Source organism: Bufo gargarizans, chromosome 2, assembly GCF_014858855.1.
Source record: "Bufo gargarizans isolate SCDJY-AF-19 chromosome 2, ASM1485885v1, whole genome shotgun sequence".
NCBI classification, from domain to species: domain Eukaryota; kingdom Metazoa; phylum Chordata; class Amphibia; order Anura; family Bufonidae; genus Bufo; species Bufo gargarizans.
In genome coordinates, this window is record NC_058081.1 from 596,303,214 (window position 1) to 596,375,302 (window position 72,089).

The 72,089-nt window shown below is 44.6% G+C and overlaps 2 protein-coding genes across 2 annotated transcripts; both read right to left on the minus strand.

Annotated features, from left to right (window-relative positions):
- Positions 1-23,935: 23,935 nt before the first annotated feature.
- LOC122926788 lies at positions 23,936-28,387 on the minus strand. The gene is made up of 2 exons (XM_044278272.1): positions 26,895-28,387; positions 23,936-24,716 (listed from the first exon to the last, which is right to left on the minus strand). The coding sequence occupies exons 1-2, from the start codon at positions 27,062-27,064 to the stop codon at positions 24,053-24,055; spliced, it is 834 nt and encodes a 277-aa protein (XP_044134207.1). The 5' UTR covers positions 27,065-28,387; the 3' UTR covers positions 23,936-24,052.
- Positions 28,388-34,250: 5,863 nt separating this feature from the next.
- Positions 34,251-58,169, minus strand: LOC122928734 (leiomodin-1-like). Its single transcript, XM_044281892.1, has 3 exons — positions 57,719-58,169; positions 45,924-47,330; positions 34,251-34,893 (listed from the first exon to the last, which is right to left on the minus strand). The coding sequence occupies exons 1-3, from the start codon at positions 57,944-57,946 to the stop codon at positions 34,867-34,869; spliced, it is 1,662 nt and encodes a 553-aa protein (XP_044137827.1). The 5' UTR covers positions 57,947-58,169; the 3' UTR covers positions 34,251-34,866.
- Positions 58,170-72,089: the final 13,920 nt, after the last annotated feature.

A 72,089-nucleotide genomic window follows, 5' to 3' on the forward strand; every position in this document is an offset into this window, starting at 1 on the left:
CTTTTTTACCTTTTTACCGCTCTATCCATATACTATATATTTTCTATGTGACCAACACCAGTGGTACATAAAGACAATTCTTATGGACTGCACACAAATGGACACAGCCATTTACTGTACCTACTGAAGGTGGAAACCACTACTAGACAATCACCGCATTGTCACATCCCCACTCTGCACATTTTCTTTGTCAATGTGCACCTCCACTGCTGTATATTGCAAATCATCATTTTTATTTTTGAGAACCTCATTTTTTAGAACTTCTACATTTTTAGAACTTCTACCTTTTATTCTCCATTCTTAAACGTACCCTTATAAAAATAAATACATATTTTTTACTATCATATGTGTATATTGCCTCCTTAGCATTACTGATAGATGTAGAGTGCCGGTTTTTCATTATATACCTTTGTTGGAGGAAGTAGCAGCAGAGTAAGATGGGCCCGCGGAGTAACCCATACCCCCTGCCCGGCCCCTCCCGCCACCCCCGCCTCTCTGCCATCATCTACCACGTCTTCTAGTTTGTGCGGTACCTCTACCTCTATACGCCCCAATTGATGGTTCAGTGTCAGAGGAGTCCACCTGTGATGTGGACACCTCAGACTGTATTGGTATATTATTAGTGGGTTGTTGAGTGTAGGCCCGGTTCTCCCTGAACTCGGCCAGATCCCGAGTAAATTGTCTGTTTTCTTTCTTTTATTAGACTCTGGAATCTCTCAACGGACGCTTGAAGGGAGGTCTCCCGTCTCGCAAAATTGGGGTCGTCCTTAAATTCAAGGGCGAGCTCGATCTGCTCTTGTAGACACACGGCTGTTTTGTCAAACATCAATCTCTCCTCTTCCAAGAGGATTTTCCTCAAATTTAGTGAACTAGCGGTCAGTAGCTCCTCCTACCTAATTGTCAGGGAAGGTGACGCTATACGTTCTGCTGGTCTCCAGGTAGCTTTCGATTGAGCGTATCTCCCACCAGGATTTTATATTCTCCTTGTACCTATTATACAGGTCCCAAAAGAATTGTTTGCAGGTGGCGGATGTGCTCAGTCCAGGGATCTCTCTGTCAGAAAATATATCTCTGGCCTCTTTAATCAGAGCCTCGGCAAATAGAGTGCCGGATAAGGCCTCATGCACACGACAGTATTTTTTAACGTCCCGCAAAACGTGGTTCCGTTGTACCGTGATCCGTGCCCGTTTTTTCTTCTGTTGTGCTTCCGTGTGTCCGTGTTCCCGTTTTTTTGGCGGCCCGTCAGAAATCATGAAATGGTGCAAAAAATTTAATTTTAATAACTCCACCCAGGATACTGGTATAAATGAGGGTCACCTGAGTATGCTTTTGTGGCCATTTTCTGTAGTCTTCACAGAGTACAGAGGTTCATTTAGTTGCTTCTCTTTGCTGTATCACCATGTCGGATTCAGAGGAAGAGGTCTTACTGCATTGGCTTGTTTCTCGGCAATGGGGACCGCGCACTCCTTTGTTGAATGAGGAACTGAGTAGAAGGCGACGATTTTGGGTCCATCCGATTGTTTCACAACGCTACCGGAAAGGACACTTTCATACCCTCTACAAAGATCTGTGCCTGCATCCTGAGAAGTTCTATTCCTTCTGTCGGATGTCAGTGCCTACATTTGATTGCTTGCTGACGTCTCTACGTACTGTCCTTACCTTTATGGACACCAATATGAGGCGCAGCATTACTCCAGAGGAAAGGCTCATTGTCACGTTGAGGTAAGCAATATTTTACATTTAACCCCTTAAGGACATAGGACGTACCGGTACGCCCTATTTCCCGAGTCCTTAAGGACCAAGGACGTACCGGTACGTCCTGACTTTAAAATCGGCATTCCGGCGCCGCAGGGGTTAATTTGAACAGGATGCCGGCTGAAATCATTCAGCCGGCATCCTGTTAACACGCCAGGGGGGGTCATGTGACCCCCCCGTGTCGGCGATCGCAGCAAACCGCAGGTCAATTCAGACCTGCGGTTTGCTGCGCTTTTTGCAGTTTCTGATCCCCGCGGTCCCTGACCGCGGGGATCAGAAACTTTAGAGTGCCTAAAATCAATATAGTACACCCCCCCCTGCACCCCTGCATGAGTTGATGGCGGCGGGTGGTGCAGGGGGGGTGTCGCAGGCGGTGGGGGGCGTTGCGGGAGGCGGGCGGTGCGGCAGGCGGGATCGCGATCCCCCGCCCGCCTCCTATTGCGTAATCGTTGGTGTACAGTGGGTATACCAGGGTGCCAGCACATTGCTGGCACCCTGGTATAAACGGCTGACATCGTTGATGCGATGTCAGCCGTTTAACCCTTTCCATACAGCGGTCCGTACGGACCGCTGTATGGAAAAGGTTAACAGTAAGAGGGAGCTCCCTCCCTCTCCCATCGGGGGGCTGCTGTGCCTTTGCAGCCCCCCGATGGAGAGGGAGAGAGCCCCCAGAGAGCCCCCCGAAGCCCCGTCCTCACCCTTCCCCGTCTGCGAAGTTCTGACCATAACTGAGCAGACGGGGAAGGTTCCCATGGCAACAGGACGCCTGCTCAGGCGTCCTGCTGTCCATGGTGCTGAACAGATCTGTGCTGAAAGCATAGATCTGTTCAGTGTAAGTAAAATACAGTGCAGTACCCTATATAGAGTACAGTACTGTATTTTACAGACATCAGACCCACTGGATCTTCAAGAACCAAGTGGGTCTGGGTCAAAAAATAAAAAGAATAAGTGAAAAAAGTTAAGATAAAAAAAAAAAACATTTATCACTGAATAAAAATTAAAAAAATAAAATAAACTACACATATTAGGTATCGCCGCGTCCGTAACGACCTGATCTATAAAACGGCCATGTTACTTTCCCCGCACAGTGAACGCCATAAAAATAAAAAAATAAAAACTATGAGAAAATTGAAATTTTGCCCACCTTACTTCCCAAAAAAGGTAATAAAAGTGATCAAAAAAGTCGCATGTACGCCAAAATAGTACCAATCAAACCGTCATCTCATCCCGCAAAAAATGAGACCCTACTCAAGATAATCGCCCAAAAACTGAAAAAACTATGGCTCTTAGACTATGGAAACACTAAAACATCATTTTTTTTGTTTCAAAAATAAAATCATTGTGTAAAACCTACATAAATAAAAATAAAGTATACATATTAGGTATTGCCGCGTCCGTATCGACCGGCTCTATATAAATATCACATGACCTAACCCCTCAGATGACCACCGTAAAAAAAAAAAAAAAAACGGTGTAAAAAAAGCTATTTTTTGCCATCTTACGTCACAAAAAGTGTAATAGCAAGCGATCAAAAAGTCATATGCACCCCAAAATAGTGCCAATCAAACTGTCATCTCATCCCGCAAAAAATTAGACCCTACTCAAGATAATCGCCCAAAAACTGAAAAAACTATGGCTCTCAGACTATGGAGACACTAAACAATTTTTTGGTTTTAAAAATGAAGTTATTGTATAAAACTTACATAAATAAAAAAAAATTGTATACATATTCGGTATCGCCGCGTCCGTGACAACCTGCTCTATAAAATTACCACGTGATCTAACCTGTCAGATGAATGTTGTAAATAACAAAAAAAAAAAAGTGCCAAAAAAGCTATTTCTTGTTACCTTGCCGCACAAAAAGTGTAATATAGAGCAACCAAAAATCATATCTACCCTGAACTAGTACCAACAATACTGCCATCCTATCCCGTACTTTCTAAAATGGGGTCACTTTTTTGGAGTTTCTACTCTAGGGGTGCATCAGGGGGGCTTCAAATGGGACATGGTGTCAAAAAACCAGTCCAGCAAAACCTGCCTTCCAAAAACCATGTGGCATTCCTTTCCTTCTGCGCCCTGCCGTTTGCCCGTACAGCGGTCTACAACCACATATGAGGTGTTTCTGTAAACTACAGAATCAGGGCCATAAATAATGAGTTTTGTTTGGCTGTTAACCCTTGCTTTGTAACTGGAAAAAAAATATAAAATGGAAAATCTGCCAAAAAAGTGAAATTTTGAAATTGTATCTCTATTTTCCATTAAATCTTGTGCAACACCTAAAGGGTTAACAAAGTTTGTAAAATCAGTTTTGAATACCTTGAGGGGTGTAGTTTCTTAGATGGGGTCACTTTTATGGAGTTTCTACTCTAGGGGTGCATCAGGGGGGCTTCAAATGGGACATGGTGTCAAAAAACCAGTCCAGCAAAACCTGCCTTCCAAAAACCATGTGGCATTCCTTTCCTTCTGCGCCCTGCCGTTTGCCCGTACAGCGGTCTACAACCACATATGAGGTGTTTCTGTAAACTACAGAATCAGGGCCATAAATAATGAGTTTTGTTTGGCTGTTAACCCTTGCTTTGTAACTGGAAAAAAAATATAAAAATGGAAAATCTGCCAAAAAAGTGAAATTTTGAAATTGTATCTCTATTTTCCATTAAATCTTGTGCAACACCTAAAGGGTTAACAAAGTTTGTAAAATCAGTTTTGAATACCTTGAGGGGTGTAGTTTCTTAGATGGGGTCACTTTTATGGAGTTTCTACTCTAGGGGTGCATCAGGGGGGCTTCAAATGGGACATGGTGTCAAAAAACCAGTCCAGCAAAATCTGCCTTCCAAAAACCATGTGGCATTCCTTTCCTTCTGCGCCCTGCCGTTTGCCCGTACAGCGGTCTACAACCACATATGAGGTGTTTCTGTAAACTACAGAATCAGGGCCATAAATAATGAGTTTTGTTTGGCTGTTAACCCTTGCTTTGTAACTGGAAAAAAAATATTAAAATGGAAAATCTGCCAAAAAAGTGAAATTTTGAAATTGTATCTCTATTTTCCATTAAATCTTGTGCAACACCTAAAGGGTTAACAAAGTTTGTAAAATCAGTTTTGAATACCTTGAGGGGTGTAGTTTCTTAGATGGGGTCACTTTTATGGAGTTTCTACTCTAGGGGTGCATCAGGGGGCTTCAAATGGGACATGGTGTCAAAAAAACTGTCCAGCAAAATCTGGCTTCCAAAAACCATACGGCGCACCTTTCCCTCTACGCCCCGCTGTGTGGCCGTACAGTAGTTTACGGCCACATATGGGGTGTTTCTGTAAACGGCAGAGTCAGGGCAATAAAGATACAGTCTTGTTTGGCTGTTAACCCTTGCTTTGTTAGTGGAAAAAATGGGTTAAAATGGAAAATTAGGCAAAAAAATGAAATTCTCAAATTTCATCCCCATTTGCCAATAACTCTTGTGCAACACCTAAAGGGTTAACGGAGTTTGTAAAATCAGTTTTGAATACCTTGAGGGGTGTAGTTTATAGAATGGGGTCATTTTTGGGCGGTTTCTATTATGTAAGCCTCGCAAAGTGACTTCAGAGCTGTAGTGGTCCCTAAAAATTGGGTTTTTGTAAATTTCTGAAAAATTTCAAGATTTGCTTCTAAACTTCTAAGCCTTGTAACATCCCCAAAAAATAAAATATCATTCCCAAAATAATTCAAACATGAAGTAGACATATGGGGAATGTTAAGTCATCACAATTTTTGGGGGTATTACTATGTATTACAGAAGTAGAGAAACTGAAACTTTGAAATTTGCAAATTTTTCCAAATTTTTGGTAAATTAGGTATTTTATTATGCAAAAAAATTAATTTTTTTGACTTTATTTTACCAGTGTCATGAAGTACAATATGTGACGAAAAAACAATCTCAGAATGGCCTGTATAAGTAAAAGCGTTTTAAAGTTATCAGCACTTAAAGTGACACTGGTCAGATTTGCAAAAAATGGCCTGGTCCTTAAGGTGAAAATGAGCCTGGTCCTTAAGGGGTTAAAGTTTCACCAGTAATGTGCACTGCTTCTGTCAGGAGTAACATGTGCTTGAAAATGGCTGCTGTGAAACATGTGCTACTGTTTGCTGAAGTAACCTTTCTTTGCCCTTAAAGGGACACTGACAGGCCCAATTAGCATATTTAGGTATATATACGTCAGTACAGGTCTAATAAAGTCTATTAAAATCATCTAAGTATCCCCCCTGTCCACCTTATAAATACCAAAATATAAAGTTTTATAACCTGCTTGTCCGGTCACCAATCTGCCCAAGGGGCGGCGTTTCATCTCAAAATGCGCCCAGTCAGCCGCTCCCAGAACAGAACTGCTGTTCTGAAGCCCCGCCCAGCTCATCAATATTCACTTCGCTGGGCGGCGGCTACAACTCTCCCGACTCAAGATCCTGCGCACGGCCCATTCAATCCTCTGGGCACGTTCTCCGTCCAATCTTCAGCGCATGCGCCCGGCCGTGGTCACATCGCGCCTGCGTACAGAGCGCTGCAGCCCCTGCTTTATGCGCATGCGCCGGGCACTTGAGTCGGGAGAGTTGTAGCCGCCGCCCAGCGAAGTGAATATTGATGAGCTGGGCGGGGCTTCAGAACGGCAGTTGGGAGCGGCTGGCTGGGCGCATTTTGAGATGAAACGCCGCCCCTTGGGCAGATTGGTGACCGGACAAGCAGGTTATAAAACTTTATATTTCGGTATTTATAAGGTGGACAGGGGGGATACTTAGATGATTTTAATAGACTTTATAAGACCTGTACTGACATATATATACCTAAATATGCTAATTGGGCCTGTCAGTGTTCCTTTAATGTTTTTTTTTTGTGGTTTTTGTTTTACCCCTTTAATCCCTGCCACATAAGATTCCATTATTGAAGTTTTTTTTTTCTTTTGTGCAAGTTTTAAATTTGTGTTCAGCTTACGGCCTCCAGACACTCCATGAATCCTCAGCACTCGCCAGTAGTTTGTTTAAAATGTTGTTTTAGTCAGTCAGCCATGTTACAGCAGGCTGTAACCTGCCTGACTGAGTGAATAATTTAATATTTTTCGTCAATTTCTGGTGTGCGCGGTTGTTTTTTGTAGTGTCTGAAAGAATTGGGTCCCTCTGTCAGGATCTCTAGCTGCGTGCACCACCCTATTTGAAGTCTATATACCAGTCTGTACCCTATTTTGTCGGATTGTGCTGCTGCCAACCCCTGAGATTTCCACTAACGCCCTCATTATGCCTAATGTTCACATATTTTTGAACTTGCACATGACTATCTACATTTCAAAGGGGCTAAACACAGTTGATGTAACTTAGTTGTGGTAGTACTGCCCACACCCCAATTGCTGTTAGTGTTTTGCTCATATACACCTTTTTTTTTTTTTTTTATCAACCATGCACATGGGGCAGTGATGGCGAGCCGTTTTTAGACAGAGTTGCGAATGTTCAACCCAGATCCGTACAGTTTAATGCAAAATGTCAACATGCAATTTAGCATGAATACTGTAGTCCAATATAGTTTAGCGTTATTGAATTTTAGCGTTTTGCCCTAAATGCCTGCTTAAATTCAGTGCTGCCTGTTGTTTTCATAGTGTGCCCTGTGCTTATGAATGCTTTGTAAAGTCTAGGGTGTATATTTGTAAACCCTAGACTTTTCAATGGGTGTGGGTGCCCACAGAGAGGGCCTTGAGTGCCGCCTCTGGCACCTGTCCCATAGGTTCCCGCTCCACTAGACATAGGGTGTTTACAATCATGTAGTGTATACAACATTATACTAGAATCATTTATCTGTTGTTCCCTTTGATTTTCTGTTTACTGATTATTTTTTTGGGGAGGGGGTTTCTCAACAGATTCCTTGCCACTGAGAACTCTTTTGCATCACTGCATTTTGAGTTTCTTTTAGGAACCTCGACGATCTCGAGAATTGTACGACACACTTGCCATGTCATCTGGCAGAAACTCCGAGAGACGGTGATGCCGCAGCCCAAGGCGAACGATTGGGTTCGGATTGCTGAGGGCTTCCTAAATTCAGCGCAGTTTCCAAACTGCATCGGGGCAATGGATGGCAAGCACATCCGTGTGAAGAAGCCGCCACACTCAGGGAGCCGTTACTTCAATTATAAACAATATTTTTCGGTAGTGCTGATGGCTGTTGCTGACAGTCATTACCGGTTTATAATGGTTGATATCGGGGCCTATGAAAGCACTGCGGATGCTCGCATCTTTAGTGCTTCTAGAATAGGTGAGCGGCTTCGTGCCAACTAGCTTGCCCTGCCCGAGTCCAGAAGACTGCCCGGATATGCAGGTCCGCCGGCTCCATTTGTCATCGTGGTGGATGAAGGGTTTGCATTGACTCCACATGTTATGCGGCCCTTTCCAAAGCGTGGTTTGGATGTCAGGAGGCGTATATTCAACTACCTGTTGACTCGTGCCCTTCGGTATGTTGAGTGCGCTTTCGGGATACTCTCTAGCAAGTGGAGGGTGTTTTTGTCATCCATACAGTTGGATCCGGAGAATGCTACCCTGGTGATTAAAGCTTGTGTTGTTCTACACAACTTCACCAGGATTCACGAGGCTTCCTCTTCTGTCTACCTGGAAGATCTTCCTACCTCTTCAGATTTGTGTTTGGAAAGGTCCCTGCATAGAACACCTGGGACTGCAGGCATTGCAGTTCGGGAACACTATGCAGACTACTTTTCCAGCCCAGAGGGGTCCTTGCCATGGCAGAGGGACGCTTTTCGTGGTAGTTTTTTAAATCTTCTGGGCTCTTTAGTAATTTTTTATTTTGTCGATAGATTACTAATAATTATTGTGGTAGTTGAGTGTAGGGACTTGCAAGTACAGAAAAATAAAGGTGTGGTTCATCTAAATCAGGCATGTCCAAAGTGTGGCCCTCCAGCTGTTGCAAAACTACAACTCCCAGCACGCCCTAATAGCTGTAAGCTATCCAGGCATGCTGGGAGTTGTAGTTTTGCAACAGCTGGAGGGCCGCACTTTGGACATGCCTGATCTAAATAAAGTGTTGCTTTGTGAGCTACTGTGCGTGCTGTTTTTTAAAACTATACAATTTTAAAAAGGTAAATGATTTGTGGATTGTGCCCCCCAAAAAAACAGACAACAATTTTTTGCCCAAACAAAATTTAAGTTATCTATTGGGCAGAACAATATGTAAGGTAAGACAATGGTTTGTACATTATGCACAAAACTATTTAAGAACATAAAACAAATATGTTTGCAAAAAAAGTCATAAATCCAGAAGGTCCTGAGTAAAGGACCCCGCTGGAAAAGAGGACCAATGGCCTTCCCTGGGCCTGCTGTGGTGGGCCAGTTTGCAAACTGCCCGAGTAAAGGGGCTGACCCGCACCTTGCATTTGGCCATGGGGTAGGCCGTACTGGGGGTGTGGGGCGAAAGAAGGCGCTTGGGTGGGTTGTGGCTGAAATTGAAAGGGTCCGGGTCTTTGGGGCTGGCCGGCATTCTCTAAATCAATCTTAATGGAATTCAATTTTCCTAGAATGTCGCCATGATTAGGCAATGAGAACATTTTTAGGATGACTGCTAATGAAGCCACGCACTTGTGATGCTCATTTGCATTTACTTGCTTCATTAGGGGCCCTAATCCCCTGAGCATCTTCTCCTCCACACCATCACTCCGCCTCTGGGCAAGAAAATCTATGACGCGTGTGTCAATAACCTCACGACTCTCTTGCCCAGAGGTAGAGGGAGGGACTTGGTGGCGACATCTGGGCTGTGGCTGAATTAAACAGGGTGGACTGGCCAGTGGTAGTGGGGCCTGGGCCAGTGTTGAATCCTCCGTGTCCTCTGCCGGCGTTGGTGCTGGACTAGTTGCTGGGGAAAAAAATCGCAGGGGTTTCACTCCCAGCAGAATCTGATTCTTCAGAGGGATCCAGATTGTCCACAGTACTGTATTTGAAAGAAACAAAGATAAAAATTAGATCATTTGATTTCAACATTTCAAAAGTACATCATTTATATTAGGTGTAACCAGCCGTGTATATACAATATATATACGGAGTGGCACCATACATCAGATATTTGAGTTTACACAATGAACACCAGCATCTATGTGAATAGTGCAATTGCTACCGTATTTTTCGCCGTATAAGACGCACTTTTTCCCCCCCAAAAGTGGGGGGAAAATAGCAGTGCGTCTTATACGGCGAATGTAGCTGATTTTGCCCAGTTTTCAATGATACACCCGCCGCGATGCCGTGCGGCGGGTGTATCAGCTGTGAGGGAGGAGGGGCTGGGGGCGGCATCTGCATAATAATGACAGCGGGGCCCGTGCAGTGACTATTCTACTACACGGGCCCCGCTTACTGTATAATCATATCTCTCTAATAGTTAATTGTTGTATGCATGTAATCGCATAATGAGCGCTAATGAGCGCTGTGTATTACCGTACTTAAAACTAGAAGCGCTCGCCGTTCTGAGCAGAGAGGAGGCAGGAGGCAGGCCAGGAGGACGGGCACTTGCAGCATGAGTCATACGTCACGCGCCTGCACCGCCCACTTATGAATGAAGCAGGCGGCGCAGGCGCGTGACGTATGACTCACGTTGCAAGCGCCCGTCCTCCCGGCCTGCCTCCTGCCTCCTCTCTGCTCCGAACGGCGAGCGCTTCTAGTTTTAAGTACGGTAATACACAGCGCTCATTAGCGCTCATTATGCGATTACATGCATACAACAATTAACTATTAGAGAGATATGATTATACAGTAAGCGGGGCCCGTGTAGTAGAATAGTCACTGCACGGGCCCCGCTGTCATTATTAATGCAGATGCGACCCCCACCCCCTGTATTGAGGGTCATTCACTACTACAGGGACACTTATGGAGGGGATCTGTGGATGACACATAGCATAAGATGCTATATATGTGTCATCCACAGATCCCCCCCATAACTGTCATACACAGATCCTCATAACAGTGCCATCCAGAGAGGATCCCCCATAAGTGTCACCCACAGATCCCCCATAAGTGTCACCCACAGATCCCCCATAAGTGTCACCCACAGATCCCCCATAAGTGTCACCCACAGATCCCCCATAACAGTGCGTCACCCACAGATCCCCCATAACAGTGCGTCACCCACAGATCCCCCATAACAGTGCGTCACCCACAGATCCCCCATAACAGTGCGTCACCCACAGATCCCCCATAACAGTGCGTCACCCACAGATCCCCCAGAACAGTGCGTCACCCACAGATCCCCCAGAACAGTGCGTCACCCACAGATCCCCCAGAACAGTGCGTCACCCACAGACCACAATTAGTTCAAAACCCACCAAAAGTGCACCTTTTGGTTCAAAATATTTTTTTTCTTATTCTCCTCCTCAAAAACCTAGGTGCGTCTTATAGGCCGGTGCGTCTTATACGGCGAAAAATACGGTAATTTAATTCCATTTTAAATGCAACGATGGGACAAGTCTTGTAAAGGGCTATTGGTAATGTAATGGGAAAACATTGTTTGCCGTTTGGAGCTGTCCAGTGTCAGAAGAGGATTCCTCATTCAAGGACCAAAACCAGTGCTGATATTCAGGGCATCTCGACAGTATGTAACCTGCTTCAACCATCCAAACATACAAGATGTAATGTTTACCTTGTAGAACCTCATTTACGGCTAAAAAATAACATGTACTAGGCCACACTTGAGCATGCTGAAAGTAGTCGTTTTAAGCCGGCTGGTCAAGCGTTGTTGGAACATCACTATAATCCATTATCATAGGATTCTGGTATTGTCATTTTAGATGAGCAATGAAAGGAATCCATGTTGTGGTTGGTGCTAAACCATAAAACCAATATAAATGACATTGGCAATACCTAATGGGTATCAATTTCTTAAACTTCCAAAAGTAAGATAATAGGTATCTATGTGAAAAATATTACGTCACCTTATAAAACCTAAAATGATACACTATTCTGGACTCCCATATAAACTGGAGACATTGGCACAATAAAAAAAAAAAAAAAAACTATCCTGAGGATATGTACAAAAGAATATATTGGTGTATGACCAACAGCCGACAAACACGCTGAACATCTGTATGATGAGATAATGCGTGCAGTGCGCACGTGGCATCTCGCATCTCTATTCTTGATCAGATTGAAAACATCTATGTTCCAGGACCGTCAATAAATTGGTTCATCAGGAAAAAAAACAGAGAGGGGAGGTGCTATGTGCGCACTACACGTATCGTCTCATCAAACAGCTCATCAGCGGTGGTGCCTGGTGTGACTCCCCCACAGAAATGAAGGAGACAACCAACACCAGGCATGTACAAACTGTTGCCCACCATCTGATGCACAACGACAACTCCAAGCAGGACTGGTTAGCTTACCGCTATTCTGGCATGCTTGGCGTTTAACTTTCAAAAGAGCTGGATGGAGTCAGTTATGACATGGCAGTCCTACTGAAAGTATATGTCTTCAATAGTACAACACAACTGAACCCATTACTTTCGTGTACACTTTAGCTCAGCAAGATACAAACGTAAGTGTATGCAAAATTTAAAATGCAAATACAAACAAAAAAATACTTACGGCCTCAAGTCCATTACAGGTTTTAAAAACTTTAACTGTGCAGTGTATATGTAGGGCCGCTTCCTTGAAGTACCCTCTCCACTCCGGCCTTTACTTGAGACCTCACGCCGGAATTGGTCCCGGCAACTGGCCCACCGGGTTTTAGTTTGTTTGTGCACCAAATAAAAAATTATGGAAAAAAAAAAAAAATTTGTTTGAAAAAAAAAAGCAATAAAACATCAAAAATGGACAGATTAAACAGCACATGGTACACTCCAGCAGGTGTCTGGATACTAATGAAGAAGAACAAGATGGAGGAAACTAGTCGTGGAAGCCATTTGGACTAAAATACTTTACAATATGTGAAGGTGACAACTGTAAGATGCTCAATTACAAGGACATGTGTCAGGCCAAAAAAAAAAGAACAGACATGTGATTATACATGAGTACTGTATGCTGAAGCAAAGGGAGGGACAGCCATTTAAATATAGAAATGGTGTTGTATGGTATCTAATAGACGTCACTTTTACAAACCATGTACAGCCCTTTATGGTAAATGAAGCTGGACCAGATCTCTGGCCTCTCCTGTACCAGGGTGATCAGCTTCTCGACATTCCAGCGAGGCATGGTGCCAGGAAAAGAAATGTAATGGCTGCCTCACCACACAGAGAAGCTTCCAGGCACAGGTGGCTAGAAATTAGCATAACCTGTTACCTTAAACTTCCTGTACATATTTTTTTTAAAAATTTTATTGGCACAAGTTTTGCCACACAGATTGCCCGGCAAAATTAAGCGGACGTCAAACGGGTGTGCAACTGCCATTGGCTTGAATGGGGCCGCGAACCGTTAGCCGTGAAAAAAATAGGACAGGTTATATTTTTTCACGGCCATAAAACACGGGTCACGGGCGCGGGTGACAAAACGGTGCAGAAGCCGAGTTTTCAACGGACCCATTGAAAGTCAATGGGACCGCAGAAATCACGTCAAACGGAACAAGGGCCGCGGATGCACACAACGGTCGTGTGCATGAGGCCAAAGAGTGAGTATTTAAAGTGGAGGATTGGGCAGAAGAAGGAGTTTCCCGAGCAAGAGTAGGAGGGAGTGGTGAAAGAGGTTGGAGGATAGTAATGAGGAGGAGAGGGAGAAAAGTGGTGAGAAAATAGCTCGGGGGTTTGGGAAGTGGGATGGGGCGGTGTTGCACTTGCCACAAGACGCAGTCCACTTGTCTTCTGGCCTCAAACAGCTGGTTGGGCGTGAACTGTTCCATCACGGGGAGCAACGATAACAAATAGGCTGGTTTCACACGGGCGTTGTGGGAAAAGCTGCGGGTGCGTTGCGGGAACACACACGATTTTTCTGCGCGAGTGCAAAACATTGTAATGCGTTTTGCACTCGCATGAGAAAAATCGCGCATGTTTGGTACCCAAACCCGAACTTCTTCACAGAAGTTCGGGCTCGGGATCGGTCTTCTGTAGATTGTAATATTTTCCCTTGTAACATGGTTATAAAGGGAAAATAATAGCATTCTGAATACAGAATGCATAGTACAGGGAGTGCAGAATTATTAGGCAAGTTGTATTTTTGAGGATTAATTTTATTATTGAACAACAACCATGTTCTCAATGAACCCAAAAAACTCATTAATATCAAAGCTGAATATTTTTGGAAGTAGTTTTTAGTTTGTTTTTAGTTTTAGCTATTTTAGCGGGATATCTGTGTGTGCAGGTGACTATTACTGTGCATAATTATTAGGCACCTTAACAAAAAACAAATATATACCCATTTTAATTATTTATTTTTACCAGTGAAACCAAAATAACATCTCAACATTCACAAATATACATTTCTGACATTCAAAAACAAAAAAAAAACAAATCAGTGACCAATATAGCCACCTTTCTTTGCAATGACACTCAAAAGCCTGCCATCCATGGATTCTGTCAGTGTTTTGATCTGTTCACCATCAACATTGCGTGCAGCAGCAACCACAGCCTCCCAGACACTGTTCAGAGAGGTGTACTGTTTTCCCTCCTTGTAAATCTCACATTTGATGATGGACCACAGGTTCTCAATGGGGTTCAGATCAGGTGAACAAGGAGGCCATGTCATTAGATTTTCTTCTTTTATACCCTTTCTTGCCAGCCACGCTGTGGAGTACTTGGACGCGTGTGATGGAGCATTGTCCTGCATGAAAATCATGTTTTTCTTGAAGGATGCAGACTTCTTCCTGTACCACTGCTTGAAGAAGGTGTCTTCCAGAAACTGGCAGTAGGACTGGGAGTTGAGCTTGACTCCATCCTCAACCCGAAAAGGCCCCACAAGCTCATCTTTGATGATACCAGCCCAAACCAGTACTCCACCTCCACCTTGCTGGCGTCTGAGTCGGACTGGAGCTCTCTGCCCTTTACCAATCCAGCCACGGGCCCATCCATCTGGCCCATCAAGACTCGCTCTCATTTCATCAGTCCATAAAACCTTAGAAAAATCAGTCTTGAGATATTTCTTAGCCCAGTCTTGACGTTTCAGCTTGTGTGTCTTGTTCAGTGGTGGTCGTCTTTCAGCCTTTCTTACCTTGGCCATGTCTCTGAGTATTGCACACCTTGTGCTTTTGGGCACTCCAGTAATGTTGCAGCTCTGAAATATGGCCAAACTGGTGGCAAGTGGCATCTTGGCAGCTGCACGCTTGACTTTTCTCAGTTCATGGGCAGTTATTTTGCGCCTTGGTTTTTCCACACGCTTCTTGCGACCCTGTTGACTATTTTGAATGAAACGCTTGATTGTTCGATGATCACGCTTCAGAAGCTTTGCAATTTTAAGAGTGCTGCATCCCTCTGCAAGATATCTCACTATTTTTGACTTTTCTGAGCCTGTCAAGTCCTTCTTTTGACCCATTTTGCCAAAGGAAAGGAAGTTGCCTAATAATTATGCACACCTGATATAGGGTGTTGATGTCATTAGACCACACCCCTTCTCATTACAGAGATGCACATCACCTAATATGCTTAATTGGTAGTAGGCTTTCGAGCCTATACAGCTTGGAGTAAGACAACATGCATAAAGAGGATGATGTGGTCAAAATACTCATTTGCCTAATAATTCTGCACTCCCTGTAAAATAGCGCTGGAGGGGTTAAAAAAATAAAAACATTTTTTACTCACCTTAAGGCCCCATGCACACGGCCGTGTGCGGGCCGTGGAACCGCGGCCTGGATCCCTCCTGAGAGCAAGAGCGCACGGCGTCACTGGTTGCTATGACGCCGTGCGCTCCCTGCTGCCGCCGCAATACAGTAATGCACTGGTATGATCTATACCAGTGTATTACTGTACTGTGCCGGCAGCAGGGAGCGCACGGCGTCATAGCAACCAGTGACGCCGTGCGCTCCTGCTCTCAGGAGGGATCCAGGCCGCGGTTCCACGGCCCGCACACGGCCGTGTGCATGGGGCCTAAGGCCTCATGCACACGACAGTTTTTTTTCTCGGTCCGCAAAACGGGCCTCCGTTATTCCATGATCCGTGTCCGTTTTTTCTTCCGTTGTGCTTCCGTGTGTCTCCGTGTCCGTTTTTTTTGCGGACCGTCAAAAATCATGGTCTGGTGAAAAAAATTAATTTTTACTAACTCCACCCTAGAAACTGGTATAAATCAAGGGCACCTGAGTTTGGTTTTGTGGCCATTTTCTGTAGTCTTTCCAGAGTACAGAGGTTATTTTGGCTGCTTCTCTTTGCTGTATCACCATGTCGGATTCAGAGGAAGAGGTCGTGCTGCATTGGCTGGTTTCTCGGCGTTGGGGACAGCGCACTCCTTTGTTCGATGAAGAACCGCGTAGAAGGCGACGATTTTGGGTCCATCCGATTGTTTCACAACGTTACCGGAAAGGACACTTCCATACCCTCTACAAAGATCTGCGGCTGCATCCAGAGAAGTTCTTTTCCTTCTGTCGGATGTCAGTGGGTACCTTTGATCGGTTGCTGTCGTCTCTACGTACTGTCCTTACCTTTATGGACACCAATATGAGGCGCAGCATTACTCCTGAGGAAAGGCTCATCGTCACGTTGAGGTAAGCAGTATAGTACTTGTAAAGTTTCACCAGTAATGTGCCATGCTTGTGTCAGGAGGAACATGTGCAAGAAAATGGCTGCTGCTAGACATGTGCTACTGTTTGCTTAAAGTCTGCTTAATTTGTCTGTTTGATAAATTTAATTTGTGCTTTTAAATCCAGGTAATCCCTGTCATATGACATTCTAATTTGAATTTCTGTTTTCCCCTTTCTGCAAGTTTGCAACTTGTGTTCAGGTAACGTTTAAGAGACAATGCAATAATCCAATGCACTGGACAGTAGTTAGTGTATAAAGTTGAATTATTTCGTCAGTCAGCCAGGTTCCAGCAGGCAGTAACCTGCCTGTATGAGTGAATAACTCTCTTTTTGGTTTCAAACTGGCGAGTGCTGTGTATTATTATATTGGCTTGAAGAGTTGGTGCCCTCAGTCAGGAGCCCTTTCTGCATGCATCCCCCAGTTTGTCGCCTAGATACCGCGCAGGACGTTATTTTGTGTGAGTTTTGGTTTAATGAAACACCAGGGTTTTTCAGGTAGCATACTAAGGCTACTTTCACACTAGCGTTTCACGGATCCGCTTGAACGGCATTTCAAACGGATCCGTCAATAACGGAGCCAAACAGAAGCAATTCAGACGGATCCGTTTGTACGGATCCGTCTGTATTACGGATCCGTTTGTCACGTTGGTTTCCGTTTTGTCATCCGTTTAGCGGATCCGTTTTGAAAGGAAAAGCATCTCTAGGTTCCATCTTCATGTATTGAGATCTATAGGGTTGTAATGCTCCTATATTTCTCCATGGCTATCTTGTTGAAGTTCCAAAGCTGGTCCGACTTTGATAATGGACCACACCTTTCGGACTCTTGTACACGACTACATGCACTTATAAAGATGTATAGTGTTCGTTAGCGGGCCATATGTCCCTGATCGTCGTACAGGAGTATTACAGAGCATCATGATGCTGACCATGTTGTGCCGCAAACTGGGCTATTGTCCTGCACTCATATGATCTATTAGTGCAAGACTATATCCCCGCGGGCAGCTCAACTAGCACAGGATGATTGTACACTATGATGCTGTGTACTCTCGTGTGCACGATCAATGCCACTACGGGACATATGGCCTGCTCACGGACCGTATGTCTCTTGGGGCATACAGTCGTGTGCAAGAGGCCTTAAAGGGGTTTTCTCATCTCATACAATGGGGGCATACCACTTTAAGATATACCTACATTGTCTTATAGGTGCGGGTCCCACGGCTGGGACCCTCACATATATTGAGAACGAAGCCAAGAAAGTAGATGAGGTTGCACTGTGCTGCCGCCCTCCATTCAGTTCTATGGGAGAGGCGGGGATTAGCGCTTGGTGGTGGACATACCATGGGAAATGTGTCCTACAGCAACAGTGCTCCCCGCTCCGTTCTCGATATAGGTGCGGGTCCTACCAATGTTACCACACCTATCAGACAATGGGGGCATATTCAAGTGAAATCCCCCCATTGTCTATGTGAATACCCCTTTAAAAACTCTATGTCCCTTGCGTGTCCCTTGTGGTAATCACACTAGTTATTTTAGCGTCATCGGGAAATCATTAAACGTTAAAATCACAATTAATGAATTCCTGATGATGCTGACAGACCGTGACTCCCACAAGGGCTCATATGAAAGGGCACAAGATTGAACAATGAACAAGCATTTGCTTGTTCATGTTCCAATCATAGGTTCTACGATCAATAAAGAGCCAAAATTTAGCTCATTATTGATGGGCAGGTGTTAATGGATCTTACGACATTGGCACTAATGCTGTTTTGATATAAAAACTACCAAGGGTGTTGTAATAAACGCACAGTAGTGAGACTAGGGTAGTTTTTATTTCAACACAGCTAGAGTGCCAATGTTCCCTGTACAGGACAATAAAAAGACAGACACAGTGCAGTAAAGTATAATTTTTTTTTTTTTTTTTTATGTCAATCAATAAATAAATAAATAAACAAAATATAAACTTTTTTATTTTTTTCACAACTGTTCATAACTGGTAGGGGAGGTGGACTGTCGTGGACTTGCGCTGGGGCTGGCAATGGTAGCCCCCCTGTCCTGGCGAGCCACTGAGGATAAACTACGGGCCATAGGAAAGGATGCAGGGCGTAATTGAGGGGTGTGGAGAAAGGAAGGGTCTGAGGAGGAGGAGGGGACCCGAGCATGTGTAGAGGTGGAGGGAGTTTGAAAAGAAGTAGGAGGAAAAGGGGCAGGAGAAGAAAAAGAAGAAGAAGGAAACACATGCTCGGGGGGGTGGGAAGGGAAAGGTTGGCGGTACTGGCCACTGCTGTGGGATGGGGGGTAGGTGTGGGATGGGGGGTAGGTGTGGGATGGGGGGTAGGTGTGGGATGGGGGTGGGGGTGGGGGTTGGGGGCGGTGCATGATTTCCCATGACCCGTTCTCTACCATGATCTTAAACTGATGCAACTGCTCGGGCGTCATTGAGTCCATCAAACCGATCATGTTTAGCCCATAATGGTAGTTTGGGCTGCGTTGATGCGCCGACTCCGCCCCTTGCCAGCGGCGAATCAAGTCAGCACCAAACTCCATTTGATGTCGGGCAAAACCTTCTAGAGCGTCGGAAACGACCTCTACAAGGTTTGCATAATCGGCTCGACTTGGCCTACCAGATCTCTGCCCGCTCACCAGGGCTCTTAAATTTTGACGGAAACCTAAGAGCCTCTGTTGAGCGGAGGGACCCGGTAGGGGACCCGGATTATCCTGAGCCGATGCATCAGGGACAGGAGGGCTGGCGCTGGCGATCTGTTCCGGTTCCGCCTCAGGAGGTTGGTCAGGCTCCCGAGTGAGGCTGGCACTTCTGTAGGAAAAAAAAAAGGAAAGTTAGGAATTGTTCTTTAAATAATAAAACATCTATGTTCTATGCTATGTCTACCGTATAGCATAGGGGGCTGTCCAAAACAGGGGAGCCAAACGCTCCACTGTCTCAGACAGCCCCTTACACTCAGACGGAGAGAACAATTGTCCATCTGACTGTGGGGGGCTGTCCAAAACAGGGGAGCCAAACGCTACCCTGTCTCAGACAGCCCCTTACACTCAGACGGAGAGAACAGTGGTCCATCTGACTGTGGGGGGCTGTCTAAAACAGGGGAGCCAAACGCTACCCTGTCTCAGACAGCCCCTTACACTCAGACGGAGAGAACAGTTGTCCATCTGACTGTGGGGGGCTGTCTAAAACAGGGGAGCCAAACGCTACCCTGTCTCAGACAGCCCCTTACACTCAGACGGAGAGAACAGTTGTCCATCTGACTGTGGGGGGCTGTCTAAAACAGGGGAGCCAAACGCTACCCTGTCTCGGACAGCCCCTTTACAATTTATTTTTTAAACAGTTGTTATAAATATTTACCTTTTTGGTGCCATGGCCTTTCGTAGGAACCCCAGGGCCGCCGTATGGATGTATGTGGCCCCTGAGGTTCCTCCGGAGCCACTCGGGGCCTGACCCTCCTTGTTATAATCCCTCCTGAAGCGGTCCCGGATAGATCGCCAACGCGTTATAACCAGTTTGACTATGGAAAAAAACAATAAAAACTAAAATCAGCATGATGAAAGGAAAACAATAATATTTTAATTTATTAAAATGCATATTGTTTTACTTACCATATTTCTCCTGAGCCGCCGCATCTAGATCCCCCCAGGTCTCTAAAAGTTCTGCAGAGATGTCCCTCCAGAGCCGCTGGGTATGGCGATAATCGGCGTGGTGGCGGTCGGCGTGGTCCCATAACGCTGGACGCGCCTCCACCAGTCGGATGAGGAGCAGGTTATTGATGCTCGGAAACCCGAACTCCTCATCCTCCCTGGTGGAGCCTAGGGAACCCTGAAAAAAAAGGAAATACAAAATTTAATGTAAATCCTAATACAAAATGCTAAATAAACTACTAAATTCAATACTTACACGTCTACGACCGCCACGCTCATTCCCGCGGACTCTGGAGGCGACTGGGGGATCCTCGCTGGCGGCTCTAGGTGCAGATTGCTAATACAAATAAAAAAAATTTTAGAAGACCGTACTTAAACCAATTTTTAAGAAATCTATATATATATATATATACTTACTTCTTGACAGCCCCGGTCCGGGCTTGGTCCACCTCCCCTGGATGCTGGTGAGCTGGCCCCGGCAGCACCGCCCACTTCGGGAGAGCCCTCCTCTGAAGATGATGAAGAAATCTATAATAAGAGCACATACTGATTAATGCAACAAATCAAACAGTAAAAAGTCCAAGTGTTGATTTTATACTTACGGGCCACTGGATATGGCGGCGCCTTCTGGGTGGGTTACGCCAGTCGATTGATGATGTCTTCTTAGATGACATCTGTACGCAACAAAATACCAGACAAAATGCAGATACCGTTAAAGGAACTTGTAGAGCACTATTTCCTCATATATCAACATTTTTTTAGTTTTTTTTAATACTTACTTTTTAAAATATCGATATTGGCTTCCCCACCGCAGATCTCTTTTTTTCTTTTTTTGTACGACCCTAATAATAAAATAATTAAAAAAATTAATCCGACAGAAGCCATAATCCCCCCAAGTTACATAAACACCGCGAGAGACAGCAGCCCTGCATAGTGCCAGCAGCCCCCCACAATGACATCAGGCTCCCAGTTCCAAACAACTCTCCCACAGTGCCCAGAGCCCCCCTCCAATGCCAGCAGCCCCCACCCACAGTTCCAGCCACAAACACCCCCGCACTGCCAGAAGCACCGCACAGTTCCAGCCACAAAAAACCCTGCAGTTCCATCCAGAAGCACCGCACAGTTCCAGCCACAAACACCCCCGCAGTGCCAGCAAACCGCACAGTTCCAGCCACAAACACACCCGCAGTGCCAGCAAACCGCACAGTTCCAGCCACAAACACCCCCGCAGTGCCAGCAGCAAAGTTCTAGCCACAAACACCCCCGCAGTGCCAGCAGCAAAGTTCTAGCCACAAACACCCCCGCAGTGCCAGCAAACCGCACAGTTCCAGCCACAAACACCCCCGCAGTGCCAGCAAACCGCACTGTTCCAGCCACAAACACCCCCGCAGTGCCAGCAGCAACCACAGTTCCAGCCACACGCGCCCTCCCCCCCGGTGCCAGAAGCCCCCCCATAAAGGCAGCCCACACCACCAGTGCCAGCGGCTCCCATTGTTCCAGACACACACACCCCTTCCCAAGTGCCAGCAGCCCCCCCACCCTAGAAATAGAGAGAGAGATAGATAGATAGATGGATAGATAGTAAAAAAAGAGAGATAGACAAACAGACAAAACTTCATACACTTACCAGTCTCAGCAAGTCGGTTCTCCAAAATGGCCGACGATGAGGGGAGGGACAGATGAGGGGGAGGGACAGGAAGTTACTGGGCATGCGCAGAAACATGAACGGTTTCGAACGGATCCGTGTCAAAGCGGAGCCATGACAGACGGATCCGTCCCCATTGACTTGCATTGTAAGTCAGGACGGATCCGTACGCCTCCGCACGGCCAGGCGGACACCAAAACGCTGCAAGCTGCGTTCGGGTGTCCGCCTGCTGAGCGGAACGGAGGCCAAACGCTGCCAGACTGATGCATTCTGAGCGGATCCGCATCCATTCAGAATGCATTGGGGCCGTATGGATCCGTTCGTGGCCGCTTGGAAGAGCCTTCAAACGGATCCTTCAAGCGGACAACCGAACGCTAGTGTGAAAGTACCCTAATTGTGCACAATGTTCACATACTTCAGAAGTGGCTGTAAAATTTCATCATTTCCAAGGCTCGAAACACAGTTGTGCACTTGTGTTAATACTGGCCTCACCCCAATAGCTGTTAGTGTTTTGCTCTTAGCCCTTTTTTGGGGGTTTTTAGGGGTTTGGCTTATTCAACATAGGCCATTAGGTAGTGTGTTGGAGCCGTTTACTTAACACTGTGATCCCCAAATTTAACCCACAACTTACCCCATATTCGAGATTCCGATTTCCTTTTGCTTCCATTATTCAACCTAACTATAATAGACTGTCTACATTCAGTGCTGTATGTCCCGTTCTTAGTGTGGCCTCTGCTGATGAATGGTATTAAAATTCTAAGTTATTTTATTGGAATTTCCCTTTGAGATTTTTGACGGAGCGTGGGGCCACAGACAGGCCCTAGAGTGCTGCCTCTGCCATCCGTGCCATAGGTTTGACACCATTGACCTTTTAAAAAAAAAAAAAATTTGGTCTAAAACATTAAACGGGATTCCTGCATCTGCTGTGCACTTTGTTTTTGTGTCGATTTTTTTACTTTTTTTTCCATTTGCCAACAGATTCCTTGCTACTGGTAACTCATTTGCATCCCTGCATTTTGAGTTTCTACTCGGAACCTCGACGATTTCTCGGATAGTCCGTCACACTTGTCAAGTCATCTGGCTGCAACTCCGAGAGACGGTGATGCCGCAGCCCAAGGCGGACGATTGGTTTCGGATTGCTGAGGGCTTCCAAATTTCTGCACAGTTTCCAAACTTCATCGGGGCAATGGATGGCAAGCACATCCGTGTGAAAAAGCCGCCTCACTCAGGGTCCTTATTCTTCAATTATAAACAGTTTTTTTTCGGTAGTACTGATGGCTGTTGCTGACAGTAACTACCGGTTTATAATGGTTGATATTGGGGCCTATGGAAGCACTGCTGATGCTCGCATCTTTAGTGCTTCTAGAATGGGGGAGCGGCTTTGTGCCAACCAGCTTGCCCTGCCCGAATCTGCTGGTCCGCCGGCTCTATTTGTCATCGTGGAGGATGAAGGGTTTGCATTAACTCCCCATGTTATGTGGCCCTTTCCAAAGCGTGGTTTGGATGTCAGGAGGCGTATTTTCAACTACCGGTTGACTCGTGCCCGTCGGTATGTTGAGTGCGCTTTCGGGATACTCTCCAGCAAGTGGAGGGTGTTTTTGTCATCCATACAGATGAATCCGGATAATGCTACCCTGGTGATTCAAGCTTGTGTTGTTCTACACAACTTCACCAGGATTCATGAGGCTTCCTCTTCTGGTGACATGGATGAGCTTCCGACGTCATCAGAATTGGGTTTGGATCGGACCCTGCATAGGCGACCTGGGACTGCTGGACTTGCAGTTCGGGAACTCTATGCAGACTACTTTTCAAGCCCCGAGGGGTCCTTGCCATGGCAGAGGGACGCTATTCGTGGCAGTTTTTGAAATCTTCTGGCCTCATTAGTGTTTTTTTATTTTGTAGATAGTTTGCAAATATTTACTGTGGTATAGTTGAGTGTAGGGACTCGCAAGACACTGAGGACCCTTGACGCGGGCTTGCGGGCTGAGGTTTGGAGATTTCTATTTTTAAAATACATAATCTTTTTATTAATTTTTCTTATTTTGGGCTACGACTAACATCATGTATTTTGATTTTAAAATTAGAAACCCCAAACCTTCTAATACCTCTTTATCAATTTTTAATACAAACTATTCTGTTGCAAGATGAAGTGTGTTTGGGGCTTTTTTTGGTGAATATCTGTTGTGACTAAAACTGGTTGAAGTGTTCCACTGTGTTGTAAAATTGAATAAACATAAGTCAATGGATTGTTTGTAAAAAACTTTTACTGAAAAACAATAAAACTTTTGTTGTGTTTTGAACTTAGTAATTTTTTGACTTTCTAATGCAAACCAATGCTGCACACAAACCAAATACAAAATAAATTACAACTCAAATAAGTCTCTAGTAAAAGAGCCAGGGGCGTACGATGACGCCGGCCGTACCTGGGCTGGTTGAGGGGTAGCAGCTGCAAATATGCCCACATTTAAGGACTGGGCAAGGGGAGGGTTCTGTTCTTGGGAGCCCTGGAAAGTCGGACCCACAGAATGATGACCATGGCAAGTATGTTGTGCCTGCTGAAATGATGGTGGCTGCTCATTGGAAGCCACCATATATTTTTGCAGTAAATGGTTGATATCAAATAAAATGTCTCCCTGGTATGGCAGGGAGAACATTTTTAGGAGCAACGCAAGGGAGGCAACACATTGTTGCTGGCTAGCTTGTGGAACCAGCTTTAGCATTGGCGCAAGCCCCCTAAGCATGATTTCTTCATGCCCATCAGTCCTCCTCTGAGCTAGGAACTGGATTACTCGGGCATCTATCATTTCCCGAGTTGCTAGCTCAGAGGAAGACTGACGGGCATTCCTCCTCCTCCTGGGCTGTTGTCTAGGTTGTGGCCTTTCTGGTTCCCCACCACTGGTTGCCATGGGTGGTTCTGTGGTTTCCACCGCTGGTGAATGTTGGGGGCTGGATTCCGGCGAAAAAACCGCAGGGGTTTCTTCCCCGCTCACATCGGAATCTTCACTCTCCTCCAGATTGTCCACAGTTCTGTAGATAGAAATCACACAAATGTAAAAAATTATGGATTTTTAAAATTGCCAATCCAACATCCCACATCCAAAACTATTTTTGGTCAATGAATATGGCTAATATATGTATGTGCATGCAACATATATCACAAATGGTCTAATAAACCCTCAATTTGACATTTTCAAGCAAATGACACTTTGCATACTTTTCTCATTTTTGAAAATCTGATATGTACAGTGTTTCAGTAGCGTACGTTTAAACCACAAAACAAAGGGGTGTTGTTTGGGAGCCAGATTGGACTCTTGCAGGTTTGGCGTTAGCCAACAGAAGATATTCTGGCCTTCTCGGCCGTCCGTACTGAAGCAATGTGCCACCATAATTGGTTTAAAATTTCACTACAAGCATGTCCTAATAGCTGAAAACACTCTCAACATGCTGGGAGTTGCAGTTTAAACGTTGCCAGAGTGTCTCAGTATGGATGTGCCTGACGACATTTACTCGTCCAGCTCAAGGGTCATGACGGACTTATTTTTCGGGAAAACCAAGAACAATGGTGTAAGAGAACCCCTGGTTTGATTTCCAAGGGTGTACTGACAATCCGTTTTTAATCATGATATAAATTATACAGATTTTCATATTATACTGGTCAGATGCTAGTCAAGGAACATGCACACAGCAAATTTAGGCATTCCTATTTGAAAAAATATAGGAATGTGGCGCAAGAGCAATGTGTCCACCTTCACAATCAGGGGTATGCTGGAGAATTATATGCAACTCCCAGCGGACAGACGATTTGCTGAAAGACAATAGCCGCATATCCTATCAAAATGGCCACAGTTGACGAGCTAAGTAACTAACTTGGGAAAAGTCGGTTACACTAAAAACCAACAATGTGTATGCATCATTTTACAAATCAACAACAAAAAGGGAGATTTCTCTCAAATTTAGTGGATACATTGGTGGCTCAGGCGATCCTGTCGAAAGGCAACACCCAAATGTGTGAAGAATACCTGCAACTTCCAAAATTGCATCACACACTTGGAGTAAGGCTAGGTCTACACGACGACATTTGTGGCGCGCCATTTTGCGCATCAATTTTTAGAATGGCAGTCAAGGGTGTCGCACTGCAACATGCGACATGCTGCGACTGCGACGCCACAGTCGCAGAAAATCCATTGTAGATGGATTTTTCAGCGACTGATACGTCGCAGTCGTAAAATGTCGCATGTTACAGTGCGACACCATAGACTGCCTTTTTAAAGGGCTTCTGTCACCCCACTAAAGTGATATTTTTTTTTTTGGGCTAGTGAAATTAGTTATATTGCGATATATGACAATATAATTGTGTTACTTACTTTGATCCAGCAGTTTCTGCAAAAAACAAAGTTTTAATATATGTAAATTCGGTCTCCACCAGCAAGTAGGGCGGCTACTTGCTGGTAGCTGCTGCAGAAATCCGCCCCCTCGTCGTGTTGATTGACAGGGCCAGCCGGGATCTCCTCCTCCGGCCAGCCCTGTCGGCATTTCAAAAATCGCGCGCCTGTGTTGATTCGGCGCAGGCGCTCTGAGATGAGGAGGCTCGTCTCCTCAGCACTCCCTCAGTGCGCCTGCGCCGATGACGTCTTCTATTTCGGTGATGTCATCGGCGCAGGCGCACTGAGGGAGTTCTGAGGAGACGAGCCTCCTCATCTCAGAGCGCCTGCGCCGAATCAACACAGGCGCGCGATTTTTGAAATGCCGACAGGGCTGGCCGGAGGAGGAGATCCCGGCTGGCCCTGTCAATCAACACGACGAGGGGGCGGATTTCTGCAGCAGCTACCAGCAAGTAGCCGCCCTACTTGCTGGTAGAGACCAAATTTACATATATTAAAACTTCGTTTTTTGCAGAAACTGCTGGATCAAAGTAAGTAACACAATTATATTGTCATATATCGCAATATAACTAATTTCACTAGCCCAAAAAAAAAAAATCACTTTAGTGGGTGACAGAAGCCCTTTAAAAGTTGTCGCACAAGATTAGTGCATCAAGATGTCGCGCCACAACTGTTGCGTCCTATCTGTTGCGCGACTTTTTGATGCGCACCAAATGTCGTCGTGTAGACCTAGCCTAAAGGTATAACACATATATGTTTGCATGGTGTGTTCGGACATGAATTGAATAAAAATGCTTTTTTTACCGAAAAAAAAAATACTTACGGCCTCAACTCCATCACCGGACGAAGGAAGCTAAGTTGCTGGGTATAAATGTAGGGCCTTTTTTTGGATGTCCCCTCTCCACTGCGGCCCTTTTCATTGAGCTCCCTCCGGAACTGGTCCCTGCAGCTGTTCCAGCGGACCTTGACATTTTTCACTGTCAAAACAAACATCCAAGGTTGATTAAAATGTGAATTCCTCAATTTTGAAATTAAAAAAAGCAAAGCTTGTTGAATTTTTTGAATGAATAAAAAAAAAAAAACCTGCAGAACACCACTTGTGGGTGAAAGAGAATGGTAGACAATTTCATGAATAGTGAAAATATGGGTAGATTGGCTTTTCTAAAGACTATTTCATGTAACTGCCAATAGAGAGAAGATTAAAGATACTGTTCAACATGGCACATGTGTTCAAACGTGCCCAAAAAAGCCACAGTATACATTACAACGGTGGCCAGAAGGTAAGGTGGGAACATACATTAAAACAGGAAGGGGGGGTGTAAAATAATACTAGAAAAGTAGTACAAACAGACACAGTGGCGTACTGAGAAATGACTGGCCACAATCACAAATGTTAAAGATGGCCCCCCTACCACAGTAATTTGTTTGCAACACCTTTCTTACAAGCCGCCTCAAGTCCAGTGGCTAGTAATGAACACTCTTTTCTCAGGGCGCAGTTTCTACCTTTTTTAGATTACCTATACTGTTCCTGTATATCTAACTGTGCAGACACTGTGGAGGGGTCCATGACAAAGTATTTTAATCCTCTACCTCCTCCTCCCGGATAGGGCATTTCAAGCTCATGGACACAATGTAGCTGCTTCACCTGCTTCGCCTACAGCTGGGCCCCTACATGTACATACCACCCGAGCAGGGATGCTCAACGTGCGTCCCTTCCGCTGTTGCAAAATGACAACTCCCAGCAGGCCTTCAGGTACAGCAGGGCCTAGTGGGAGGTGTTGTTTAACAACAGCTGGAGGGCCACATGTTGAGCATCCCTGCAATACACAATTAAGCCAGGCCTCCAAAGGGACATGATTGGGAAGTCACTGAAGTAATTTACTTTTTCTTAAGGGACAACACAAATACCAAACCTCAAAGCGACATTGCTTGCACGTACCTAGTTGTGCACGACCTCGGTTATCCTCTTTATCCCACTCGCGTGGCTTGAGGCGACGGGCCACTTTCTCCCACGATATCTCCTTCCGCACACGGTCCTGATACGCGGAGGAGCGAGTGTCCCATAGCTCGGGCCTTTCTTGAACTAATGTGATCAGCTTGTCCACATTCCATTTTGGCATTCTGACAATTGGACAGTGAACTTGCCCCAAACTGCCTGCTGACAATTATTGTCTGAGGTAAATCTCCTCACAAACAAGGCTCGCCAATCGTCTACTTTCAACTTCCTGTCTCCTTTTTTTATTTTTTATTGCCAAAATGACTTGGAGACAGGTTTCCAGGCAACCAATCCGCAGAAAAAACGGACGCGGATGACACACGGAAGGCTTATAAGGTGCATCCGCGTTTTTTCACGGACCCATTGACTTGAATGGGTCCACGAACCGTGATCCGTGAAAAAAATAGGACAGGTCATATTTTTTTTTACGGACACGATTCACGGTCACGGCTGCAAAACGGTGCATTTTCCGTTTTTTTCCACGGACCCATTGAAAGTCAATGGGTCCGCGAAAAAAAACGGAAAACGGCACAACGGCCACGGATGCACACAACGGTCGTGTGCATGAGGCCTAATCCACTTGATCGCGCAGCCGGCATCTCCTTCTGTCTTCATCTTAGCTGTGTGTAGTAACAGGACCTGTGGTGACGTCACTCTGGTCATCACATGATCTTTTACCATGGTGATGGACCATGTGATGACCGACGCATGAGGGCCTCAAAGAGTGGTGCTAAAGTGGCCATCGTTACGTCAGAAGAGGGCACAGGTAGGGGCAACATTGAGGTCCTGACCAGTTGCTTGAGCAGGACGAGAGGGACCCGCGGTGGCCGGCTCTTCATTAACCGCCTCTTGGGGAACTTCAGGCGCCCGAGTACTGCTTGCTGTTCTGTAAAATCAAAAGAAAAAGGAAAAAAAAAAATTTGCAATTGTATTTCGATGGAGATTAAATACATAGAGGTGAGCAAAGCAACTTCTGATGCTTCAAAGGAAGTTGCATTGCAAAAAGTTTCATACAAATACTGTACATAGTTACAGCCCATACATTCTATTAGTGTACAGAGAAGTATCTATGTACAGTATTATTATTTTTTTGGGAAAGCAACTTCCGATGTATAATATGAAGCAGGGTTCACTCATCTCTACTACACAAAATACTATGTGGATGTTCAAGACAAATTGCCAAATGACAGTCTGCCTGGGCCATACACATAGATTGGAAAACATAATTCATAATCTGTATACACATCATATCTCACCTTCACAGCTTTAGGGTTCTTTGTAGGAACCTCAAGGCGGCAGAATAGCGATATGTCCTCCTTGAAGCTCCTCCAGAACCACTCGGGCACTGAAGTTCCTCGTTACAATCTTTCTTGTAGTGGTCCCTGATTGACCGCCCACGATTGTCGACCCTGGAACAAAAAAACTAAAAAAAGATTAGTCTTTACAATACATGATCTGTTGACATAAAAAATGGTTTACTATTTAATTGAACTAGCCACAACAACAATAACATTTTTAGCTAGACGGTAAACCACTTTTGAGCAATAAAGCACACGTGTATGCTATCTACAAATGAAATACTGTATGCTCCCCTGATTTACTCTGGCAGAGGATAGACTACCTCTCTGAGGCAATGGGACTAGAGGGCTGTAAAATAAAAATAAATTGTAATTTAAGAACATACAATAACATGTACAGTATCTTTGAGAAATAAAAAAATTTAAACATCTACACCTTGCTGTCTTCCTCCTCTGACGGACTTTCATGGCCGGGAGGCATCTCCTCCAGAGATGATGACTAAGGGAAATAAAAATTTGAAAAATTATAGTTGGGAATGCTACCCAACTTGACATACCGTATCATGTCGTCGAGGAGAATAGCTCCCGGCCTCACTTGAAGATGTGCCTATAGAGAAAAAATAATTATAATTTAATATTTGCACTTTACAAAAGATGACCGACCCACGAAAATATTACTTACTTGAGATTTTTTATACAAAACAAAAATAAATAGCGGACGGCCTAAATACAGCTGTCTGGCAGGCGGGTGTGTGACTGTCGGGCTGTCTAGCCTTTTTTTTTTCCCCTACAAAATTAATAAAAAGAAGTGGTAGTCATAATCTTGTACTTACTACTACTCCTGGCATCCAATATGTACTTAGGGACTGCAGTTAGTATGAGTACATAGTGGATGCTAGGAGTAGTAGTCCTACTCCTAGCATCCACTATGTACTTATAATACCTGCAGTCCCTGTGCAAAAGTACATAGAGACTGGAGGTATTATAAGTACATATTGGATGTTAGGAGTAACACTATCTAGGACTACTACTCCTAGCATCCACTTTGTACTCATACTACCTGCAGTCCCTATGTACTTTTGCGCAGGGACTGCAGGTAGTATATGTACATAGTGGATGCTAGGAGAAGCACTACCTAGGGCCACTACTCCTAGCATCCACTATGCATACCACCTGCAGTCCCTATGCAAAAGTACATAGGGACTGCAGGTAGTATAAGTACATAGGTGATGCTAGGAGTAATAGTATCTAGGTACTACTACTCCTAGCATCACCTATGTACTTATAACATACAGCTCCTATATGTAAGTACATGCTTATAATAAATTTTTCTATTGTTGCACCAAAAAAACAACAACTTTATACTCACCTTCAATGGTGTGCTTCCTTTTCCCTAGCAGGCTGGAGCAAAGAGACAAACAGGAACCTGCGCCACCAGCTCCCCCTATATCCCATGCACAGAACGAAAATCCGGCGTTAATGCATTTCAATGGGAAATAATGCCGGATCCGGCATTCCGGCAAGTGTTCAGGAATTTTGGCCTAAGAAAATACTGCAGCATGCTGTGGTATTTTCTCCGTCCAAAAACCGTACAATGACTGAACTGAAGACATCCTGATGCATATTGGACGGATTGCTCTCCATTCAGAATGCATTGGGATAAAACTGATCAGTTTTTTTCCGGTATTGAGCTCCTAGGACGGAACTTAATACCGGAGGAAAAAAAAAACCCGCTAGTGTGAAAGTTCCCTAACTGGTATAGCATTCCATATAACAAGTGAAAAATTGTATTGTTTTAAATTATGTTAACAAAATAAAATAAAAATGACCATACACAGCATGCAGAATCTTTGTATGCCCCCCATTTCTGAAGAAGATGCATTTTGTAGTTACCATTCACACATGGTCACAGCTTTACCAGTGCTGTTTATAATTTAGAAGTGATGCTGTAACTGTTTTTCAAGTTCAGTTCTGCAATTGCGGTTCGGATACATCATTTATGCCTTGCTATTTTTAAATTCTCACTATTGCTAGGCGAACATGAGACTCAGACCATATGTAACAAACAGGTATTGAATTACATAAGGGTAATGTGATTTATTTATTTTTTCTTACTTATGAAAACAAAATTTATTAAGTACTGTAAACAGATTTTAAAAACTACACGGCGGTTTGCTGACAACTGTAATTGTGTGTTACATGTCCATTTCATATGAGTCAACAGAATGAAAAGACAACAGTGCAGTATAGTAAATGGTCAGCCACAAAGCTTCCAAAAAAGCCCAGTGAAGGCTTCCTTCTAGTTTTTTTTTACTGGGGGGAAAGCAGTCAGACCAATGACAGATATGCAATCAATGTCTGCCATGAGACAGCTCCTTTAACACGTTTCATATCATCCTGACTCTACTCATTTGTTAACATGTGGGGTAGAAAACGGAATCAAAGTGCGGATTTATGCAATCCCTAGCAATATTGTAAGGGATTTCTGCAGTGTAAAACACACTCAAACTCACCTGCTCCCTGCTTATTCTCTAATGTGATCTTTTTTTAAGGTACAGACGCTGCTGAATAATTGAATATGAATAATTAAACATGGATTAAAGTTTCTAAGCTTTTAAAGCCACTTAAAAAGGAATAGAAAATCATGAAAAGGAAAACTAATATTTTACTATACTCCCCCTTATTCCACGTAAAATAATATATTATGGGCGGCAATAGCACAAGTTACATACAGTAAATGTTTTTTTCCAGCTAAGACACATCAGCCTTTTCACGGCTATGCAATAATTGGTAGCCGTCTGTCTCCTGCGTTACCTCATTCACCAAGCACACTCCCCCCCCCCCTTTACCCTGAGAAGAAGTAACGAGTTGCTATAATTCCCATATAAGGAAAATTGAAGCATAAAGTATCTTTTGCCTGTCAGAGGGATTTGCAGTGCCAGACAAACACATCCTAGAGAAACTTGCAGCATAAACTATACACCCGTGTGTTTCTGAAGTTTATTAAGCACTTAAAACAATCTTTTCCACAATAAATTTACAGTCAGTCCAAAAATATATCTGTGCGAATAAAGCATGTTAAATAAGGGTTCATTCACACGTCCACAAAATGGGTCCGCATCCGTTCCGCAATTTTTCAAAACAGGTGCAGACCCATTATTTTCAATGGGGCCGGAAGATGCTGTCCGCTTCAACATTTTTTCGGATCCGCACTTCTGCAAAAAAAATAGAACATGTCCTATTCTTGTCCGCAAAAAGGCATTTCCCATAAGAGTGCCAGCGATGTGCGGTCCGCAAAATGCAGAACGCACACTGCCAGTGTCCGTGTTTTGCAGATCCGCAAAACACATACGAACGTGTGAATGGACCCGAACAGTGAAAGTCAGGTCCATAAATATTGGGACATCAACACAATTCTAATTTTTTTGGCTCTATAAGCCACCACAATGGATTTGAAATGAAACAAACAAGATGTGCTTTAACTGCAGACTGTCAGCTTTAATTTGAGGGTATTTACATCCAAATCAGGTGAACGGTGTAGGAATTACAACAGTTTGCATATGTGCCTCCCACTTGTTGAGGGACCAAAAGTAATGGGACATAATAATCATAAACCAAACTTTCACTTTTTAATACTTGGTTGCAAATCCTTTGCAGTCAATTACAGCCTGAAATCTGGAACGCATAGACATCACCAGACGCTGGGTTTCATCCCTGGTGATGCTCTGCCAGGCCTCTACTGCAACTGTCTTCAGTTCCTGCTTGTTCTTGGGGCATTTTCCCTTCAGTTTTGTCTTCAGCAAGTGAAATGCATGCTCAGGTCAGGTGATTGACTTGGCCATTGCATAACATTCCACTTCTTTCCCTTAAAAAACTTTGGGTCATTGTACATCTGCACTGTGAAGCACTGTCCAATGAGTTTTGAAGCATTTGGCTGAATATGAGCAGGTAATATTGCCCAAAACACTTCAGAATTCATCCTGCTGCTTTTGTCAGCAGTCACATCATCAATAAATACAAGATAACCCGTTCCATTGGCAGCCATACATGCCCACGCCATGACACTACCACCACCATGCTTTACTGATGAGGTGGTATGCTTAGGATCATGAGCAGTTCCTTTCATTCTCCATACTCTTCTCTTCCCATCACTCTGGTACAAGTTGATCTTGGTCTCATCTGTCCATAGGATGTTGTTCCAGAACTGTGAAAGCTTTTTTAGATGTCGTTTGGCAAACTCTAATCCTGCCTTCCTGTTTTTGAGGCTCACCAATGGTTTACATCTTGTGGTGAACCCTCTGTATTCACTCTGGTGAAGTCTTCTCTTGAATATTGACTTTGACACACAAACACCTACCTCCTAGAGAGTGTTCTTGATCTGGCCAACTGTCTTCACCAGGGAAATAATTCTGCAGTCATCCACCACAGTTGTTTTCCGTGGTCTTCCGGGTCTTTTGGTGTTGCTGAGCTCACCGATGCGTTCCTTCTTTTTAAGGATTTTCTAAACAGTTGTTTTGGCCACGCCTAATGTTTTTGCTATCTCTCTGATGGGTTTGTTTTGTTTTTTTCACCCTAATGATGGCTTGCTTCACTGATAGTGACAGCTCTTTGGATCTCATCTTAAGAGTTGATAGCAACAGATTCCAAATACAAATAGCACACTTGAAAAGACCTTTTATCTGCTCATTGTAATTGGGATAATGAGGGAATAACACACACCTGGCCATGGAACAGCTGAGAAGCCAATTGTCCCATTTTGGTTCCTTAACAAGTGGGAGGCACATATGCAAACTGTTGTAATTCCTACACCATTCACCGGATTTGGATGTAAATACCCTCAAATTAAAGCCGACAGTCTGCAGTTAAATCACATCTTGTTTGTTTAATTTGATATCCATTGTGGTGGTGTATAGAGCCAAAAATGTTAGAACTGTGTCAATATCCCAATATTTATGGACCTGACTGTATGTTTTCATACAGCCTTTGCACCATGTATCTGTTAACCAGTTCACAGTGGAGAGGGTAACAGAGGAAAGTGCTTCATGTACTAAGTGACAGAGAAGAAATGTTTTCTTTTCCAACATATAATTAATTGTGATTTACCATTTATTGTGCATGTCACATATACAAAAGAATGGCAAAGTCCATATATTTTGCTGACAAACTATGGTGGTTGTAACATGAGGGATCGAATGGACAGTAGAAAAAAAAAAGAGACCTTCAAAATGGGCTTCAGCAATATGCAACATATTACATGCATCCAATACATAGTATCCTGCCTTGGATAAGTGCTTGAGAAATTCCCATTCCTCACTGATCCCTTATTGATCCCAGTAAGATTAGCAGAAATGATATCATCCAGTCCCTGCTGGGTCAGTCACTAGCAATGATAGCTAAGAGAGGCTGTTGGACCCTAAGGCTTCTTGAGTTATTGCTGCAATAACAGACATGGATTTAGAAGCACAAGGCAGCAGAAGAACGTTTCCCTTTGGTAATCCTGTTTACTTCAGCCACTTGGGCACTTCCACCTATAAAAAAAGAGAGATGGTGTCAATGTTGTGACTAAAATGAGAGTGCAGCCTTCAAAGCTAAGGGAGTCTGTCACCTATTTCAAGCACGACTAGTACTACATGATTACTACTGACACTGACTCCGGATGACTACTTTATGTCTACACTCTTATAAGCACCACTGTAATATGCCAGAACCCATGAGCCACACGCAGATAGTTGAGACAAGCTCAAGAGTTAGAGCTCATGAGTCCTGCTAATGTATTACAGTAACACTGGCGGCGCAGCAAGGGAATGGGGGAGGTACACACATATAAAGTAGCGAGTCAGTGTCAGCAGTACTACCCATGCTTAAAGGGGTTATTCAATTTCTCAAAACTCCCCCACAAATGCCGGGCTACCCTGCTCCCGGCGCCGCTTCTCCATGCACACGGGGGGAAGCAGCCGATGGCAGACGGGGACAAGCCTCCCTAACGTCACCTGCGATTCCCAGGGCTGCTTGTCCCCGTCCCCTGACAACAGATGTTTTCATCCGTGTGCAGGGATAAGCAGCAGCGGCGGTGCAGGGACCAAGAGCCCCTGGGGAGTTTTGAGAAATTGTATAACCCCTTTAGAGATTTCCTTTAACCCCTAACTGTCACTTTAAAATTTGACTTTTCTATTTTAGATTTTGAATGTGTCTCAAATAAACATAGATGGTACACAACTCAACTGCCTTAAAGGGGTTTTCCAGCTTTTATTTTTTTTATGAATTTGGACCCCAGCCAGTGATAACTATGGAAAATTCCATACATTCTGCTCTCTGCTGTACCTTCAGTGGTCTTCTGGTCTCCATCTTTCAACTTCTGCATGAACTGGGTCACGTGTGCCACTGCAGCCAATAACTGACCTTAAGCAGTGTGTGACCCAGCAGTGATGTGCCACCTCACCACTGAGACCAGTCATTGGCTGCAGCGGCACACGTGACCTTGTATGTGCGCAAGTTGATTGACGGGAAGGCAGAGCGGGAGCGTGAATGAGTGAGCATCGCGAGTTTATGCTGCCGCCCTGCCTGCCGCTTTCATAGTAAGTTGTACAGAGGATTGCCTGAGTTTAAAGTACAAACACTGCTTGAAGAGGATTACTGTACCATGACTTTACTTATGAAAACTTCTGTGTATTACAGTACAGTGACTGCATCGGGCACCGCCGCCAGTGTTGCCAGCCTCCATCCCCTCCTACCATGAAAACTGCTCCATTACACTATGCTGTAAGTGGGTGGACAATGGTGTAATGGGGTCACTAATCACACAGGAAAATATACTGTGACCAGCATAAGATGATCTTATGCTGGTCACAGTATCACATGTGTCACAGTATATTGTCCCTATGTGAATAGTGAACCACCATTACTTAAGATGCTATGTGTGCCATTCACACATCCCCCACACTAGTGTATGATCCACAGACCACCCCCATAAGAGTGTCATCCACAGATCCCCCCATAAGTGTCCTCACCACAGACAACTATTAGTTCAAAACCCACCAAAAGCACACCTTTTGGTTCAAAATATTTTTTTCTTATTTTCCTCCTCAAATATCTATATATATGCGTCTTATAAAGCAAAAAATACGGTATTTATTTATTTATTTATATATTTTTAATTTTTTGGGGGGGGGGGGCAGGGAAACTACTTTCTACATTGTTTTTGGGGATTTATTTTGCAGCATTCACTATGTGGTGTAAATAACATGATTCAGTATGAACATTTTTATTTTCCAATTGCATAACTGATGGCTTCCTTTTATGTGGGGAGATTGGTACGATTTTTTATTGCTTTTTATTCTGTTTTTAGCAGGTTAGAGGAATAAACAGCAATTATGGTATTGTTTTTACATGTTTATGATTACTGGATTCTGTTTCTTTGCAGGATTATGTAAAAAATTGGATATCCAGCACTTGATGTACCATAAAATATTCACATTTATTGTATCCAGAGTATATTAAAATTGGCTTTTACGTTTTGCCCATTATTCCTTCTTCTTAGCGATTTCCAGAAACCCTATTCATAGCAATACCTAGAAACCCGTCCCAACATAAAAGCACATGGGATAATCACATATAGTAATCTCATTTGTTCAAAAAAGGAAAAACATGAAGTCAAGTACGACACACATCAAAACCTTATGACTTAAATGTAGATGCCTATTATTATTTTTTTACAATACACACTAAAACTTGCATCTTATATAAATTTATAAAACTAAATATTCCCATTAATATTGAAAAATCTAGACTACTTTCACACTAGCGGTACGGACCTCCGACAGGCTGTTCCATCGGGTGAACTGCCTGTCGGATCCGTCCTGCCGCTAGTGACCGTGTGCCCCCGGACTTCTGCTTCGTCCCCATTGACTATAATGGGGGCAGAGTTCCGGTAGAGGCACGGCAGCACACGGCCAGAGGCTGCCGGAATAAAAATACGACATGTCCAACATTTATTCCGGCAGCCTTTTCGCCGTGCGCTACCATAGCCTTAAGGTGTCGGTTTAAGCCCTAGTGCCAGCAAGAATATTCAAATTGTTTCTCTATTTAAAACTTTTCTTCTGTGGTCACCACCTCAAAAAAAAAAAATCATCTTTCTATTCCTGAAAACCTAAAACTGGATGTATTACAGCCATGTATATTTTTTTTTTAATGCCTACATAGCATACAAACATTAGTGGCTGTCTTGTTATCTGTTGGATATCGATAGCGTGTTTTTGACTTAGTTTATCAATATTAATATGGATATTTTGTTTTATAAATCTATGTAAGATCCAAGTTTCATTGTGCATTTAGAAGTATAATATGTAAATCCTAAGGTTTTGATGTATGTTTTACTTGACTTCATGTTTTTTAATGAGTCAAATAAGATCATGTGATATGTGCTTTTAAAAGGGGATGGGTCTCTGGGTATAGTATAACGAGCCATGAATAAGGCCTCATGCACACGACCGTAGTTTTGGTCCGCATCCGATCCACATATTTTCAGTTCTGTGGCCATGCCAAAAAAGTAGAATTGCTGATAAGAATAGACATTTTTAACATAGAGCAGGACCTGCAGAAGGGAAATTGCAGGATTCAAATGGCTGGTATCTGTTTTGCGGATCCGCGATTTGCATACTGCAAAAATGGATATGGTCGTGTGCAGGAGGCCTAAGGCATAACACTGAAATACATAAGCCAATTATGCAGTTCCATAAAGGATTTTAATATGCTATGAATACAATACAATAAAAGTGGATGTTTTATGGTTCCCCCAGTATTGGACCAGTAAGTTTCTTCATTCAATTACCTGAGCGCCAGGTATATCCAGTGCACGAGTGAAGCAGTTATCATGAGTGAGTAGCTGTATTTATTAAGTACCGTAGCTGGTTGTTTCCTTAGTTTGTACCTATTAGGCCACCTGCACACATTGCAGAATACATGTTGTTTTTCTGCGCTGATTCCTGTGCGGAAAAATGGCAGTGTAGTACGTACTGTACTACACTGCCGTTTTTCCGCACAGGAATCAGCGCAGAAAAGCCACATGTATTCTGCAAAGTGTATGTGATGTACCCTTTGCAGATTTTCTCCTTTTGGAAATTGACCTACCACACAGATTTTAAATTAAAAAGCATGTCAATTGCAGTTGGGAAAATAAGTATTTGATACACTGGCGATTTATAATTTTTTCCCACCTACAAAGAATGGAGAGGTCTGTAATTTTTATCGTAGGTACATTGCAACTATGAGAGACAGAATTTTTATTTTTATTTTTATTTTAAATCCAGAAAATCACATTGTACGGTTTTTAAATAATTAATTTGCATTTTATTGCATGAAATAAGTATTTGATCACCTACCAACCAGCAAGAATTCTGGCTCTCACCCACCTGTTAGTTTTAGAAACCCTCCTACTCTTCACTCATTACCTGTATTAATTGCACCTGTTTGAACTTGTTACCTGTATAAAAGACACCTGTCCACACAGTCAATTAATCACACTCCAAATTCTCCACCATGACCAAGACGAAAGGGCTGTCTAAGGACACCAGGGACAAAATTGTAGACCTGCACAAGGCTGGACCGGGCTACAGGACAATAGGCAAGCAGCTTGGTGAGAATGCAACAACTGTTGGTGCAATTATAAGAAAATGGAAGAAGCACAAGATGACTGTCAATCTTCCTCGGTCTGGGGCTCCATGCAAGATCTCACGTTGTAGGGTAAGGTTGATTCTCAGAAAGGTCAGGAATCAACCCACAACTACAAGGGAGGACCTGGTCAATGACCTGAAGAGAGCTGAGCCCACAGTCTCAAAGATTACCGTTAGTAACACACTATGCCGTCATGGATTAAAATCCTGCAGGGAAACACAAGTTCCCCCTGCTCACGCCAGCACATGCCCAGGCCTATTTAAGGTTCGCCAATGACCATCTGGGTGATCCAGAAGAGGTATGGGAGAAGGTCATATGGTCAGATAACACCAAAATAGAGCTTTTTGGTATCAACTCCACTCTCAGTGTTTGGAGGAAGAAGGATGAGTACAACCCCAAGAACACCGTCCCAACCATGAAACATGGGGGTGGAAATACTTTGGGGATGCTTTCCTGCAAAGGGGACAGGACGACTGCACCGTATTGAAGGGAGGATGGATGGGGCCATGTATCACAAGATTTTGACCAACAACCTCATTCCCTCAGTAAGAGCATTGAAGATGGATCGTGGTTGGGTCTTCCAGCATGACAATGACCCGAAACACACAGCCAGGGCAACTAAGGAGTGGCTCCATAAGGCCTCCTGCACACAAACGTGTGCTTCCCGTTGCCATATTGCGAACCGCATTTGTGGATCCGCAATACATGGGTGCCGTTCCGTGGCCATTCCGCGGACCCATTCACTTCAATTTGTCTGCAAATCCGGAGGTGCGGAACGGAACCCTACGGGAGCACTACTGAGTGCTTCCGTGGTGTTTCATCCCGTACTTCCATTCCGCAAAAAGATAGAACATGTCCTATCTTTTTGCTGAACGGACGGATCGCTGACCCATTAAAGTGAATGGGTTTGCATTTTGCTGGCCGCAGCACGACCACGGGGCGCACAAGTTTGTGTGCAGGAGGCCTAAGAAGCATTTCAATGTCCTGGAGTGGCCTAGCCAGTCTCCAGACCTGAACCCAATAAAAAAATCTTTTGCTGGAGCTAAAACTCAATGTTGCCCAGCGACAGCCTTGAATTCTGAAAGATCTGGAGAAGATCTGTATGGAGGAGTGGGCCAAAATCCTTGCTGCAGTGTGTGCAAAGTTGTTCAAGAACTACAGGAAACATCTGACCTCTGTAATGTCAAACAAAGGTTTCTGTACCAAATACTACATTCTGTTGTATCAAATAAAATGCAAATTAATTAATTAAAAATTATACAATGTGATTTACTGGATTTTTTTTATTCTGTCTCTCACAGTTGAAGTGTATCTACAATAAAAAAATTGCAGACCTCTTCATTCTTTGTAGGTGGGAAAACTTACAAATATGGCAGTGTATCAAATACTTATTTGCCCCACTGTATGTTTGCGGTTTTAGCTGCAGATTATACACATTTCAATCTTTGCATTGGAAAAGGTGAAATCCGCCTCTAATCCGCTGTATAAATCGAAATGTTGCAGATTTAACGTCTACACCAAAGGCCATTTTCTGCCACATAAGACTGAGAATTGCTAAACTCATTCACTTTGATGGTACATACAATGCTGCAATATGCCACACGAAAATCTGTGACATCAAATCTGCAACTAATCAGTCAATTGTGAACCAACCCTTAGAGTACAGGTCATTATGATTGGTGCTTATCTTTCTATTTCTTGTACCACGGTCAGCATTGACTGCAGCATCTGAGGAGTTAGGTAACTTATTAGACACAGAGGAGTCATTAGATTGATAACACAAAGGGTTAATGGCTCCTCTCTCTGAACAATGCCTGCTCGGAGTTACTCAGAACCAGGCTCAGACTGGCCCACAGGGGTACAGGTGAATCCTGGCACATAACACAGTAGATTTACTGCACTACATACATATATTCCATGTCCACCACCTCAACCAGCCTATGTTCATATATAAATCCTGATAGATTATTAAAGAAACTCCCCAGTTTATTATTATAGACAGAATCAGAGCTTAGATGACTTCTAGGTAGAGGAAAGCTACCAGTGTCCTCTTCTCCCCAGGACTTACCTTCTCAAAGTTGCTGCAGGGACCCCCATATTCAATCATCTGGTAGCATCTTGCTGCTGTGTGAGCAGGTAATGTTTGAATGTATCCGTATGGTGGGCCCCCAAAATAAATTTTACTGGTCAGCCCTAGGCACCCCAGTCCGACACTGCTCAGAACAGTACTGTCCTTTTTCTGTTTGAATAAACTCAGTTTGGTATGATCAGTAGGACAGTTAAAGGGAATGAATTATGTTTTTAATTGGTTTCATTAATTAGATGCTAGTATGTACAAAATAAAGTTATCATGAGGGTAATATTTGAAGACAGTTTGAGTCTGTTAGCATAGTCCTTACTCCTTTTTTTACCAACCGCACTGGAGTGAGTTTGCAACTTTAACATAGCTAAAAACACCCGATTCGCCATTTTTTTGTCACTCCCCCACCCAAAAATTAAATAAAAACTACAGTTCTGCCTGCAAAAAGCAAGCCCTCATACAGCTCTGTGGATGGAAATATAAAAAAGTTATGGCTGTCAGAAAATGATTCAGAGTAGTAAAAAAAAAAAAACTATGCAAGTTTGGTATTGCTGTATTTGGATTGAGCTGCAGAATAAGAATGTCATGTCATTTTTAGCACACAGTGAAAACCATGATGTCAAAAACCTTGAGGGAATTGTGTTTTATTTATTTTGTATTTAACCCCACAAAATGCTTTTCCCTGTTTTCCAATAGCAGACATGGTAAATTAAATGGTGCCCTTAAAAAATACTACTTTTTCTGCAAACAATAACCCCTCATATTGCTATATAAAAGGAAGATTTAAAAAAAAGTTATGGCTACTAGAACATGGGGAGGAAAAAAAAATGCAAAACCAAAAATGAGGCTCAGTACTTAAGAGATTAAAGCTCTATACTAATTCATAGTTGAATGGAAACTTAAAGGGATCGGCCTGTCTCACACATTGGTGGCGTGTTGCTAGGATATGCCATCAATGTCAGATAGTTGCAGGTCCCATCTCTGCGGGACCTTCGAAGTGATGGAGAAGCACCTGCGCATGCGTGTCCCTGCTCTCCATTAATTGCTATGGGAGTTCCCAAAATAGCCCCATAGCGGAGAGCGCAACACACATGCATGGCCGCCTCTCTATTCACCGCTACGGGACTGTAACACCAACTCAGAGGAGGGAAAGTAAAAAGCCATGGCAGATCAGGCAGCAAAAATGGCTGCCTATTAACAGCTCTGGTCCTTAAAATAACTCCTGTCTCACTGGGAGTTCTTAAGACATTACAGAACCAGGTGGGGAAGGAGGAAAGAGACTGGTGGATGGAAAAGGGGGGACTACAATAAGGAAGGCCTACTACAGTTCCAAGGGAAACTCTGCCTTTCCTAGGTCCCTCTACTACACATTGGCACAGAGATCCCATGGTACGACCAGGGTTCAGCACTGTAGCAGTTAGATATACTCAGGATGTATGATTTGTACCCAGAACAATGTCTGCAAGGTGGTTAAGGTACCCCAGGAACGCACATCTTGCCCTTTGTATCTGTTTCAATGCTTGCAGATTACCTTCAACTACTCAAGGTGGGCATATATGAGTCTGTATTGATGTGTGATGACTTGTTTTCAGGATGGCCAGAAGCATACCCGGTAGAAGATTATGGCCGACGTTATATGCAGGTATGGGGTACCTGAGATCATTGAAAGTGACACAGGTGTTCACTTCAGAGGTGAAGTGATGCAGGAGATAATGAAGTTTTTGGGTGTAGAACAGGCCTTACATGCTTCATACCATCCACAAATCAGCAGTAGGGTAGGAGACAAAGAACTGAACGGGACACTAAAGTTAAGGATTCAAACGCCATGGCAGAGACTGGTAAGCCATGTACAGAGTGCCTGCTGGTAGCCCTCTTTTCAGTAAGGTATACCCCTAACCGTAAGACAGGCCTTAGTCCCTATAAGGTCCTTCATGGGTCAGGCCCTAGGACAGGATTGTATTTCCCACAGCAGCTCCAGACGCTACATGGTTGTCTGACAGATTATGTGATCAGTTTCCACAAGCATTTGACTAAAATATATTAGGAAAGTCCTAAAACCTTTTGATGGTCCATTCCAAGTGTTGTTGACCACAATCACACCAGTGAAGCTCGACGGAAAGCCTAATTCGAGTCATTTCACCTGAAAGGATGTTTCTTGTTCCCCGTGTATGACTGCTGATCCTTGACTCAAAGAATATGGGAAAAACTCAGCTCAAAACATGTTAAAAATATCCCGCTGATTAAGGGGACCCCTGGGTTGTCATCCATTAGTACTGACAATAGAATCCCCCCAACCAACAGACTTGGGAATGTATGTTTTGAGGAAATATCCATCTGATAAATATGGTCCATGGGGACAGTTCCACCTTAAGGACGTCGCAGACAGGCCTGTCCCAAATCCTACAAATACAAAAGCCCAACCCCTTGTTACCAGGGAAAGTAGCTAGACCCCTTTTTACTGTAGAGGAGACACTGGCAGTGAAAACAGGATTTTCTGACCGTAATTTTGGGTTGGAATGGATGAAGTACACAGCATCACAGGTAATCAGATCCTGGGTGTATCACCTGTGCAACAGCCAGACCACACTAAGGAACTGTGTCCCTTCACTCAAGTCCTAGGTCAATATTCATGTTTTACAAGCATGTATATGAATCAGACTGCCGACATTACTGAATGCAAGGTTTGGGAAGAGAAATTCCCAATCTTAAGAGAAACCCTTGAATCTGGGGGAGGGATAACCATATACAAGGGGAATTATACCTGTTTTGAGATATAGGGCAAAAAGGAAAAAACATGGGCAGGTTTCCAAAAGAATATTGTGGAACTGTGGTGAAGCCTATCAAAGTCATTTGATGAACCACATTCAAGCATTAGGGGATGTGATCTAGTTGTGTGCAGATATGAAACTGAGGACAAAGTTGACAATTGCCTGGCATGGGCAATGTGCCTTTTCATGTATTTAATCCCCTTGATTGGGAGGAAACCATTCAGAAAATAAGCAACCCTGGGTTAGGATTTGGTTATGCCCAAGGAGAGGCAATGGTAAGGAGAAGGCGGGATACCAGCCGAGGAGGCAGCCTCGATTCAGACTCGTGTACATAGATGCTATAGGAGTGCCCAGGGGGGTCCCAGATGAATTAAAAGCCAGAAGTCAAGTGGCAGCAGGGTTTGAAACTTTAATCCCTATAGTTACTATAAACAAAAATATGGATTGGATCAACTACATCTATTATAATCAGCAGAGATTTGTGAATTACACCAGAGATGCCCTAAAGGGTATAGTAGAGCTGCTGGGGCCTTCTAGTGTTATGGCATTCCAAACTAGAATGGCCCTGGACATGCTACTAGCAGAAAAAGGTGATGTGTGCAAAATGATTGGTGAAATCTGCTGTACCGTAATTCCTGATAACTTAGGACCAAATGGTCAGGTCATGAATGCCCTGAGGGGACTTACTTCTCTCTCAGAGGAATTAAAGAGAAATTCTGGGTTGGAAAAATTGGAAACAGACCTTGTTAAAAATTGGAATATTATAGTCATTGTATTATTGATCCTTGCAGTGATTGTCTGTTGCATCATCCCCTGCATTAGGAGGCTTCTGCTCAAAGCCGTAGCTGAGGCTACCCCGGAGATTATCATGAGAGAATTTCATGAGGATGGGAGACAAAGTCCACCTAGTTCTTTTGGTCCCCCCCCCATCTGGAGATCACAGACATCTGACTTCCCCATGCTAAGTCCAGTGTCATGCGAGTCTATACACTATGCTAGGTTGTAATGGAAGCTGGTGAGGAGGATTCGGAGCATTGGGACAGATGTGCTAGGTTTTATTAGAGAAAGAATGAGGTCCAAGGGGGGACTGATAAGATGTGACCATCATTCTTTGAATCAGCTAAGAAAGCTCCCATATACTCCAGCTCTCAGACACCACCTTATCTTCTCAAGAGCATGAAGATTCCATCCTACCGAAGGGTACACGCCTCCTTGTTACGTCATATATGTTTTTTTGCTGTTATTGAAGACTCCATTACAACATGGCGCTTACAGCTAGATATTTACATAGTTCACATACCAGAGTTAGTAAAACAATGTGCAGATGCCAAATGTGATCTCTTTTCAAATTTTCATATTCTAGCCAATGTAACAATACCACATGCATCAGGGGGAATGCCTCCTGATATCTAGATAAACTGCTGTACTTCCTGTAATAAATGAGAATTTGCTTTGACCCCAGTCTGTGTGTCACTGTTACTTTCTTTCGTGCACCCTTGGGTTACTATTATTTGGAGCAGTAGAGCAAACATAATCAGCCCTAATTGAGGGCATCTTCCACAGGACTACCTTAAACAACACAGTCAGCTAAAGAGCCAGCTCGGCTATTTTTGGAATCCCATAGCAGTGAGTTTGGCCGCACTTTCACGGTGCACTCTTCTTTACTTTGGGTGGCCAGTTCTTGAGATGCCAGCTTTGTAGCACAAAGGCCACAATAAATTTCCCCCATTGTCCCTCTAGAAGCTTTGCTTCTCAAGCACAGTATCCCTGCAGTATGGTGACGTATAATCACCATACGGTAATTGACCTGTCACCTAGCTGGACACTATGCTGTCTTTCAATTAGTCCAGGGATACCCATCCTGCTGCCCTCCAGCTGTTGCAATAATACAACTCCCAGCATGTCTGGACAGCCTACAGCTATCAGGGCATGTTGGGAGTTGTAATTTTGCAACAGCTGGAGGGCCACAGGTTGGGCATCCCTGAGTTAGTCCATTGATTTTAAAGAAAGATTGACAAGAATATAAAATTTAAATACATACCTTTTTAAGTTGTTTGACATTACTAGACCTAATTGATTCAAGAAGTTTATCTCTTGAGCTCTCCTGTGCAGGCCCAGTCTTTTCTACAATTCTTCTCTTTGAAGCAGGGGACAGAGAGTTTCTAATGTTCTCATTAATAAGTGGTGGTGCCAGAGGAGCCATTGGTGGAGGTGGTGGAGGAGGAACAGGTGCTCCTCCTTTTTTCGAAGTGCCCTTTTGGGGATTGTTGGCAGCTGGCTTTCTCAATGATTTGGTGGACTCTTCTGGAGGAGGAATTATTTTGGGAACTGCTAAACAATTCTTCTTGCTCTCTGCTTCTTTTAATGCTTTCTGCTCTGCCATTCTCCGTTGCCTTTGTTTGTCCATGTTGCGACTCAGCAAGTTAGTAACAGTCATGCGCGGCCCTGCTAGCTCAAAATGGTATCCAAGTTTTAAGAGAGTAGTGTTTTCTTTTAACATCTTTGCAATTTCCATCTCAGTTTTCCCACCACAAATGTGGCGCTGATTATGGAAGCGAAGTTCAGTAAGTGTGTCATTATGCTGCAGAGCTCTGAATATGGCTAATATGCCCTTTCCTGTGACTTGGTTGGAATCCAGATTGATACTAGTAATGGTCTTGTTAGACTTCAACATGGCAGCAATAACCAATGCAATATGGTCATCGGCTCGTGTGTTTGCCAGAGAAAAGATCTTAACCACAGTGTTGAACTCTAAAGCCTCTGTAAAACTCATTAGTGTCTCAATGGTAATACAGTCTGAATTGTTCAGATTCAGCTCTGTTAGCTCAGCTTCATTATTTTTCACTTTTTCTAGGAGTTCATCAAAAATACTTGATGAGTCATCGTCTTTATTCACTTCTGCTCCATTCTTAGATCCGTTTTCAGCTTGTTGTGCTGCTGTGTTCTTCAAATTATTTTCTTGATCAGTTGCTTGTTTTTCTTGTGTGTTGTTTTTATTGGCTTGGACACTCCCTGGTTTCTCTTTTTTCTCTGGGGTCTTGTCTGAAGTTTTCTTTTTGTCCAGGTTTTTCTCAGATTGTACCTCTGCAACTTCCTTCTTTTCAATATTGTCTGCAATCTTCTTCTTTACTTCGTCTTCAGTAGCCACTTTTTCTGCTTTGTCCTTCTGTAATGGTTTTGGATCTTTCTGTTCATCTAGCTTTTTAGACGAAGTTCTTTTTAATTTGTCTTTATCTGCCACACTACTGGTTTTCTCTTGCCTGAACCTCTCTCTCATTTTGCTGACTCTTTCATCCTTTGGTTTCTCTGTTTCTCTAGTTTCCTTTGTTTTGGTGTCTTTAGTTTCTTCCAGTTTTTTATGTGGAGGGTCTTTTGTTTTTTCTTTTGTCTCCTTTGCACTGACTTCTTTTTGTCCCTCTTCCTTTACCTTTTGTGAAGACTTTCCACTCTGAAAAAGGTTGTTTGACTTCAATTAATGTTTTTTTCTTGTTTATGAAAGTTTCACATTTAAAGAGCACCTGTCATTAGGATCAACCCTACTAAACCAGTCATACTGCCTGGTAAGGTTCATTGTGCTCGAAATTAAATCTGTCTTGTGAAAGTTAGGTGCAGCATTCCCCCCCCCCCCAAAAAAAAAGACTTAGGGCTGTTTCACACGAGCGGATGCCGTGCGTGACATCCGCTGCGTGAATGACAGCCAAGACCCGATGCAGACTGCAGAGACACTGAGTATTAACATGATTGATAATGCTCCGTGCCTCTCTGTGATCTCTGTACTACGAAATCACAGTGAGATAAAGTTGTCACTGTGATTTCGTAGTAAAGAGATCACAGAGAGGCACGGAGCATTATCAATCATGTTAATGCTCCGTGCTTCTGTCCGCACCGGGTCTTGGCTGTCATTCACGCAGCGGATGTCACGCACGGCATCCGCTCGTGTGAAACAGCCCTTATTTATTATGCTTATAAGGGCCTTAGTGAATTGGTGCACTAAAGCCTAATTTGCATAAATAATACACCTTTTCTTGGGGATACCACAACCAATTTTCACAAGACAGCTATCATTTTAGCTTGACCAACTTTATCCTAAATATGCACTAATTCAGACCTCATGAAGTAAAAGAAATAATGAGTCTATTATGTTAAAATCATAATTATTTTAGATCAGTAACTAAAATAACAAGCTAAGGGTGGGTTCACACTAGCGCTAGGGATTCCGTTATGGCTCTCCGTTATAACGGAATACCCAGACAGAATGCAAAATGGAAGCCTTTAAAAGGCATTCCGTTTGCTCTCCGTCCTAATAGAAGTCTATGGGAATCTAAACGGATCCATCTGGGTCCCTTTATGCAAGATGGAAAACAAAGTCCTGTCGATAGGACTTTGTTTTCCGTCTTTCATAACGGGACCCAGACGGATCCGTTATGCTTTCCCATAGACTTCTATTACGACGGAATGCCTTTTAAAGGGTTCCGTTTTGCATTCCGTCATAATACAAGTCTATTGGCAGAAGAACGGATCCGTCTTATGGATTCCGTTATAACCATGTTATAACGGAAAGCCATAATGGAATCCCTAACGCTAGTGTGAACCCACCCTAACAAACAAAAAATGGAAATTATTCAGTGAGGGTGAAAAGACTGCAGAGTGATTTGCTATTATGCAGTCCTAACAAATAAAACTTTGTAAAAGGTTTGATCATAAATACATTGTTTTACTTTTTATACTTTAGGACCCAGTAATCATCTTCTCTCTTTAAAAGAAAATGTTTTATTATCACATTAATATGTTGATAAATACACATTATGAAAGTTATTGTCTCTTAGGCTGGGTTCACACCTGAGGGTTTTACAACGCGTTCCTATGCGCTGTAAAACGCTCAACAAGGAGAAACCCTATGGGAATGGTTCTCACCTGGGCGTTTTACAGCGCGTACGATCGCGCTGTAAAACGCCCGACGCCCCAAGAAGTACATGAGCTTCTTTGGGGCGTCTTGTCGCGCGTTCCCGTACATAGACTTTCGGCAACGCGCGACAATGGGCGTTCGCTTGTCTCTGTATGCGCGATTGCAAACGCCGGTACAATCGCGCATACAGAGCGCTCCATCTCAGAACGCTCAGGTCTGAACCCAGCGTTACTCGAAGGAAGTACATTGTGAGTGCTCAGTTGATAGCTAAAAAAACAACTGTTATATGACGCCAGTCAACAAAGAGAAGCTATATCGTGTGTCGCTTACCAAGGGGCAACCAGGCAAATTTAGAAACCAGCTGTGCATGTGGGTGAAGAAAACATGAAATAAACTTTAAAGAATGCAGCGTTATACTCTAAGGCTACTTTCACACTAGCGTTTTTACTGGATCCTGCAGGGTTCAGCAAAAACGATTCCGTTACTGATAATACAACCGTCTGCATCCGTGATGAACGGATCCAGTTGTATTATCTTTAGCATAGCCAAGACGGATCCGTCATGAACTCCTTTGAAAGTCAATGGGGGACGGATCAGTTTTCTATTGTGGCAGATTGTATCAGAGAAAACGGATGCGTCCCCTTTGACCTTGCATTGGGGGTCATGCCGGATCCGTCTTGTTCCTGCATCCCAGGACGTAAAACAAACTACAACATGTTGCGGTTTGCTCTCCGGTATGGGAACGCAACTAAATGGAATGCATTTTGAAGCGTTTTTTCGACGGAACTCAATACCGAAAACTTAAATGCTAGTGTGAAAGTAGCCTTAGCTATTACAGTAGAGTTTAATATATGGCCCGTAAGGAGACTATCTGCCCTCTTATCAACCATACAGAGAGAATATGTACCTTAAAGGGGTTGTCTCACTTGGACAAATTGCGTTTATCATGTAGACAAAAATAGTTTAAGGCTGTTACTACAACCTTTGGTTGTCCATATTGCCTCCTTTGCTGGCTTGATTCATTTTTCCATTGCATTATACAAAGCAGGTCTCAAAATGAAGGCAGTGATCCTATGAGACCTTATGTAGGCATATCAATAATTCTTCAATATGTTTTCTTTGAGATATGCACTCGTAAAACCTAAGGCTCTGTTCACGCTGGCATCATGGCTGTTATTTCTCCCTGATATACTGATGATCAGGTTTCAGGGTATTTTCACACAGCTAAAATCTGCCACAGTCAAAACTCCGTCAACAGTTTCCTATTGAATTCACTGTAAAAAAAAAAAAACACCTTGTGCAGTGTAAAATGGTAGTTTTTTTTTCAGTAGCTAATTTGAAAAAATACTTCAGAAGTGATGTTACTTCTTTGAAGCAGATTTGATGGTGGATTTCATGGAAGTCAATGGGGAAGCAGAAAATTGTCACTCAGAACTCTAAAATGTTTGTAAAAACCCCTCTCAAACAGCCTCCACATTATAAATCTGCCACCAAAAATTACCTGTTTTCAGCTACTGATACAGATTTTTTTTTTTGCTGTGGATTTTAGCCGTGTGAACATACCCTCAGATATAAGTTGTAGGGGCACCTGGTAGCAATTTGCCACATCACTACAATGGGCAAATTAAGCCATTTATTACTCTAGATAATAATAAGGGCATTTAAATATAGGTTTGTAAATCAGACAACCCCTAAAAGAGGCTAGTTGTTTTACAATATCTTATATTTCTATTGAAAGCCCAAGATCGTGACTTTCTTCACCCAAGTGGAAAAAAGTACACAAGTATGCTGTATCACAAGGGCCCCCTTCAAGGGGCACCAAACTTTTGGCACATTTTTTGAGTAAAAGGTGTCGTAAATGTAGACTAGACAGCTGAGATGTCCGCTCCGGTCAATCAAGCAGCAGGGGGAGCATGTTCAGCTGTGGGGACAGGTTTAGGGTCCATTCACACGTCTGTAGAATGTGTCCGCACCTGTTCCGCAATTATCCGGAAACGGGTGCGAACCCATTCATTCTCTATGCAGCACATAGCTCCAGAAAAAAATTAAAATTGTCCTATTCTTGTCCGCAATTGCGGACAAGAATAGGCAGTTCTATGGGGGTTCCGGCCCGGTGTACTGCGGATCCGCAATACACTACGGACGTGTCAATGGACCCTTATGAGACACATCAATTTGTACGAATCAGTGCGCTCATTACTAACTGGGACTATTATTTTTCACATTTGAGCTATGTCCGAATACAAGTAAGTGAACCCTTTAGAATTTCCTGTATTTCTGCAATGATTACTAAATAAATTGTGGCCTGATTACTAAGACCCATTTGTACACAAATAATTGGACTGTTCCTGTCTTTTATTGAGCTCATTGAGTAAATATCCACAATTGAATGCAGAAATCCAATTCCACTTACTATTCCTTTCAAGTCCATAAGCTATAGCACGCTGGCTGCATGTGGTCTGTCCAGTAGAGGATGCTGCTCTCTGACGCCACGTATGGCTCTGCAGCTATTGGCTAAAGCTGAAGCACACAGACTTCCTGTTCTGGCCCTTGGTCGGCCTCTGAACATAATACTGTTAAGGGCTCATGCGCACAAAAGTGTGCCGCCCGTGTGGTGCATTGGATAAAATGTGCGTGCACTGTCAGTGTGGCCAGTGTTGACGGATGCAGACCTATTCAACTTAAACAGGACCACGATCTTTCCGCACCGCAAAAAAATAGAGCATGTTTTGCGGATTGCAGAGCCATTCACATAACTGGGTCCGCATCCGTGGAATGGTGCGCATGCGGCTGGTGCCCTTATGTTGCAGACCCGCTGTTCGCGGCCACAATAGGGGCATGGCCGTCACACGTTCATGTGCATGAGCCCTAATACTGAGAGCTTTCTTGCCCAAATGTATAAGGAAGAACCTAAAATCGAGAAGAAACACCTTGATGGAAAGTTGAGGATCCACTGCTGCAGCTCCTGCCTCTGCCACATCCATCCAAGCCAGATCAGAAGTGTGATGTGCCGTCTACATGCATGTCACCGGTGCCAGGTGATCAATGGCTTTTGCAGTGATGTGTGCAGGAACGGCATGTGACCAGTGAGGACAGTGGGAAAACGCTGAGATTGTGTACATAAGAGTTCTCTATTATTAAAGAGGACCTTTCACCACTCCTGACCATTTTTGTTTTAATAGCTTCATGCATTTCCCATGTAATGACAATTCTGGAGCATCTATTCTTACGGCTCTATGTTGTGCCATTCCTGTATTATTTCTACTAGAAGTTATGGATGAATTGCTAGCAGTCTGCAGTAAGGGTACAGAGGGGAGGTAACCAGTTGGGGGGTGTACCTGCACAGTCTGAAAATGGCAGCACTGATTGGATAGAGACAGTCTGTGCAGGTACACCCCCACAACTGGTTACCTCCCCTCTGTACCCTTACTGCAGACTGCTAGGCAATTCATTCCATAACATAGAGCAGGGATGGCCGACCTGCGGCTCTCCAGCTATTGCAAAACTACAACTCCCAGCATGCCCAGTCTGCCTACAGCTATCAGCCTACAGCAGGGCATTGCTGGAAGTTGTAGTTTTACAACAGCTGGAGAGCCGCAGGTTGGCCAGCCCTGACATAGAGCCATAAGAATAGATGTTCCAGAGCTATTAAAACAGACATGTCAGGAGAGGTGACAGGGCCTCTTTAAATCGGAGACTTTCTCTGAGTCCTGGTACATTTTCTTGTAAACCCCGTCTGTTCCTGCCTCACAGATGGCAGAGCACATACAAGCTAAAAGCAGTGATGCTAGAAGTGTAGCTGAAAGCTATATGAATCTCCTTTTCTTGTATCTAGTTATGGATAAATAATGTTGCATGTAAAAAAAAAAAAATCCAAAAGCAAAATTTGATCTGGTTGTTATTTGTCTCCTTCTAGGGCTGAGAATAGTAGGCAGGAAATATTTGTGAAAAACAGAGAGAAAATTGTTTTAGACCTCGTTCACATTTCTGTTTTTTACTGACGTGTGCTGTTCACATCTTCTGCAGACTGCACACGTACCCATTGAATGAGTCTGTTCACACATCAGTATTTTTCAAACTGTGGATCAGTGAAAAAAATCAGAGACATGCATTATTTTGGTCTGTGATGCGGACCAAACAGGCCCATTTATGTCTATGGATCAGTTCAATATGACACAACAGAGATGGCTTCCGGGTTGGGTCCGTTTTTTACCGATCACTAATAAGAAATGCTCCTATTAGTGCCCATAGAATATGGATGACACATGGAGGGCAAAAAAAATATATGGAGACTCGGACCCAACATGGATTCTTCATGCCATCTTCAAATACGGACTGATTTTTTCACAGACGTCAAACGGACATGGAAATTTGAATGAGGCCTAATGGCTCATGCACACTGAGCACATGTGCTATCCGTGCCATGCATTTGGGACCACAATTTTTTGCAGTGCGGAGGCATGGACCGAAATGCCACTCCATAGTGCTTCTGTGGCCTTCCACTCCGTGCCTCTGCACCGTATGTTCCAGATTGCGGACCCATTCAAGTGAATGCGAATGGGTCCGCATCCGTGAAATGGTATGCATACGTCCAGTGCCCGTATATTTCAGAGCTGCTGTTTGCAGGCTGGAATACTGGCATGGTCACAACACATTCGTGTGCATGAACCCTTACGCTGGGTTCAGACCTGAGCGTTCGGAAACGAGCGCTCTGTATGCGCGATTGTACGGGCGTTTACAATCGCGCATACAGAGACAGGGGTGCACACATTGTCGCGCGTTCCCGAATATCTATGTGCGGGAACGCGCGACAAACGCCCAAAAAAAAGCTCAAGCACTTGTTTGAGTGTCGGGCGTTTTACGGCGCGATCGTACGCGCTGTAAAACGCCCAGGTGAGAACCATTCCCATAGGGAATCATTGGTTCTTGCCTGTTGTGCGTTTTACAGCGCGTAGGAACGCGCTGTAAAACGCTCAGGTGTGAACCCAGCCTTAGGGATCATTCACACGGCCATTGGTGTTCCGTTCCGTGCATTGGGTACCGCAATTTGCTGTCCGAATGCACGGGCAACCTCCATACGGCTGCTGGGATGAATGCAGACCCATTCAACTTAAATTTGCATTTGTCCGTTCCGCAAAAAGATAGGACATGTTCTATCTTTTTGCGGCACGGAAGCACTCTGTAGTGTTCCGTTCCGCACCTCCAGATTTGCAGACCCATTGAAGTGAATGGGTCCGCATCCGTGATGCAGAATGCACACGGAACAGTGCCCGTGTATTGCAGATCTGCATATGCGGTCCGCAATACGGCAACGGAAAGCACACAGTTCGTGTGCATGAGGTCTTAGGCTAAGTTTCCATGTTTAGTTTTTTTATGCAGAGTGGAATGAAAAAGAAGTCTTTCCTTTATATGTGCACTCTATTTCTGATACCTTCCTGGCTTTTGCTTTAAAAATCTGAAAGTGTAAACTCAGCCTTAGGCCTAGTTCACACGACCGTATGGCTTTTATTGTTTTTTGCGGTCCGTTTTTCACGGATCCGTTGTTCCGTTTTTAAGTTCCGTTGTGTTTCCGTTTCCTTTCCGTTTTTCCGTTCCGTTTTTCCGTATGGCATATACAGTATACAGTAATTACATAGAAAAAATTGGGCTGGGCATAACATTTTCAATAGATGATTCAGAAAAAAAACGGAACGGAAACGGAAGACATACGGATGCATTTCCGTATGTGTTCCGTTTTTTTTGCGGACCCATTGACTTGAATGGAGCCACGACCCGTGATTTACGGCCAAATATAGGACAAGCTCTATCTTTCAACAGAACGGAAAAACGGAAATACGGAAACGGAATGCATACGGAACACATTCCGTTTTTTTTGCGGAACCATTGAAATGAATGGTTCCGTATACGGAACACAAAAAAACGGCCCGTACACCCGCAAAAAAAACGTTCGTGTGAACTAGGCCTTAGGGCGCAAGCACACGGCCATGGCCGTATTGCGGCCCGCATACACAAATACGTTGCAGGTCCGCAATACATGGGCACCGGCCATGTGCACCCCGCATTACGGATGCGGACCCACTCACTTGAATGGGTCCGCAATCCAGGAGATGCGGTGCAGAACAGAAGCATGGATCGGAAGCACTATGGAGTGCTTCTGTGGTGTTTCTGTCCGTGCCTCCGCACCGCAAAAAAAATAGATCATGTTCTATTTTTTTTTTACGGTGCAGACGGATCATGGGCCCATTCAAGTTGAATGGGTTTCAATCTGTCCCTGCCGCCGCATGGATGTTGCCCGTGCACTGGGGACCACAAATTGCACAACGGCCGTGTGCATGAGCCCTTAGACCTGACAGTTATTTAAGGTAATCAGATTCTTAAACTGCAATTTCTACAGCAATGAACACTATGTACAGCACTACGGTGACAGTGAGGTGTATGTATAACTATAGAAGTATGAGGAGAGGGCGAAACCAAGTGGCATGCCACTTCATCAGTAGATAAAGTGGCCATAAGGGTATATGCAAGAAACCTGTGCAAATGGAAATATTCATCTGAATGGGGTTGTTCTGGCAGCAAGCACATGGATTTCTGGAAGCCTCATTCAGATGAATAGATCAGTTGTAGAAATGCTGCCATCAAATCTGCCATATGTAAATTCAGCCTTACACCTTCAACCTACACCCTTGAGCTGCTATGTGCACTACCTGATAGTAAAGGTGGATTTATATGAGCAGATGCATCGTTACGATCCTAACGCTAGCGATGGAATATGGACAAGAATTGTGCCATGTAAATGTTTCTAACAATTGAGCGATCTGACCAAAAACGCTTGTTCAACAGTCTGTGAAATCATTGATGCAAACAAGTACAACCATTGTTTGTCGTTAATGAATTGCGATTATTGTCCTAATGATAGACAGCCCTGTGTAGGCAGAATGATGTAAATATGTTACATGAAAATCCTTTTGCTTAAATGCTAGTTGTCTGCTACAAGGTTCGGACGTTTAGTCGCTCATGTCGGCGATCGCCTAAATGATTATCTGCTCATCTAAATCCACTTTTATGTTCTGCCTACCTAGGGGGTGATGTGAGTGCACGGTGGTGGTGGCAATGTTCCGAGTGGGTGTAGTAGTACTCACAGTCAGGTTGTCCCCTTTGGCCGGTGTGCAGTGGATGGGAATACAGCACTAAATCCTCTGGGGGCACTCTCTGTTTCAGGGAACACTAGCCAGATGTTGGTTGAGGTGGCCTTCATGGTGATGGTGGTGCTTTGGTGGCTGGGCCTTTGTACTCGTGATGCCAGCACCGTAAGGTGCAATTAAGAGATGGAGCAGAAGAATGAGGAATGAGGCAATAGTTAAACCAAACAGGAACTTTACTTGTTAGATGTAGTAAGGCATCCAAAAATCTTTACTTTGTCTTGCATACAGATGGCAAAAATGGCAAAACTGCAAATCCAAATGAGCAGGCTCCTTGAGGTGAAGTGTATCGGTTAACTCCAGCTCACTTTAGTAAAGGAAGGGTGCTTACTTGTACTTAGTTCCTGATGCTGATCTGTTCACTCAACCTTGCAACGTTGCTTAGATCCTCTGTAAATAAGTATTCTGACAGATGGCCTTTCTGTTTTTAGTTATGGTGGGCAGCTTGTAGCTTAGAATCTCTCTACCTGAATGCAAAGGTGACTAAAGCCTGATAAATGGCAGTTATCTTCCTTTGTCAATATTCTTTAGTTCAGTAGTCCAACAACCCCAGGGCGATCTTCCTCACGGCAGGCAAACACTTTGCTTCATTATTTGAACAGGTTGTAGTCTTCAGAGTAATAGTCCACTTGATACCCCGGAAGGGTAATCTACAGTGTAGGATCCTATAGTCCTAATCCTGGACTAAATGGTTGAGGTAAATCGGGCTAGGCCCAGGAGGACAGAGACAAGACTATCTCCTCTTCTTCCTCCTAACTCCTCCACTCACTTCTTAAAAGGGTATTTCCATCTCAGACAAAGGGGGCATATCACTAGGATATGCCCCATTGTCTGATAGGTGTGGGTCCCACCGCTGGGACCCGCGCCTACAACAAGAACGAAGCGGGGAGCACTGTGGCTGGAGGACCCCGCATTTCCCGGGGTCCATCCACCACCAAGCGCTGCTCCCATAGAAGTGAATGGGAGCGCCGCGCATACTCCCATTCATTTCTATGGGGCAGACGGAAATAGCCGAGCCAGCGCTCGGCTATTTTCGGAGGCCCCATAGAAATGAATGTAGGGAGGCTGCACATGTGCAGTGCGCCCTCCGTTCATTTTCCCGCTACGTTCTCATTGTAGGTGCGGGTCCCAGTGCCTATCAGACAATGGGGGCATATACTAGCTATTTGCCCCCATTGTCTGAGATGGGAAAACCTCTTTAACTCGCTCCTCACAAGTGGCGTGATAGAGACCTCTAGTGGTGAAAGTATGTAGAGCATGTTACCAGCCTGGAATATAGATTCAGCAGCATAGACAAAGGAATAGTGCAAAATGACATTATAATACATAACAATTTGGAGTGGACCATACACACATATGTGGAACACTACACGCACACATAGTGGGGGACAACTGCTACAGAAAGCTAATTTGGAATGGACAGGGAGCCATGTTCCCCAACCAGCAGCACACTATGGAACAAGGCCAGGCTTTACCAAGTGTTCACCAATCTTCTGAATAGAAAGGGTCACTAGGGTCCTAGGTCACTGACACAACAGACACAAATTATACAGGCAGTGGGAAAATAAGTCACTGGCAGCATCTGAACAGCTATAAGCACCACTTTTCAGTCAGAACCTAGCAACCTGGAAACCATATAGAAATGTCATGTGCTTGATACATATGTAAGTGCAGCTCCAGCCTCTGTTACAGTAAATGACTCTGCAGTCAGACATGTCGCACAGAAGTTACCTCAGGTGCTGCCTGCGCCAGTCTCTTGCTCTCCCTCTCTGCCTCCCTTTGGCTTGATGCCCTCTCAGTCTGGTCCCTGCGTAGTCCTGCAGACAAACCAGCATCTGGGTCCCCGGCATCTAGCTCCTTCTCCAGCTGCTCCATCTCCTCCGGGGACAAGGTGGACAACAGGTTGTCTATGTCAGGGTCTTCGCTCACTTGCCGCCGGTACCTGGCCACCCTGGACATGATGGTTGATTCTGAAGGTTGGAGCTGAAGATGAAATGGAAACCTGACACAGAAGCCACTCACAGTTGCTGCACAAGAAAACTTGATATTCCGTTCAAGAAAATGAAGCCCAAGACCAGGTGAAGGGCAATCCCCAGATTATCTAGAACCAGGAACTCCCTCAGGTGTGTGCTCCAGTGCCACTGCTGGATACTGTGCGGCTGCAGTCACCACCCCATGCCTCTCCTCTGGAGCTCCCCCTCCTTTCCTCCCAGGGGCTAGGATTCAAGACATTCTTGTGAATGTTTCACTCATGCCCAAATTTAGAGAGAGGATACATCTCTTTTTATAGAAATCACTGAGGGCTGGGAGTCAATAAACTGAGACCAGGATCTCTATATTACCCATAGGAGACGTATATATAGTTGATAGGGCCAGCCATACAGTGTTATTCAGCACCTATAGCACCATGAGTGAACCTGTTGATGGGTACAGTGAACCTACACATTGTCCACCACACATGCATGCCAAGAAGCAATGCTGGTATATTACCCACACACATGGAGTAGCTGTAAGTAGTGCACTAGAAAGCAAGAGCCCTGTCCTAAACTTTGGTATGGAGGATCAGGATTAATTAACAAATCCTTATTTGGTAAAGAAAATATCAGTGTTTACAGCCTGCAGCTCCTCAAGTTATTACTGCGCAGCCCAGGAATGTAAATCTAGGACCACAGATCCAGAACACTACACAGTTCCCCACATCACCTCCTTAGGAGAGCCATGTATCAGTGTGACCAGCTGCGAGACAAGCAGCCGCTCACCTATATACAGACGTGGACAAAATTGTTGGTACCCTTTGGTCAATGAAAGAAAAAGTCACAATGGTCACAGAAATAACTTTAATCTGACAAAAGTAATAATAAATTAAAATTCTATAAATGTTAACCAATGAAAGTCAGACATTGTTTTTCAACCATGCTTCAACAGAATTATGTAAAAAAATAAACTCATGAAACAGGCATGGACAAAAATGATGGTACCCCTAGAAAACACAGAACATAATGTGACCAAAGGGACATGTTAATTCAAGGTGTGTCCACTAATTAGCATCACAGGTGTCTACAACCTTGTAATCAGCCATTGGGCCTATATATATGGCTCCAGGTAATCACTGTGTTGTTTGGTGATATGGTGTGTACCACACTCGACATGGACCAGAGGAAGCAAAGGAAAGAGCTGTCTCAAGAGATCAGAAAGAAAATTATAGACAAGCATGTTAAAGGTAAAGGCTATAAGACCATCTCCAAGCAACTAGATGTTCCTGTGAGTACAGTTGCACATATTATTCATAAGTTTAAGATCCATGGGACTGTAGCCAACCTCCCTGGACGTGGCCGCAGGAGGAAAATTGATGACAAATCTAAGAGACGGATAATCCGAATGGTAACAAAAGAGCCTAGAAAGACTTCTAAAGAGATTCAAGGTGAACTTCATGCTCAAGGAACATCAGTGTCAGATCGCACCATCCGTCGTTGTTTGAGCCAAAGTGGACTACATGGGAGACGACCAAGGAGGACACCATTGTTGAAAACGAATCATAAAAAAGCAAGACTGGAATATGCCAAACTACATGTTGACAAGCCACAAAGCTTCTGGGAGAATGTCCTGTGGACAGATGAGACAAAAATCGAAGTTTTTGCCAAGGCACATCAGCTGTATGTTCACAGACGAAAAAATGAAGCATATCAAGAAAAGAACACTGTCCCTACTGTGAAACATGGAGGAGGCTCTGTTATGTTCTGGGGCTGCTTTGCTGCGTCTGGCACAGGGTGTCTTGAATCTGTGCAGGGTACAATGAAATCTCAAGACTATCAAGGAATTCTAGAGAGAAATGTACTAGCCAGTGTCAGAAAGCTTGGTCTCAGTCGCAGGTCATGGGTCTTGCAACAGGACAATGACCCAAAACACACCGCTAAAAACACCCAAGAATGGCTAAGAGGAAAAAATTGGACTATTCTAAAGTGGCCTTCTATGAGCCCTGACCTCAATCCTATTGAGCATCTTTGGAAGGAGCTGAAACATGCAGTCTGGAAAAGGCACCCTTCAAACCGGACACAACTGGAGCAGTTTGCTCATGAGGAGTGGGCCAAAATACCTGCTGAGAGGTGCAGATGTCTCATTGACAGTTACAGGAAGCGTTTGATTGCAGTGATTGCCTCAAAAGGTTGCGCAACAAAATATTAAGTTAGGGGTACCATCATTTTTGTCCATGCCTGTTTCATGAGTTTATTTTTTTACATAATTCTGTTGAAGCATGGTTGAAAAACAATGTCTGACTTTCATTGGTTAACATTTATAGAAATATAATTTATTATTACTTTTGTCAGATTAAAGTTATTTCTGTGACCATTGTGACTTTTTCTTTCATTGACCAAAGGGTACCAACAATTTTGTCCACGTCTGTATGTATGGGTGACATCAGAAGGTGCTGGGATGTAAGAGAGGTTGTACAAAGTTAATATCCATAGCTGTCAAAGGGCACATTAGCGAACTGGCATGTTGCCAAAAAGGCTTACATACAATATGTATGGCCATGCATATCCAGAACATGTAAAAAGAGGAAAACTGTGGAAAGGATGATAGCATGTCTCCAGACAAAAACGGGCTTGTGTTCTAAGTTATATGTATGTATCCATAGGGGTGCGGCTAGCCTATTACTTAAAGATTTAGATATTGATGACCTATTCTCAGGATATCAGATTGGCGGGTCTCTGACACCTAGCATCCTTGACCATCAGCTTTGTGAGGAGCACTACAGCCTCCTCACAGTTTGCGAAGTACACGGGTGCACCTAGCCTTTCTGCTGCGTGAGGCAAAAATTTACATGGCGGCCAACCCCTCCAGCCCTACTGTTTAAAGGGGCTGTCCCGCAAAAAATATTCTACACTTTTCAAACTAGCACCTGGATCTGAATACTTTTGTAATGGCATGTAATTAAACAATAATATAACATTCAATAAAATGTATCTGTATAGCGCCACCTGCTGTTTTTTTATTTTCTTATTTCTTTGTCCTACTTACTGAGAAGGCCGCACATGCTCAGTGTCATCGTATAACTGCCTCCTGAGCTGCGATAGGGAGAGAGCTACAGAAGGAAGACACTCCCCTTCAGCTGTCAACATGATAAAAATCTAGCAGAGCAACTGGAGCAATGACTGGTGAGGTACAGGGCTGGTTCTAGCTTTGTTAGTAAGAGATTGTCATATACCGTATGTTGTCTCATTTACATTTTTTACATTAATCATGGAATAACCACTTTAAAGGGGTTGTCCGAGTTATGGGAAAAAAATATATATAGCACTGTAAATTTGGTGGTCAGCGATATATAACTAAGCTAAGCAAGTTTTAGGCAAAAAAAAAAAATCTATTTCCTCATTTCCCTGTTTCTCTTCTGGCCCTTTATTTACTTGCAATAAAAACAATCTCTGCCCCTCCCCCTGCTCTGGAGGGAGTGAATATAAGAGCTGCCCTGAGTGACATGTCTGCCTGCTGGGAGACTCTGCAGCATGTAGTATGTGTAGGACTACAAGTCCCAGCTGTATAATGACACTGCTAAGGGAGTGAATACAAGAGCTGCCCTGAGTGACATGTCTGCCTACTGGGAGACTGAGCAGCATGTTGTATGTGTGGGACTACAAGTCCCAGCTGTATAATGACACTGCTAAGGGAGTGGATACAAGTGCTGCCCTGAGTGACATGTCTGCCTGCTGGGAGACTCAGCAGCATGTTGTATGTGTAGGACTACAAGTCCCAACTGTATAATGACACTGCTAAGGGAGTGAATACAAGAGCTGCCCTGAGTGACATGTCTGCCTACTGGGAGACTGAGCAGCATTTTGTATGTGTGGGACTACAAGTCCCAGCTGTATAATGACACTGCTAAGGGAGTGGATACAAGAGCTGCCCTGAGTGACATGTCTGCCTGCTGGGAGACTCAGCAGCATGTTGTATGTGTAGAACTACAAGTCCCAGCTGTACAATGACACTGCTAAGGGAGTGAATACAAGTGCTGCCCTGAGTGACATGTCTGCCTGCTGGGAGACTCAGCAGCATGTTGTATGTGTAGGACTACAAGTCCCAACTGTATAATGACAATGCTAAGGGAGTGAATACAAGAGCTGCCCTGAGTGACATTTCTGCCTGCTGGAAGACTCTGCAGTATGTTGTATGTGTAGAACTACAAGTTCCAGCTGTATAATGACACTGCTAAGGGAGTGAATACAAGAGCTGCCCTGAGTGACATGTCTGCCTGCTGGGAGACTCAGCAGCATGTTGTATGTGTAGGACTACAAGTCCCAGCTGTATAATGACACTGCTAAGGGAGTGAATACAAGTGCTGCCCTGAGTGACATTTCTGCCTGCTGGGAGACTCAGCAGAATGTTGTATGTGTAGAACTACAAGTCCCAGCTGTATAATGACACTGCTAATAGAGTGGATATCAGAGCTGCCCTGAGTGACATGTCTGCCTGCTGGAAGACCCAGCAGCATGTTGTATGTGTGGGACTACAAGTCCCAGCTGTATAATGACACTGCTAAGGGAGTGAATACAAGAGCTGCCCTGAGTGACATGTCTGCCTGCTGGGAGACTCAGTAGCATGTTGTATGTGTAGGACTACAAGTCGCAGCTGTATAATGACACTGCTAAGGGAGTGAATACAAGTGCTGCCCTGAGTGACATGTCTGCCTGCTGGGAGACTCAGCAGCATGTTGTATGTGTAGGACTACAAGTCCCAGCTGTATAATGACACTGCTAAGGGAGTGAATACAAGAGCTGCCCTGAGTGACATGTCTGCCTGCTGGGAGACTCAGCAGCATGTTGTATGTGTAGGACTACAAGTCCCAGCTGTATAATGACACTGCTAAGGGAGTGAATACAAGAGCTGCCCTGAGTGACATGTCTGCCTGCTGGGAGACTCAGCAGCATGTTGTATGTGTAGGACTACAAGTCCCAGCTGTATAATGACACTGCTAAGGGAGTGAATACCAGAGCTGCCCTGAGTGACATGTCTGCCTGCTGGGAGACTCAGCAGCATGTTGTATGTGTAGGACTACAAGTCCCAGCTGTATAATGACACTGCTAAGGGAGTGAATACAAGTGCTGCCCTGAGTGACATTTCTGCCTGCTGGGAGACTCAGCAGAATGTTGTATGTGTAGAACTACAAGTCCCAGCTGTATAATGACACTGCTAATAGAGTGGATATCAGAGCTGCCCTGAGTGACATGTCTGCCTGCTGGAAGACCCAGTAGCATGTTGTATGTGTAGGACTACAAGTCGCAGCTGTATAATGACACTGCTAAGGGAGTCAGTACAAGTGCTGCCCTGAGTGACATGTCTGCCTGCTGGGAGACTCAGCAGCATGTTGTATGTGTGGGACTACAAGTCCCAGCTGTATAATGACACTGCTAAGGGAGTGAATACAAGAGCTGCCCTGAGTGACATGTCTGCCTGCTGGGAGACTCAGCAGCATGTTGTATGTGTAGGACTACAAGTCCCAGCTGTATAATGACACTGCTAAGGGAGTGAATACAAGTGCTGCCCTGAGTGACATTTCTGCCTGCTGGGAGACTCAGCAGAATGTTGTATGTGTAGAACTACAAGTCCCAGCTGTATAATGACACTGCTAATAGAGTGGATATCAGAGCTGCCCTGAGTGACATGTCTGCCTGCTGGAAGACCCAGCAGCATGTTGTATGTGTAGGACTACAAGTCCCAGCTGTATAAAGACACTGCTAAGGGAGTGAATACCAGAGCTGCCCTGAGTGACATGTCTGCCTACTGGAAGACTCAGCAGCATGTTGTATGTGTAGAACTACAAGTCCCAGCTGTATAATGACACTGCTAAGGGAGTGAATACCAGAGCTGCCCTGAGTGATATGTCTGCCTGCTGGAAGACTCAGCAGCATGTTGTATGTGTGGGACTACAAGTCCCAGCTGTATAATGACACTGCTAAGGGAGTGAATACAAGAGCTGCCCTGAGTGACATGTCTGCCTGCTGGGAGACTCAGCAGCATGTTGTATGTGTAGGACTACAAGTCCCAGCTGTATAATGACACTGCTAAGGGAGTGAATACAAGTGCTGCCCTGAGTGACATTTCTGCCTGCTGGGAGACTCAGCAGAATGTTGTATGTGTAGAACTACAAGTCCCAGCTGTATAATGACACTGCTAATAGAGTGGATATCAGAGCTGCCCTGAGTGACATGTCTGCCTGCTGGAAGACCCAGCAGCATGTTGTATGTGTGGGACTACAAGTCCCAGCTGTATAATGACACTGCTAAGGGAGTGAATTCAAGAGCTTCCCTGAGTGACATGTATGCCTGCTGGGAGACTCAGTAGCATGTTGTATGTGTAGGACTACAAGTCGCAGCTGTATAATGACACTGCTAAGGGAGTCAATACAAGTGCTGCCCTGAGTGACATGTCTGCCTGCTGGGAGACTCAGCAGCATGTTGTATGTGTAGGACTACAAGTCCCAGCTGTATAAAGACACTGCTAAGGGAGTGAATACCAGAGCTGCCCTGAGTGACATGTCTGCCTGCTGGGAGACTCAGCAGCATGTTGTATGTGTAGGACTACAAGTCCCAGCTGTATAATGACACTGCTAAGGGAGTGAATACAAGAGCTGCCCTGAGTGACATGTCTGCCTGCTGGGAGACTCAGCAGCATGTTGTATGTGTAGGACTACAAGTCCCAGCTGTATAAAGACACTGCTAAGGGAGTGAATACCAGAGCTGCCCTGAGTGACATGTCTGCCTGCTGGGAGACTCAGCAGCATGTTGTATGTGTAGGACTACAAGTCCCAGCTGTATAATGACACTGCTAAGGGAGTGAATACAAGTGCTGCCCTGAGTGACATTTCTGCCTGCTGGGAGACTCAGCAGAATGTTGTATGTGTAGAACTACAAGTCCCAGCTGTATAATGATACTGCTAATGGAGTGGATATCAGAGCTGCCCTGAGTGACATGTCTGCCTGCTGGAAGACCCAGCAGCATGTTGTATGTGTGGGACTACAAGTCCCAGCTGTATAATGACACTGCTAAGGGAGTGAATTCAAGAGATTCCCTGAGTGACATGTCTGCCTGCTGGGAGACTCAGTAGCATGTTGTATGTGTAGGACTACAAGTCGCAGCTGTATAATGACACTGCTAAGGGAGTGAATACAAGTGCTGCCCTGAGTGACATGTCTGCCTGCTGGGAGACTCTGCAGTATGTTGTATGTGTAGAACTACAAGTTCCAGCTGTATAATGACACTGCTAAGGGAGTGAATACAAGTGCTGCCCTGAGTGACATGTCTGCCTGCTGGGAGACTCAGCAGCATGTTGTATGTGTAGGACTACAAGTCCCAGCTGTATAATGACACTGCTAAGGGAGTGAATACAAGTGCTGCCCTGAGTGACATGTCTGCCTGCTGGGAGACTCAGCAGCATGTTGTATGTGTAGGACTACAAGTCCCAGCTGTATAATGACACTGCTAAGGGAGTCAATACAAGTGCTGCCCTGAGTGACATGTCTGCCTGCTGGGAGACTCAGCAGCATGTTGTATGTGTAGGACTACAAGTCCCAGCTGTATAATGACACTGCTAAGGGAGTGAATACAAGAGTTGCCCTGAGTGACATGTCTGCCTGCTGGGAGACTCAGTAGCATGTTGTATGTGTAGGACTACAAGTCCCAGCTGTATAAAGACACTGCTAAGGGAGTGAATACCAGAGCTGCCCTGAGTGACATGTCTGCCTACTGGAAGACTCAGCAGCATGTTGTATGTGTAGAACTACAAGTCCCAGCTGTATAATGACACTGCTAAGGGAGTGAATACCAGAGCTGCCCTGAGTGATATGTCTGCCTGCTGGAAGACTCAGCAGCATGTTGTATGTGTGGGACTACAAGTCCCAGCTGTATAATGACACTGCTAAGGGAGTGAATACAAGAGCTGCCCTGAGTGACATGTCTGCCTACTGGGAGACTGAGCAGCATGTTGTATGTGTGGGACTACAAGTTCCAGCTGTATAATGACACTGCTAAGGGAGTGAATACAAGAGCTGCCCTGAGTGACATGTCTGCCTGCTGGAAGACTCTGCGGCATGTTGTATGTGTAGAACTACAAGTCCCAGCTGTACAATGACACTGCTAAGGGAGTGAATACAAGTGCTGCCCTGAGTGACATGTCTGCCCGCTGGGAGACTCAGCAGCATGTTGTATGTGTAGAACTACAAGTCCCAGCTGTATAATGACACTGCTAAGGGAGTGAATACAAGTGCTGCCCTGAGTGACATGTCTGCCTGCTGGAAGACTCTGCAGCATGTTGTATGTGTAGAACTACAAGTCCCAGCTGTATAATGACACTGCTAAGGGAGTGAATACAAGAGCTGCCCTGAGTGACATGTCTGCCTACTGGGAGACTGAGCAGCATGTTGTATGTGTGGGACTACAATTCCCAGCTGTATAATGACACTGATAAGGGAGTGGATACAAGAGCTGCCCTGAGTGACATGTCTGCCTGCTGGGAGACTCAGCAGCATGTTGTATGTGTAGAACTACAAGTCCCAGCTGTATAATGACACTGCTAAGGGAGTGAATACAAGAGCTGCCCTGAGTGACATGTCTGCCTACTGGGAGACTGAGCAGCATGTTGTATGTGTGGGACTACAATTCCCAGCTGTATAATGACACTGCTAAGGGAGTGGATACAAGAGCTGCTCTGAGTGACATGTCTGCCTGCTGGGAGACTCAGCAGCATGTTGTATGTGTAGAACTACAAGTCCCAGCTGCACAATGACACTGCTAAGGGAGTGAATACAAGTGCTGCCCTGAGTGACATGTCTGCCTGCTGGGAGACTCAGCAGCATGTTGTATGTGTAGAACTACAAGTCCCAGCTGTATAATGACACTGCTAAGGGAGTGAATACAAGAGCTGCCCTGAGTGACATTTCTGCCTGCTGGAAGACTCTGCAGTATGTTGTATGTGTAGGACTACAAGTCCCAGCTGTTTAATGACACTGCTAAGGGAGTGAATATAAGAGCTGCCCTGAGTGACATGTCTGCCTGCTGGGAGACTCAGCAGCATGTTGTATGTGTAGGACTACAAGTCCCAGCTGTATAATGACACTGCTAAGGGAGTGAATACAAGTGCTGCCCTGAGTGACATTTCTGCCTGCTGGGAGACTCAGCAGAATGTTGTATGTGTAGTCCCAGCTGTATAATGACACTGCTAAGGGAGTGAATACCAGAGCTGCCCTGAGTGATATGTCTGCCTGCTGGAAGACTCAGCAGCATGTTGTATGTGTGGGACTACAAGTCCCAGCTGTATAATGACACTGCTAAGGGAGTGAATACAAGAGCTGCCCTGAGTGACATGTCTGCCTACTGGGAGACTGAGCAGCATGTTGTATGTGTGGGGACTACAAGTTCCAGCTGTATAATGACACTGCTAAGGGAGTGAATACAAGAGCTGCCCTGAGTGACATGTCTGCCTGCTGGAAGACTCTGCAGCATGTTGTATGTGTAGAACTACAAGTCCCAGCTGTGCAATGACACTGCTAAGGGAGTGAATACAAGTGCTGCCCTGAGTGACATGTCTGCCTGCTGGGAGACTCAGCAGCATGTTGTATGTGTAGAACTACAAGTCCCAGCTGTATAATGACACTGCTAAGGGAGTGAATACAAGTGCTGCCCTGAGTGACATGTCTGCCTGCTGGAAGACTCTGCAGCATGTTGTATGTGTAGAACTACAAGTCCCAGCTGTATAATGACACTGCTAAGGGAGTGAATACAAGAACTGCCCTGAGTGACATTTCTGCCTGCTGGAAGACTCTGTAGTATGTTGTATGTGTAGGACTACAAGTCCCAGCTGTATAATGACACTGCTAAGGGAGTGAATACAAGAGCTGCCCTGAGTGACATGTCTGCCTGCTGGGAGACTCAGCAGCATGTTGTATGTGTAGGACTACAAGTCCCAGCTGTATAATGACACTGCTAAGGGAGTGAATACAAGTGCTGCCCTGAGTGACATTTCTGCCTGCTGGGAGACTCAGCAGAATGTTGTATGTGTGGGACTACAAGTTCCAGCTGTATAATGACACTGCTAAGGGAGTGAATTCAAGAGCTTCCCTGAGTGACATGTCTGCCTGCTGGGAGACTCAGTAGCATGTTGTATGTGTAGGACTACAAGTCGCAGCTGTATAATGACACTGCTAAGGGAGTGAATACAAGTGCTGCCCTGAGTGACATTTCTGCCTGCTGGGAGACTCAGCAGAATGTTGTATGTGTGGGACTACAAGTCCCAGCTGTATAATGACACTGCTAAGGGAGTGAATTCAAGAGCTTCCCTGAGTGACATGTCTGCCTGCTGGGAGACTCAGCAGCATGTTGTATGTGTAGGACTACAAGTCGCAGCTGTATAATGACACTGCTAATATAGTGGATATCAGAGCTGCCCTGAGTGACATGTCTGCCTGCTGGAAGACCCAGCAGCATGTTGTATGTGTGGGACTACAAGTCCCAGCTGTATAATAACACTGCTAAGGGAGTGGATACAAGAGCTGCCCTGAGTGACATGTCTGCCTGCTGGAAGACTCAGCAGCATGTTGTATGTGTGGGACTACAAGTCCCAGCTGTATAATGACACTGCTAAGGGAGTGAATACAAGAGCTGCCCTGAGTGACATGTCTGCCTACTGGGAGACTGAGCAGCATGTTGTATGTGTGGGGACTACAAGTTCCAGCTGTATAATGACACTGCTAAGGGAGTGAATACAAGTGCTGCCCTGAGTGACATGTCTGCCTGCTGGGAGACTCAGCAGCATGTTGTATGTGTGGGGACTACAAGTTCCAGCTGTATAATGACACTGCTAAGGGAGTGAATACAAGTGCTGCCCTGAGTGACATGTCTGCCTGCTGGGAGACTCAGCAGCATGTTGTATGTGTAGGACTACAAGTCGCAGCTGTACAATGAAACTGCTAATACACACAGGATCTTCTCCCTACCTGCAATGCTCTGCAGAACTTCTCTTTCAGCTCCTGTGACCAGCATTTGTCTCCTCACTGCCTGCAGCTACACAGAGAGCAATAAGCAGCAGCCGGTGTTCCGTTATATTTTGCTACCCGTGAAATTTTGCTACCCTCGTCACTTCTTGTTGTGGCATAGCCGCACTGCAAGGTTTGGAAGGAGGTATGTCTCACTGCTCGCCACCAGAGTGGCTGAAAAGGAGGTGTGTCGGCGCAGGCGCACAACGACAGTGTAGGCAAATTTCACACTTAGAGTTGCTGTGAACGCGCCGAGGGTAGGAAAATATTATGGGCCACTGTGCATGTGCGCTGAGGGTAGGGAAAAATTACAGGCCACTGCGCATGCGCCATGGGTAGGGAAAAATTACGGGCCACTGCGCAAGCGTGACTAACCGTCATCCTTTGCTGGAGCTAGTGTTATCGCGTGACTAACCGTCATCCTTTGCTAGTCTCATCTGCGCTGGTTCCTGGTTGATCTCCTACAGTGCTTACTGCAGTAAGTAAGAAGGCTTACCAGGACACAAACTAAGGATATTCCATCAGTAGAGTTGTTTTGAATGCCAGGACACAAAGTAAGGATATTTTTTGACCCACTTAACAATCTCTACTCCCTCAGCAGAGTTGCTGTGAACGCGCCGAGGGTAGGAAAAAATTACGGGCCACTGCGCATGCGCTCAACAGAGTTTCTGTGAACGCGCCAAGGGTAGGAATAAATTACGGGCCACTGTGCAAGCGTGACTAACCGTCATCCTTTGCTGGAGCTAGTCTCATCTACACTGGTTCCTGGTTGATCTTTTACAGTGCTTACTGCAGTAAGTAAAAAGGCTTACCAGGACAAAGTTAAGGATAAATATTTTTTTGAGACTCCATGAAGGTGAATAATACTCCTATCGAGATGAGACAACTATTTTACTTCATTTATTCTTGTATCCTTATTGTCCACTCACAGGCTTTGCATTTGATTCAGTCACTTGCCAGAGCAGTGTCCTGTCTTATCAGACTCCCTGGTGGTGAGTAGTACCAATATCGGTGTGGGAATTTAATAACACTTCATAATATTGTTCTTATATTGTCTCCTTACAGGCTTCTTATTTTATTCAGTCTCTCGCCGTGATTATTGTCTGGTCTTATCAGACTTTCCAACAGTGAGTAATTCCAATATCGTGTTTACACAATTATTATATTTTATAATTTGCTTATTGTCCCTGTTAAGGGGGATATTAATTATTGAAGTTTATGCAAATCTCAATAATTAATATTCATAAATAGGCGTGAGTCATCTAGTGATGACTCCGCCTATTTATGCCTAAATCATATATATATATAGCTAGCTAGGTTAACTAGCTAACTACCTCTGTTACCTATACACTCCACTGAACTACACTACGTGTGACTTACTACTATACTACGGCGGCGACTACTAAAAACACTATACGCTGTATATGAACAATAAAGTATTTATTATATAATACAAGTCTAATTATACGCTATATCTATATTTATAGATTAATGGTTATAAATATATATACATATAGACGCACACACTACAGTACAGCAATAACACTACAGTAAAACACAATACAAACCTAACTACACTAGACAATACACAATTCCCAATTCCACCCCACACACTAGCTATACAATACACTTACATACAACCCAAATATCGGTAACCCACCCGCCTGTCTACTCACTGTCCCTACGGGGTACAAGGGGTTAAACACAATTGTGGCACTGCAGGGGTAAATACGTGCAGGCCAAGGAACATAGGGTTCTGGGAAAGGCAGGGCAAGGGGTAACCCAGGAAAGGGTTAACACCTGGTATGGTAGGGGTTATCAGGGCAGCAGACTGCAGCAGGGATCAAGCAGTGAAGGGTTAATACAGGGATACAGGAGTGTCAGGGCAGAGCATAGAAACAGGGCACTGAAGGGGTTAATGCTCTGCAGGGACTTGCAGTGCAGACTGCAGGGCTGTCAGGGCAGAGCAGGGGAACAAGGCACTGAAGGGGTTAATGATAGGGCTGTTACAAGGGGTACAGGGGACTGTGGCAGCAGAGCAAGGTACAGGGCAGCAGGGGTTAAGGAAGATACTTAGCCAGCTGCTCAACTTCTGCTCCATCCTTCTGCTCTCCTCCTCAGGTCTGCTCTGGGTTCAACTACTCAGCCCCCTCCACCTCTCTTCTGAGCGCTGCCAGTCTTTCAGGTATGTGTTGGGCTGTATGGGGTTAGCGCAGCTCCTTCGCTGGCTGCGCTCTCTCCTTTTAGTGGAGGGAGATCACACTGGTCTTCAGAGTGCAGTGCAGCACATTACTGCCTGCGCTCTCCTTCTTGCAGGGGGTAGCCCTCTGAGGCGCAGAACACAGCGCTCTGCCGGGAGACAGGTAGCTTTAGCGCCAGATGCGCTTTCCTTCAAGGGGGGGGGGGGGGTGCCGGGGGTCCTGTGTCTGAGCGCCGGATGCGCTCTCCTTCAGAGGCGGGTCTCGACTTGTCCGAGCGCTTGCTGTGCTCTTCTAATCTTCTGTGTTTCAGGGAGGCCGGTAGGGTTTTCAACCCTAGAGCGCAGTGCCGCTGGGGTATTTAAACCCTGCGACACTCGCTCCCGTTTTCACGCCCTGCAGGCGTGCGCATGCACGCCTGCAGCCAGGACCACATGGGCTGGCGCGGTGATATGACATCACCGCACCCGCCTGCGCTCCCAGGCGGGGGGATCCTTTGATCCTCCCGCCTGTGGAGATATCACACATCTCTGGCGCTGTAATTACAGCGCCGGAGGTGAGCGGCACACAGGGGCATGGGAACTCTTTGTTCTCATGTCCCTGTTAGGCATACCATCTCCGGTGCTGATTTTCAACTGTACACTGTAGTGTCCAGTGTTAATGGACTTTTACACACTTTTGCGGTTTATGTTACAGATCGCCTGATTATCGCCCAATATTTGTTACTTTTGGCAACATCGGTGTCGGCTAAGGCTACTTTCACACTTGCGTTCGTCGGTCCGCTCGTGAGCTCCGTTTGAAGGAGCTCACGAGCGGACACGAACACCTCCGTCCAGCCCTGATGCAGTCTGAATGGAGCGGAGGCGAGCGGATCCGTTCAGA

Bases quoted from the DNA above. Each gene is read 5' to 3' on its own strand.
- LOC122926788 (XM_044278272.1), bottom strand. From the start codon at position 27,064: ATGTTTGTTTTGACAGTGAAAAATGTCAAGGTCCGCTGGAACAGCTGC. The intron at 24,717-26,894 runs GTAAGTATTTTT...TTCTATCTACAG, and splicing joins CCGGTGATGGAGTTGAGGCC to AACTGTGGACAATCTGGAGG.
- LOC122928734 (XM_044281892.1), bottom strand. From the start codon at position 57,946: ATGTCCAGGGTGGCCAGGTACCGGCGGCAAGTGAGCGAAGACCCTGAC. The intron at 47,331-57,718 runs GTAACTTCTGTG...AACCTTTTTCAG, and splicing joins TGGCGCAGGCAGCACCTGAG to AGTGGAAAGTCTTCACAAAA. The intron at 34,894-45,923 runs GTATGTATTTAA...CTTTTTTTATAG, and splicing joins ATGTCAAACAACTTAAAAAG to GTGGAAGTGCCCAAGTGGCT.